This window comes from Procambarus clarkii, chromosome 53 (assembly GCF_040958095.1).
Source record: "Procambarus clarkii isolate CNS0578487 chromosome 53, FALCON_Pclarkii_2.0, whole genome shotgun sequence".
NCBI lineage: Eukaryota > Metazoa > Arthropoda > Malacostraca > Decapoda > Cambaridae > Procambarus > Procambarus clarkii.
This window is the reverse complement of record NC_091202.1, coordinates 24,760,988-24,825,532: the sequence shown is the minus strand read 5'-3', so window position 1 is coordinate 24,825,532 and position 64,545 is coordinate 24,760,988. Positions and strand designations below refer to the sequence as shown.

The following is a 64,545-nucleotide window of genomic DNA, read 5'->3' as shown; positions in this document are numbered from 1 at the left end:
TTATTCCTGTTTCCAAACAGGAATATCCCTTCAAACAGAACGGGGTAGGCCATTCAGTACATGGAGCCCAAGTCTTTCAAACAGAGAGAGAATAGTCGATTCCAACGAGGCTGTGTGGTAACGACACGCCTCGTTAAGGGAACAATGCAAGGTGTGAATTTGAGGGGAAGTACACGGGGGAAATATTTTACAATGTATGCATTGTATAACTATGTATAACCCCCCCCCCCCCCACGCACCCTTCCCCCCCACGCACCCTTCTCCTCACCCCTTTCCCTATATCGTTAGTATTTCAGTCATTCATGAACTGTTTAAAGTGGAATAGGGCTGCTATCTAGTTGTTATGCTGTTATCTGGTTATTATTATGCTGTTATCTAGTTATTATGCTGTTATCTGGTTATTATTATGCTGTTATCTGGTTATTATTATGCTGTTATCTGGTTGTTATTATTATGCTGTTATCTGGTTATTATTATGCTGTTATCTGGTTATTATTATGCTGTTATCTGGTTATTATTATGCTGCTATCTAGTTATTATGCTGTTATCTGGTTATTATTATGCTGTTATCTGGTTATTATTATGCTGTTATCTGGTTATTATTATGCTGTTATCTGGTTATTATTATGCTGCTATCTAGTTATTATGCTGTTATTTGCTTATTATTATGCTGTTATCTGCTTATTATTATGCTGTTATCTGGTTATTATTATGCTGTTATCTGGTTATTATTATGCTGTTATCTGGTTATTATTATGCTGTTATCTGGTTATTATTATGCTGTTATCTGGTTATTATTATGCTGCTATCTAGTTATTATGCTGTTATCTGGTTATTATTATGCTGTTATCTGGTTATTATTATGCTGTTATCTGGTTATTATTATGCTGTTATCTGGTTATTATTATGCTGTTATCTGGTTATTATTATGCTGTTATCTGGTTATTATTATGCTGTTATCTGGTTATTATTATGCTGTTATCTGGTTATTATTATGCTGCTATCTAGTTATTATGCTGTTATCTGGTTATTATTATGCTGCTATCGAGCCATTATTATGCTGCTATCTAGCCATTAATATGCTATCTAGCCATTATTATGCTGTTATCTAGTTATTATTATGCTGCTATCTAGTTATTATGCTCTAACCATTATTGAGGTGAATATATATGAATTTTCACTAATACGTTGTGTATATATATATATATATATATATATATATATATATATATATATATATATATATATATATATATATATATATATATATATATATATATATATATATAAATAATCTATATATATATATAATATATATATATATATATATATATATATATATATATATATATATATATATATATATATATATATATATGGGTGAATCAGCGAGAGATCTTTCCCGAACGAGGGCAAATGGGAGGAACCTTTGACAAGCCGCCGGCGTCCTGTCCTCGTCGAGGCCACTGGCCCTCAGGGAAATTCAACAAAGCAGTTGAATGTTGAGCTCCTGAGTGGCCAGCACGAGCAATGATGGTGTTTGTCATTAATATATGTTAATATATGTTAATATATGCTAATATATGGTAATATGTGGTAATATATGGTAATATGTGGTAATATATGGTAATATATGTTAATATATGGTAATATATGTTAATATATGTTAATATGTGGTAATATATGGTAATATGTGGTAATATATGGTAATATATGTTAATATATGGTAATATATGTTAATATATGTTAATATATGTTAATATATGGTAATATATGGTAATATATGGTAATATATGTTAACAATCTATAGAAGGTTTGACTCCACTCCAGACAGTAAGACATTAAGTGTTTGATGATGGACATTGGTTAAACACAGCCACTGGCTTTAAATACAAGACAAAGTTAGAGAAGATTCAGAGGTATGCCACCAGGCTCGTCCCGGAACTGAGAGGCATGAACTACGAGGAAAGGCTGAAGGAGCTGAACCTCACGTCCCTGGAAAACAGAAGAGTAAAGGGGAGAGATGATCACAATCTATAAAATCCTCAGGGGAATCGACTGGGTAGACAATGATAAACTATTCAACACTGGTGGGACACGAACAAGGGGACACAGGTGGAAACTGAGTACCCAAATGAGCCACAGAGACGTTAGAAAGAACTTTTTCAGTGTCAGAGTAGTTAACAGATGGAATGCATTAGGCAGTGATGTGGTGGAGGCTGACTCCATACACAGTTTCAAATGTAGATATGATAGAGCCCAGTAGGCTCAGGAATCTGTACACCAGTTGATTGACAGTTGAGAGGCGGGACCAAAGAGCCAAAGCTCAACCCCCACAAGCACAAATAGGTGAGTACACACACACACACACCCACACACACACACACACACACACACACACACACACACACACACACACACACACACACACACACACACACACACACTGGGTTATAGGGACATCATGGTTAAGGCGGTGATGCTTGTGTGTGTTAAGAATATCATGTTTGGCTCTTGGAGGCCGACACTCCAGGCTGAGGCGTTCAATCCCCGACTGTCCGCAAGTGGTTGGGCACCATTCCTTTCTCTCCGTCCCATCCCAAATCCTTATCCTGACCCCTTCCCAGTGCTATATAGTCGTAATGGCTTGACCCATTCCCCTGATAGTTCCCTTCCAGGTCTGAGCCAATCATTGATTATCCACTACCTTGCAGTCTTGTTTTTTTCCTTGTTGACGCGGTCAGTGATTAGATGATTAGTGTTTTGTCGTGGATCACTTGCCTTGGGCCCGTTTACTTGCTTGCTCTTTCTACTGAATGTTGTCCTGATGTTTAAAGAGAATTCAATATAACCAATTCTACTATTTTCTATTTTTTTTTTCACATGACGACTATGTGTCCATTTGCTTCCTCAATGTTCCAACCACTTGGGGTGGACGGTAGAGCGACGGTCTCGCGTCATGCAGGTCGGTGTTCAATCCCCGACCGTCCAAACTCATTTTAGAAATAATAAATTCCTCAATGTTGTTCACTTCCTACTTCCTCTATTCCTTGTGTTGCTCCTTCTACATCACAGTTTTTCTTTGATATCTTCCTATTTCTTCTTTATCATTCCTGTGAGCTCTCTCTCCGCTATTATTATTATATACAATTTTTTTTTATCCTTATTTCTATCTGTAAGAGGGAATATCTGTTTCTTTGTTTCTTTGGTTTGCTTGTCTGTCTGTCCGTGGTTGGAAGCCGATGTCTATGGCTAGACTCACCCAGCTCAGCAGGGGGAGTAGTCTGGGGTAAGAAACGGACATAGGCTACTTGGGGTCGGCCTAAATAAAATACTTTAAGATATATTCGCATTTATAAAGACCCCCCCCCCCCCGAGCGATTTTTATAGTCAAATGTGAAATATTTGGTATGTTTTCCCTAGAGTTTTTAGTTATACGGGTACTCTAAAAGATATATTTGTATAAGTGTTTCAGTGTTTCTTAATAATTGGTGTCCTGAGAGAATAGGGGGAGAGGAAAGAAGGGAAAAGGGTGGATAAGGGGAGGGGGAAGAGACCCGGGTGCAGCCGGCTACCCCTTCTATATATGTTAATGGAAATGTCAGTTGGAGCCCGAAGCCAGACGCAGAAGAGAGCGAAGAAACGTGGGAAAGAAGAGAGTAAAACGGGAGGATAGAGAGAGAGGGGTGATGAATGGAGGGTGTGTAAGGGGAAGAATAAGGGGAGAATGGGAGGGGGGGAAAAGATAGGGGATGTGGGGAGAAGGAAGGGGGGTAAAGAACAGGGGAAGAATAGGCAGTGAAGGGCTGGAAAGATTACTCTGCGCAGCGCCAGGTCTCCACCTTCTACTATTCTTTATTAGGCAGACCATCAGCATTTGTGTTTCTCAATCTGAGACATCTCTCCAACATGTTATACTTTGCGGGTGTTGAAAAGGCGGCTGAGGTAAGGGGTATGGATGACGGGAATGGGTAAGGGGTATGGATGACGGGAATGGGTAAGGGGTACGGATCAAGGGAATGGGTAAGGGGTACGGATGGGTAAGGGGTATGGAGCCTGGGTATGGGGTAAGGGGAGCTGGGCTTGGCAAGCCATGAGAATAGATGGAGGTGTCACCGGAGTCATTAAAATGGAAAGCAGAGAGTGGAGGGATGGCAGGATAGCTGTCCGCACACTAGGATAGTGCCACGAGGGGCTCGGTGATAGTGCTGGTGGATAACAGGGGCTCGGATGGTGAGGATAGTGAGTGGATAACAGGGCCTTGGATGGTGAGGATAGTGAGTGGATAACAGGGCCTTGGATGGTGAGGATAGTGAGTGGATAACAGGGCCTTGGATGGTGAGGATAGTGAGTGGATAACAGGGCTTTGGATGGTGAGGATAGTGAGTGGATAACAGGGCCTTGGATAGTGAGGATAGTGAGTGGATAACAGGGCCTTGGATGGTGAGGATAGTGAGTGGATAACAGGGCCTTGGATGGTGAGGATAGTGAGTGGATAACAGGGCCTTGGATAGTGAGGATAGTGAGTGGATAACAGGGCCTTGGATGGTGAGGATAGTGAGTGGATAACAGGGGCTCGGATGGTGAGGATAGTGAGTGGATAACAGGGCCTTGGATGGTGAGGATAGTGAGTGGATAACAGGGGCTTGGATGGTGAGGATAGTGAGTGGATAACAGGGCCTTGGATGGTGAGGATAGTGAGTGGATAACAGGGCCTTGGATGGTGAGGATAGTGAGTGGATAACAGGACCTTGGATGGTGAGGATAGTGAGTGGATAACAGGGCCTTGGATGGTGAGGATAGTGAGTGGATAACAGGGGCTTGGATGGTGAGGATAGTGAGTGGATAACAGGGCCTTGGATGGTGAGGATAGTGAGTGGATAACAGGGCCTTGGATGGTGAGGATAGTGAGTGGATAACAGGGCCTTGGATGGTGAGGATAGTGAGTGGATAACAGGGGCTCGGATGGTGAGGATAGTGAGTGGATAACAGGGCCTTGGATGGTGAGGATAGTGAGTGGATAACAGGGCCTTGGATGGTGAGGATAGTGAGTGGATAACAGGACCTTGGATGGTGAGGATAGTGAGTGGATAACATGAACTTTGATAGTGATTGTGACTAATAGAAAACAAGAGATGAAAGGAGCATGACAAAGAAAATATTAATAAAGTTATAAACGTCTCAACAAAAATATAACACCAAACAATGGATTGAAATCGGTGAGGTTTAGATTCAGGAAAGACCTGGGTAAATACTGGTTTGGAAATAAGGTTGCTGATTGACGTAACAAATTACTGGGAAAGACAATCAGTTTGTTTATTATATGGAGGAGAATACTTTCTCCTCTCTGTAATACACCAGATACATTTGCTTGAATATAATTTATATATTATATAAAATATATTATTTTATATAATAAAATAAATATTTTTATATATTAAAATAACTATAATATTATAAATAAAATATTATTTATAATATTATAGTTTGTAATTTGCCCCACAAGTCTCCTGGGTTTGAGTTAAATTATAAAAAAAATAGTTTTTTTAGGTTAAGGATAACTTTCGTGATATCTTAAATGAATTAAATCCACTACCGCCTCTGTCTCTCCTAGTTCTTGTCTGCTGGGTCTTGGCGCCGACCTGATGAGTTGTCTGCTGGGTCTTGGCGCCGACCTGATGAGTTGTCTGCTGGGTCTTGGGGCCGACCTGATGAGTTGTCTGATGGGTCTTGGCGCCGACCTGATGAGTTGTCTGCTGGGTCTTGGGGCCGACCTGATGAGTTGTCTGATGGGTCTTGGCGCCGACCTGATGAGTTGTCTGCTGGGTCTTGGCGCCGACCTGATGAGTTGTCTGCTGGTTCTTGGCGCCGACCTGATGAGTTGTCTGCTGGTTCTTGGCGCCGACCTGATGAGTTGTCTGCTGGGTCTTGGCGCCGACCTGATGAGTTGTCTGCTGGGTCTTGGCGCCGACCTGATGAGTTGTCTGCTGGTTCTTGGCGCCGACCTGATGAGTTGTCTGCTGGTTCTTGGCGCCGACCTGATGAGTTGTCTGCTGGTTCTTGGCGCCGACCTGATGAGGTGTCTGCTGGCTCTTGGCGCCGACCTGATGAGTTGTCTGCTGGGTCTTGGCGCCGACCTGATGAGTTGTCTGCTGGCTCTTGGCGCCGACCTGATGAGTTGTCTGCTGGCTCTTGGCGCCGACCTGATGAGTTGTCTGCTGGGTCTTGGCGCCGACCTGATGAGTTGTCTGCTGGCTCTTGGCGCCGACCTGATGAGTTGTCTGCTGGCTCTTGGCGCCGACCTGATGAGTTGTCTGCTGGCTCTTGGCGCCGACCTGATGACACACAATACCCTCTCACTCACACACACACAATACCCTCTCACTCACACACACACAATACCCTCTCACTCTCACACACACAATACCCTCTCACTCTCACACACACACACACACAATACTCCCTCACTCTCACACACACACAATACTCCCTCACTCTCACACACACACAATACTCCTTCACTCTCACACACACACAATACTCCCTCACTCTCACACACACAATACCCTCTCACTCACACACACACAATACTCCCTCACTCTCACATACACAATACCCTCTCACTCTCACACACACAATACCCTCTCACTCTCACACACACAATACTCCCTCACTCTCACACACACACAATACCCCCTCACTCTCACACACACACAATACTCCCTCACTCTCACACACACACAATACTCCCTCACTCTCACATACACAATACCCTCTCACTCTCACACATACAATACTCCCTCACTCTCACACACACAATACTCCCTCACTCACACACACACAATACACCCTCACTCTCACACACACAATACCCTCTCACTCTCACACACACAATACTCCCTCACTCTCACACACACAATACTCCCTCACTCACACACACAATACCCTCTCACTCACACACACACAATACTCCCTCACTCTCACACACACAATACTCCCTCACTCTCACACACACAATACTCCCTCACTCTCACACACACAATACTCCCTCACTCACACACACACAATACCCTCTCACTCACACACACACAATACCCTCTCACTCACACACACACAATACCCTCTAACTCTCACACACACAATACCCTCTCACTCTCACACACACAATACCCTCTCACTCACACACACACAATACCCTCTCACTCTCACACACACAATACCCTCTCACTCTCACACACACAATACTCTCTCACTCTCACACACACACAATACTCCCTCACTCTCACACACACACACACTACCCTCTCACTCTCACACACATAATACCCTCTCACTCTCACACACACAATACCCTCTCACTCTCACACACACAATACCCTCACTCTCACACACACAATACCCTCTCACTCACACACACACAATACTCCCTCACTCTCACACACACAGTACCCTCTCACTCACACACACACAATACCCTCTCACTCTCACACACACAATACTCTCTCACTCTCACACACACAATACTCCCTCACTCTCACACACACACAATACCCTCTCACTCTCACACACACAATACCCTCTCACTCTCACACACACAATACCCTCACTCTCACACTCACAATACCCTCTCACTCACACACACACAATACTCCCTCACTCTCACACACACAATACCCTCTCACTCACACACACACAATACCCTCTCACTCTCACACACACAATACCCTCTCGCACTCACACACACACAATACCCTCTCACTCTCACACACACACAATACCCTCTCACTCTCACACACACAATACCCTCTCACTCTCACACACACAATACTCCCTCACTCTCACACACACAATACCCTCTCACTCACACACACACAATACCCTCTCACTCTCACACACACAATACCCTATCGCACTCACACACAATACCCTCTCACTCTCACACACACAATACCCTCTCACTCTCACACACACAATACCCCCTCACTCTCACACACACAATACCCTCTCACTCTCACACACACACTACCCTCTCACTCTCACACACACAATACCCTCTCGCACTCACACACACACAATACCCTCTCACTCTCACACACACAATACCCTCTCACTCACACACACACAATACCCTCTCACTCTCACACACACAATACCCTCTCACTCTCACACACACAATACCCTCTCGCACTCACACACACACAATACCCTCTCACTCTCACACACACAATACCCTCTCACTCTCACACACACAATACCCTCTCACTCTCACACACACAATACCCTCTCACTCTCACACACACAATACCCTCTCACTCTCACACACACAATACCCTCTCACTCTCACACACACAATACCCTCTCACTCTCACACACACAATACTCCCTCACTCTCACACACACAATACCCTCTCACTCACACACACACAATACCCTCTCACTCTCATACACACAATACCCTCTCGCACTCACACACAATACCCTCTCACTCTCACACACACAATACCCTCTCACTCACACACACACAATACCCTCTCACTCTCACACATACAATACCCTCTCACTCTCACACACACAATACCCTCTCACTCTCACACACACAATACCCTCTCGCACTCACACACACACAATACCCTCTCACTCTCACACACACAATACCCTCTCACTCTCACACACACAATACCCTCTCACTCTCACACACACAATACCCTCTCACTCTCACACACACAATACCCTCTCACTCTCACACACACAATACCCTCTCACTCTCACACACACAATACCCTCTCACTCTCACACACACAATACCCTCTCACTCACACACACACAATACCCCCTCACTCTCACACACAGAATACCCTCTCACTCACACACACACAATACCCTCTCACTCTCACACACACAATACCCTCTCACTCTCACACACACAATACCCTCTCACTCACACACACACAATACCCCCTCACTCTCACACACAGAATACCCTCTCACTCACACACACACAATACCCTCTCACTCTCACACACACAATACCCTCTCACTCTCACACACACAATACCCTCTCACTCTCACACACACAATACCCTCTCGCACTCACACACACACAATACCCTCTCACTCTCACACACACAATACCCTCTCGCACTCACACACACACAATACCCTCTCACTCTCACACACACAATACCCTCTCGCACTCACACACACACAATACCCTCTCACTCTCACACACACAATACCCTCTCACTCTCACACACACACAATACCCCCTCACTCACACACACACAATACCCTCTCACTCTCACACACACACAATACCCTCTCACTCTCACACACACACAATACCCCCTCACTCACACACACAATACTCCCTCACTCTCACACACACAATACCCTCTCACTCTCACTCACACACACAATACTCCCTCACTCTCACACACACAATACTCCCTCACTCTCACACACACAATACCCCCTCACTCACACACACACAATACCCCCTCACTCTCACACACACAATACTCCCTCACTCTCACACACACAATACCCCCTCACTCTCACACACACAACACCCCCTCACTCTCACACACACAATACTCCCTCACTCTCACACACACAATACCCCCTCACTCTCACACACACACAATACCCCCTCACTCTCACACACACAATACCCCCTCACTCTCACACACACAATACCCTCTCACTCTCACACACACAATACCCTCTCACTTTCACACACACAATACTCCCTCACTCTCACACACACAATACCCTCTCACTCACACACACAATACTCCCTCACTCTCACACACACACAATACCCTCTCACTCACACACACACAATACCCTCTCACTCACACACACACACAATACTCCCTCACTCTCACACACACAATACTCCCTCACTCTCACAAACACAATACCCCCTCACTCTCACACACACAATACCCCCTCACTCTCACACACACAATACCCTCTCACTCTCACACACACAATACTCCCTCACTCTCACAAACACAATACCCCCTCACTCTCACACACACAATACCCCCTCACTCTCACACACACAATACCCTCTCACTCTCACACACACAATACTCCCTCACTCTCACACACACAATACCCCCTCACTCTCACACACACAATACCCCCTCACTCTCACCACACAATACCCCTCACTCTCACACACACAATACCCTCTCACTCTCACACACACAATACCCCTCACTCTCACACACACAATACCCCCTCACTCTCACACACACAATACCCCCTCACTCTCACACACACAATACCCCTCTCACTCTCACACACACAATACCCCCTCACTCTCACACACACAATACCCCCTCACTCTCACACACACAATACCCCTCACTCTCACACACACAATACCCCCTCACTCTCACACACACAATACCCCCTCACTCTCACACACACAATACCCCCTCACTCTCACACACACAATACCCCCTCACTCTCACACACACAATACCCCCTCACTCTCACACACACAATACCCCCTCACTCTCACACACACAATACCCCCTCACTCTCACCACACAATACCCCCTCACTCTCACACACACAATACCCTCTCACTCTCACACAATACCCCCTCACTCTCACACACACAATACCCTCTCATTCTCACACACACAATACCCCCTCACTCTCACACACACAATACCCTCTCACTCTCACACACACAATACCCCCTCACTCTCACACACACAATACCCTCTCACTCTCACACACACAATACCCCCTCACTCTCACACACACAATACCCTCTCACTCTCACATACACAATACCCTCTCACTCTCACACACACAATACCCTCTCACTCTCACACACACAATACCCTCTCACTCTCACACACACAATACTCTCTCACTCTCACACACACATACCCCCTCACTCTCACACACACAATACCCCCTCACTCTCACACACACAATACCCCCTCACTCTCACACACACAATACCCCCTCACTCTCACACACACAATACCCCCTCACTCTCACACACACAATACCCCCTCACTCTCACACACACAATACCCCCTCACTCTCACACACACAATACCCCCTCACTCTCACACACACAATACCCCCTCACTCTCACACACACAATACCCTCTCACTCTCACACACACAATACTCCCTCACTCTCACACACACAATACTCCCTCACTCTCACACACACAATACTCCCTCACTCACACACACACAATACCCTCTCACTCTCACACACACAATACCCCCTCACTCTCACACACACAATACCCTCTCACTCTCACACACACAATACCCTCTCACTCTCACAAACACAATACCCCCTCACTCTCACACACACAATACCCCCTCACTCTCACACACACAATACCCTCTCACTCTCACACACACAATACCCCCTCACTCTCACACACACAATACCCTCTCACTCTCACACACACAATACCCCCTCACTCTCACACACACAATACCCTCTCTCACTCTCACACACACATTACCCTCTCTCACTCTCACACACACAATACCCCCTCACTCTCACACACACAATACCCTCTCACTCTCACACACACAATACCCTCTCACTCTCACACACACAATACCCTCTCTCACTCTCACACACACAATACCCCTCACTCTCACACACACAATACCCTCTCACTCTCACACACACAATACCCCCTCACTCTCACACACACAATACCCTCTCACTCTCACACACACAATACCCTCTCACTCTCACACACACAATACCCTCTCTCACTCTCACACACACAATACCCCCTCACTCTCACACACACAATACTCCCTCACTCTCACACACACAATACCCCCTCACTCTCACACACACAATACCCTCTCTCACTCTCACAAACACAATACCCTCTCACTCTCACACACACAATACCCTCTCCCAGATATACTGTCCGACTATGAGACAAAACTCACCATTTTGCCCAACCTTCAATCCCCGATCTTTTAACACAGTAAACTTTTTTTATACTGACTTGTGCTCGGTTCAGAGACTATCAAATGAAGACCTTTGTCAAAGTTTCGAGACTTCAGGGCCCGTTTTTTTTACTGACTGCTTCTCTAACTCAGTTCCTTTTTTACTGATGGGAATTTTGCATGTTTCAAAAGGTAGCGAGTTATAAACGGCGTATGCCATACTGTTGCAAAGACCGCTGCAATGTTGATATAACATTAATTTTAACATTACATCAATATTAACGTCGTCAGACTTTGAAATTTGCCTTTAATATATAGAAATATGCTCAATAAAGTGAACAAAAATTTTAAATTATATATTGAGTAATATAAAAATACTTCTTTTTAGGCAGCAAACATAAAATTTCATTATATTTCACATTTTCACGTGAAGAATGGTGTTATATTCAGCCATATATATTAATTTGGCAACAGTATTTAATACAGAGATCGGAAATACATTTACCAGCGCATTTAATCAATTTTCTCTCTAATAAATGAGTGGTAATTTGCCTGTTAATTAGTGTGAATCCAGTTACGGTGATGACAGTCAAACGGCTGGTGTCCGCGACGCCGACCAATGACCAGTTAAATCCAATTTGAATATTAACCTAAATGGTGTTTCACCAGTATTGATCATTATATTATTGTTAGATACAATGATGCTTCACCAGTATTGATCATTATATTACTGATACAATGGTGCTTCACCAGTATTGATCATTATATTGTTAGATACAATGGTGCTTCACCAGTATTGATCATTATATTATTAGATACAATGATGCTTCACTAGTATTGATCATTATATTATTAGATACAATGATGCTTCACTAATATTGATCATTATATTGTTAGATACAATGGTGCTTCACCAGTATTGATCATTATATTGTTAGATACAATGGTGCTTCACCAGTATTGATAATAATATGAGAATAGTGAATGAAGTTATACATTATACATTGATCACAGTGAATGGAGTTATACATTATTGTATTATAAGACTGGGGTAATACATTAGCCATGATGACAGTGGCTGAAATTATACATTGACCATGAGCAGTGACTGGAGTTATACATCGTAAGGTGATCACAGTGAGCGGAGTTATTCATTGATCATGATCACAATGGGTGACCATGATTAGTCCTAGGTTAGGTTAAGTTACGTTAGTTCTAGGTTAGGTTAGGTTTGGTTAGTTTAGTCCTAAGTTAGGTTAGTTCTAGGTTAGGTTAAGTTAGGTTAGTTCTAGGTTAGGTTAGGTTAAGTTACGTTAGTTCTAGGTTAGGGTAGGTTAAGTTACGTTAGTTCTAGGTTAGGTTAGGTTAAGTTACGTTAGTTCTAGGTTAGGTTAGGTTAGGTTAAGTTACGTTAGTTCTAGGTTAAGTTAGGTTAAGTTACGTTAGTTCTAGGTTAGGTTAGGTTAAGTTACGTTAGTTCTAGGTTAGGTTAGGTTAAGTTACGTTAGTCCTAGGTTAGGTTAAGTTAGGTTAGTCCTAGGTTAGATTATGTTAAGTTAGTTCTAGGTTAGGTTAAGTTAGGTTAGTTCTAGGTTAGGTTAGGTTAAGTTACGTTAGTCCTAGGTTAGGTTAGGTTAAGTTACGTTAGTCCTAGGTTAGGTTAGGTTAAGTTACGTTAGTCCTAGGTTAGGTTAGGTTAGGTCAGTCCTAGGTTAGGTTAGGTTAGGTTAGGTTAGGTGTTACAGTCCTGCTGTCAATCGTCTGTATTTTCAGTACTCTGGTGAAAGGTTGGGAGAGGTGCGACTCGAACGCAGGAAGACACGACTCACCGCTTAGGAAAAGTTGTAAGGTCAATAGTTGTATGTTGTTGTGTGTAAAGTGTTGACCTGACAAGTGTCATTAAGACCAACGAGCACATGGTTACGGTGCATGAGGATCACCTCTCATTCTCCGCCTCATAAAAATATGACTAATTCAAATCCACAAGGGCCGTGACGAGGATTCGAACCTGCGTCCGGGAGCATCCCAGACACTGCCTTAATCGACTGAGCTACGACAGGGTAGCTCAGTTCATTTGGCCCTTGTGGATTTGTTCATTTGATGCATCACGTTAGTGTGATCTCTGTGTGTGATGACTGATTCATCAACCGGAAATGGCTGATTCATCACAATGGGCTGGATTATTCCGACCCATCATCATAACCCAGGGATCTGGACGTTGGATTAATGACCATTTGGCCACATTGTTGACGACATTGTACTGATTAATGGACGAATCAACATTTTCACATTCAAAAAGAAGCACTTGTCACTTTCGTAATGATGGGAGAACATGTTCACTACACCCGGGTTAAGTCACAATGGCCTGACACATGAACGCCATTAATGTATCACTGGGCCATTACCATAGGCCAGTGTGGTCGGGTCGACGGTAGAAACCACCCTGGTTAGGCTCCAGTTCTGGGCCTCCAGATCCTCCCAGTGAATTCAGTTGAGTTCCTGGTTGGTCGACTTTTGTACCATCGTGGCGGACTGGGTTAAGGCAGGTGTCTGGGAGTCACCAGATCGCGGGTTCGAGTCCCTCACAGTGACTACTATCAGTAATGGCTGGGCTTCACACTGGTCGCCTCTGAGACTAACAGTAACTGCTGAGATGTGAAAGAATTCGGTTTATTTTACATCATGAATAATTTTTTATAAGAATTCTACGTCAATTTACAGATGTATCAAATAATTTCATGCTAGTTCAGTCGTTAGGAGGTTCAATTGGTCTTCTTAAGACAGTAGAGTAATTAAGGAAGTTTCCTTACCAGAAAAATGTTGTGTTGCTACACTACCAGATGTCACTAAATGTTCAAGAATTAATCCCAAGTTTGTAAGTTCTGCAATACGAAGGTGAAGCACTGTTGCAAACTGTGCAACACCTGACAACATTAGTGAGCTAAAGAAGGTGTTGATTAGTTTTATTGACGTGTGTGTAAGTCAATAACACACACGGGGTTATTGACCAATGGAACCGCCTACCCGCCCAAGCCCAGGCCAATTAGATAAGATCATCAATGCAAATGGGGCTTGGTGGGGACCTTCGACAAGCCGCTGGCTTACTGTCCTCGTCGACACCACTAGTGTTAATGACCCTCAGGTAAATAATTACCTACTGTTAACGACACCTTTGTGTTAATTAGCATTGTTCTTGACGACTGGTCGTTAAGGACAAGATTGACCCCATTCGTATCTTCGGGGACAGGAAGCCTGCGTATCTAGGTCGAACTACTGACCTTCCCCAGGAGGCAACCCCCACACCGGCTGATTAACTCCCGGGTACCTATTTACTGCTAGGTGGACAGGTGCATTAGGTGAAAGGGAAGGTGTCTAACAATTTCTTTTTCTCTCGGGATTCGAACCCGTTCTGTGGTTCGAATCGTGACTGGGGATTCTAACTACTGACGGTATTGTCATGACTAGGCAACACTGTTAGTGACACCAGGCAACACCGTTAGTGACCACCAGGCAACACCGTTAGTGACACCAGGCAACACCGTTAGTGACCACCAGGCAACACCGTTAGTGACCACCAGGCAACACTGTTAGTGACCACCAGGCAACAGGGTGGTCCAGAATAAACAGGCATCACCACACGCCATAAAGTAACTAATGAAACCAAAATAAATCCAACTTTTTCCAATCAATTATAACTGACACGAAGTATTGAGTGAGACGAATGGCTCGAACCTGGACCCGCTATTCGCTCCACTCGCGACTGTTACGATCAACGGTTAATTAAGCGGCTTTTGTGAGCCTTTTGTAGATTTGCAAACCAAATAGTTTTAATTCTCTGGCGTTCAGCTCAGAACTTCTAAAAGAGTTAGAAAATTAACACTCTTACTTCTCTATCAGACTCTCAAGACTACTACGGGCTCACCATAGCCCGTGCTACTTGGAACTTTTTGTTCCAAGTAGCAAATCTTAAACAACAACCAACATCAAGACTCTCAAAAGATACTTCCTGTCCCCAAAGATTTTGACAAATAATAAAAGATAAAATTAATTGGTAAATCTTCGACGTGAGAGCCACAATGTTTGACAATTAATAATTGTGTAAATTTCAATTATACATTTTGCAAATTGGAAGATTCTGTACGACAGTTCCGTAGAATGTAATATTCTTTGTGTGAATTATAAGGTAAATTGCTTCCTATTGAATTATCATATTTGATCAAGAAGCACTGTATATTGTATCATTGTATTGTCTCAGATTATGAAGCACTGCATATTGTATCATTGTATTGTCTCAGATTATGAAGCACTGCATATTGTATTGTCTCAGATTATGAAGCACTGCATATTGTATTATTGTATTGACTCAGATCATACCTTCTGTCTTCAATACCTTCCTGTCGACCTTTGCAACCTTCTGAAGACCCTTGCAACCTTCCAAAGACCCTTGCAACCTTCCAAAGACCCTTGCAACCTTCCAAAGACCCTTGCAACCTTCCAAAGACCCTTGCAACCTTCCAAAGACCCTTACAACCTTCCAAAGACCCTTGCAACCTTCCAAAGGCCCTTGCAACCTTCCAAAGACCCTTGCAACCTTCCAAAGACCCTTGCAACCTTCCAAAGACCCTTGCAACCTTCCAAAGACCCTTACAACCTTCCAAAGACCCTTGCAACCTTCCAAAGGCCCTTGCAACCTTCCAAAGACCCTTGCAACCTTCCAAAGACCCTTGCAACCTTCCAAAGACCCTTGCAACCTTCCAAAGACCCTTGCAACCTTCCTGTCGACCCTTGCAACCTTCCTGTCGACCCTTGCAACCTTCCAAAGACCCTTGCAACCTTCCTGTCGACCCTTGCAACCTTCCAAAGACCCTTGCAACCTTCCAAAGACCCTTGCAACCTTCCAAAGACCCTTGCAACCTTCCAAAGACCCTTGCAACCTTCCAAAGACCCTTGCAACCTTCCAAAGACCCTTGCAACCTTCCTGTCGACCCTTGCAACCTTCCAAAGACCCTTGCAACCTTCCAAAGACCCTTGCAACCTTCCAAAGACCCTTGCAACCTTCCAAAGACCCTTGCAGCCTTCCAAAGACCCTTGCAACCTTCCAAAAACCCTTGCAACCTTCCAAAGACCCTTGCAACCTTCCAAAGACCCTTGCAACCTTCCAAAAACCCTTGCAACCTTCCAAAGACCCTTGCAACCTTCCAAAGACCCTTGCAACCTTCCAAAGACCCTTGCAACCTTCCTGTCGACCCTTGCAACCTTCCAAAGACCCTTGCAACCTTCCAAAGACCCTTGCAACCTTCCAAAGACCCTTGCAACCTTCCAAAGACCCTTGCAACCTTCCAAAGACCCTTGCAACCTTCCAAAGACCCTTGCAACCTTCCAAAGACCAAGCCAAATTCCTAAATACCCTGGCAACTTAACCATGACATCTTTACCCAACGACGTTGGGTAAAGCGACCATTACGAGGCCTCAACAACCATACCATCATTACACAAGCTCTGACAACCTATACAAGCATTTAAAGTACTAACTGTATGGTCAAACATTCCTTACACCAGATGTTTATATTCCCCGAGCAGTAATTAGCAAGGCGGGAGACAGGTAAGGATTGTAAAGTTACATATATTGACCAAAAGTGTCCTCTATTTTGACCAAAAATGTCCTCTATTTTGACCAAAAGTGTCCTCTATATTGACCTAAAGTGACCTATATTGACCTAAAGTGTCCACTATATTGACCTAAAGTGACCTATATTGACCTAAAGTGTCCTATATTGACCTAAAGTGACCTATATTGACCTAAAGTGTCCACTATATTGACCTAAAGTGTCCTATATTGACCTAAAGTGACCTATATTGACCTAAAGTGACCTATATTGACCTAAAGTGTCCACTATATTGACCTAAAGTGTCCTATATTGACCTAAAGTGTCCACTATATTGACCTAAAGAGACTTCCTGGCCAGGATAATAGCGAATGAAACAATGGTCAATATACAACATTCCAACAATTCATTTAACTCTTCAACATTCAGAAGACACCTAAACATTCCAGGTGTGTGGCAGCTTTCATCAATACAACATGACCACACATCTGAGAGCAGCAGCCCAAGAACCACACATCTGAGAGCAGCAGCCCAAGAACCACACATCTGAGAGCAGCAGCCCAAGAACCACACATCTGAGAGCAGCAGCCCAAGAACCACACATTTGAGAGCAGCAGCCCAAGAACCACACATCTGAGAGCAGCAGCCCAAGAACCACACATCTGAGAGCAGCAGCTCAAGAACCACACATCTGAGAGCAGCAGCCCAAGAACCACACATCTGAGAGCAGCAGCCCAAGAACCACACATCTGAGAGCAGCAGCCCAAGAACCACACATTAAACACCCTCCTAACACCCAATTAACTGTATACAAAACACAGACAATAAAGATTACTAACAAATAAAAAAAACATCCATACAGCACATACAGATTAGCGACAAATAAAACAATGACCATACAACCAACTTCTCCTCCAACACTGCAGCAGCCAACATGTACAGCTTCTCCTGCAACACTGCAGCAGCCAACATGTACAGCTTCTCCTGCAACACTGCAGCAGCCAACATGTACAGCTTCTCCTGCAACACTGCAGCAGCCAACATGTACAGCTTCTCCTGCAACACTGCAGCAGCCAACATGTACAGCTTCTCCTGCAACACTGCAGCAGCCAACATGTACAGCTTCTCCTCCAACACTGCAGCAGCCAACATGTACAGCTTCTCCTGCAACACTGCAGCAGCCAACATGCACAGCTTCTCCTCCAACACTGCAGCAGCCAACATACACAGCTTCTCCTCCAACACTGCAGCAGCCAACATACACAGCTTCTCCTGCAACACTGCAGCAGCCAACATGTACAGCTTCTCCTGCAACACTGCAGCAGCCAACATGCACAGCTTCTCCTCCAACACTGCAGCAGCCAACATACACAGCTTCTCCTCCAACACTGCAGCAGCCAACATACACAGCTTCTCCTCCAACACTGCAGCAGCCAACATGTACAGCTTCTCCTGCAACACTGCAGCAGCCAACATGCACAGCTTCTCCTCCAACACTGCAGCAGCCAACATGTACAGCTTCTCCTGCAACACTGCAGCAGCCAACATGTACAGCTTCTCCTGCAACACTGCAGCAGCCAACATGTACAGCTTCTCCTGCCAACACTGCAGCAGCCAACATGTACAGCTTCTCCTGCAACACTGCAGCAGCCAACATGCACAGCTTCTCCTCCAACACTGCAGCAGCCAACATGTACAGCTTCTCCTGCAACACTGCAGCAGCCAACATGTACAGCTTCTCCTCCAACACTGCAGCAGCCAACATGTACAGCTTCTCCTGCAACACTGCAGCAGCCAACATACACAGCTTCTCCTCCAACACTGCAGCAGCCAACATGTACAGCTTCTCCTGCAACACTGCAGCAGCCAACATGTACAGCTTCTCCTGCAACACTGCAGCAGCCAACATGTACAGCTTCTCCTGCAACACTGCAGCAGCCAACATGTACAGCTTCTCCTGCAACACTGCAGCAGCCAACATGTACAGCTTCTCCTGCAACACTGCAGCAGCCAACATGTACAGCTTCTCCTGCAACACTGCAGCAGCCAACATGTACAGCTTCTCCTCCAACACTGCAGCAGCCAACATGTACAGCTTCTCCTGCAACACTGCAGCAGCCAACATGTACAGCTTCTCCTCCAACACTGCAGCAGCCAACATGTACAGCTTCTCCTGCAACACTGCAGCAGCCAACATGCACAGCTTCTCCTGCAACACTGCAGCAGCCAACATGTACAGCTTCTCCTGCAACACTGCAGCAGCCAACATGTACAGCTTCTCCTGCAACACTGCAGCAGCCAACATGTACAGCTTCTCCTGCAACACTGCAGCAGCCAACATGTACAGCTTCTCCTGCAACACTGCAGCAGCCAACATGTACAGCTTCTCCTGCAACACTGCAGCAGCCAACATGTACAGCTTCTCCTGCAACACTGCAGCAGCCAACATGTACAGCTTCTCCTGCAACACTGCAGCAGCCAACATGTACAGCTTCTCCTGCAACACTGCAGCAGCCAACATGTACAGCTTCTCCTGCAACACTGCAGCAGCCAACATGTACAGCTTCTCCTGCAACACTGCAGCAGCCAACATGTACAGCTTCTCCTGCAACACTGCAGCAGCCAACATGTACAGCTTCTCCTGCAACACTGCAGCAGCCAACATGTACAGCTTCTCCTGCAACACTGCAGCAGCCAACATGTACAGCTTCTCCTGCAACACTGCAGCAGCCAACATGTACAGCTTCTCCTCCAACACTGCAGCAGCCAACATGTACAGCTTCTCCTGCAACACTGCAGCAGCCAACATGTACAGCTTCTCCTGCAACACTGCAGCAGCCAACATGTACAGCTTCTCCTGCAACACTGCAGCAGCCAACATGTACAGCTTCTCCTGCAACACTGCAGCAGCCAACATGTACAGCTTCTCCTGCAACACTGCAGCAGCCAACATGTACAGCTTCTCCTGCAACACTGCAGCAGCCAACATGTACAGCTTCTCCTGCAACACTGCAGCAGCCAACATGTACAGCTTCTCCTGCAACACTGCAGCAGCCAACATGTACAGCTTCTCCTGCAACACTGCAGCAGCCAACATGTACAGCTTCTCCTGCAACACTGCAGCAGCCAACATGTACAGCTTCTCCTGCAACACTGCAGCAGCCAACATGTACAGCTTCTCCTGCAACACTGCAGCAGCCAACATGCACAGCTTCTCCTGCAACACTGCAGCAGCCAACATGTACAGCTTCTCCTGCAACACTGCAGCAGCCAACATGCACAGCTTCTCCTGCAACACTGCAGCAGCCAACATGTACAGCTTCTCCTGCAACACTGCAGCAGCCAACATGTACAGCTTCTCCTGCAACACTGCAGCAGCCAACATGTACAGCTTCTCCTGCAACACTGCAGCAGCCAACATGTACAGCTTCTCCTGCAACACTGCAGCAGCCAACATGTACAGCTTCTCCTCCAACACTGCAGCAGCCAACATGTACAGCTTCTCCTGCAACACTGCAGCAGCCAACATGTACAGCTTCTCCTGCAACACTGCAGCAGCCAACATGTACAGCTTCTCCTGCAACACTGCAGCAGCCAACATGTACAGCTTCTCCTGCAACACTGCAGCAGCCAACATGTACAGCTTCTCCTGCAACACTGCAGCAGCCAACATGTACAGCTTCTCCTGCAACACTGCAGCAGCCAACATGTACAGCTTCTCCTGCAACACTGCAGCAGCCAACATGTACAGCTTCTCCTGCAACACTGCAGCAGCCAACATGTACAGCTTCTCCTGCCAACACTGCAGCAGCCAACATGTACAGCTTCTCCTGCAACACTGCAGCAGCCAACATGTACAGCTTCTCCTCCAACACTGCAGCAGCCAACATGCACAGCTTCTCCTCCAACACTGCAGCAGCCAACATGTACAGCTTCTCCTGCAACACTGCAGCAGCCAACATGTACAGCTTCTCCTGCAACACTGCAGCAGCCAACATGTACAGCTTCTCCTGCAACACTGCAGCAGCCAACATGTACAGCTTCTCTTCCTCCAACACTGCAGCAGCCAACATACACAGCTCCTCCAACACTGCAGCAGCAAACATACACAGCTTCTCCTGCAACACTGCAGCAGCAAACATACACAGCTTCTCCTCCAACACTGCAGCAGCAAACATACACAGCTTCTCCTGCAACACTGCAGCAGCCAACATGTACAGCTTCTCCTCCAACACTGCAGCAGCCAACATGTACAGCTTCTCCTCCAACATTGCAGCAGCCAACATGTACAGCTTCTCCTGCAACACTGCAGCAGCCAACATGCACAGCTTCTCCTGCAACACTGCAGCAGCCAACATGTACAGCTTCTCCTGCAACACTGCAGCAGCCAACATGTACAGCTTCTCCTGCAACACTGCAGCAGCCAACATGTACAGCTTCTCCTGCAACACTGCAGCAGCCAACATGTACAGCTCCTCCTGCAACACTGCAGCAGCCAACATGTACAGCTCCTCCTGCAACACTGCAGCAGCCAACATGCACAGCTTCTCCTGCAACACTGCAGCAGCCAACATGCACAGCTTCTCCTGCAACACTGCAGCAGCCAACATGTACAGCTTCTCCTGCAACACTGCAGCAGCCAACATGTACAGCTTCTCCTGCAACACTGCAGCAGCCAACATGTACAGCTTCTCCTGCAACACTGCAGCAGCCAACATGTACAGCTCCTCCTGCAACACTGCAGCAGCCAACATGTACAGCTTCTCCTGCAACACTGCAGCAGCCAACATGTACAGCTCCTCCTGCAACACTGCAGCAGCCAACATGTACAGCTTCTCCTCCAACACTGCAGCAGCCAACATACACAGCTTCTCCTGCAACACTGCAGCAGCCAACATGTACAGCTTCTCCTGCAACACTGCAGCAGCCAACATGTACAGCTCCTCCTGCAACACTGCAGCAGCCAACATGTACAGCTTCTCCTGCAACACTGCAGCAGCCAACATGCACAGCTTCTCCTGCAACACTGCAGCAGCCAACATGTACAGCTTCTCCTGCAACACTGCAGCAGCCAACATGTACAGCTTCTCCTGCAACACTGCAGCAGCCAACATGCACAGCTTCTCCTGCAACACTGCAGCAGCCAACATGTACAGCTTCTCCTGCAACACTGCAGCAGCCAACATGTACAGCTTCTCCTGCAACACTGCAGCAGCCAACATGCACAGCTTCTCCTGCAACACTGCAGCAGCCAACATGTACAGCTTCTCCTGCAACACTGCAGCAGCCAACATGCACAGCTTCTCCTGCAACACTGCAGCAGCCAACATGTACAGCTTCTCCTGCAACACTGCAGCAGCCAACATGCACAGCTTCTCCTGCAACACTGCAGCAGCCAACATGTACAGCTTCTCCTGCAACACTGCAGCAGCCAACATGTACAGCTTCTCCTGCAACACTGCAGCAGCCAACATGTACAGCTTCTCCTCCAACACTGCAGCAGCCAACATGTACAGCTTCTCCTGCAACACTGCAGCAGCCAACATGTACAGCTTCTCCTCCAACACTGCAGCAGCCAACATGTACAGCTTCTCCTGCAACACTGCAGCAGCCAACATGTACAGCTTCTCCTGCAACACTGCAGCAGCCAACATACACAGCTTCTCCTGCAACACTGCAGCAGCCAACATGTACAGCTTCTCCTGCAACACTGCAGCAGCCAACATGTACAGCTTCTCCTGCAACACTGCAGCAGCCAACATGTACAGCTTCTCCTGCAACACTGCAGCAGCCAACATGTACAGCTTCTCCTGCAACACTGCAGCAGCCAACATGTACAGCTTCTCCTGCAACACTGCAGCAGCCAACATGTACAGCTTCTCCTCCAACACTGCAGCAGCCAACATGTACAGCTTCTCCTCCAACACTGCAGCAGCCAACATGTACAGCTTCTCCTCCAACACTGCAGCAGCCAACATGCACAGCTTCTCCTCCAACACTGCAGCAGCCAACATGTACAGCTTCTCCTGCAACACTGCAGCAGCCAACATGTACAGCTTCTCCTGCAACACTGCAGCAGCCAACATGCACAGCTTCTCCTGCAACACTGCAGCAGCCAACATGTACAGCTTCTCTTCCTCCAACACTGCAGCAGCCAACATACACAGCTCCTCCAACACTGCAGCAGCAAACATACACAGCTTCTCCTGCAACACTGCAGCAGCAAACATACACAGCTTCTCCTCCAACACTGCAGCAGCAAACATACACAGCTTCTCCTCCAACACTGCAGCAGCCAACATACACAGCTTCTCCTCCAACACTGCAGCAGCCAACATACACAGCTTCTCCTCCAACACTGCAGCAGCCAACATACACAGCTTCTCCTCCAACACTGCAGCAGCCAACATGCACAGCTTCTCCTGCAACACTGCAGCAGCCAACATGTACAGCTTCTCCTGCAACACTGCAGCAGCCAACATGTACAGCTTCTCCTCCAACACTGCAGCAGCCAACATGTACAGCTTCTCCTGCAACACTGCAGCAGCCAACATGCACAGCTTCTCCTCCAACACTGCAGCAGCCAACATGTACAGCTTCTCCTGCAACACTGCAGCAGCCAACATGCACAGCTTCTCCAACACTGCAGCAGCCAACATGTACAGCTTCTCCTGCAACACTGCAGCAGCCAACATACACAGCTTCTCCTGCAACACTGCAGCAGCCAACATGTACAGCTTCTCCTCCTCCAACACTGCAGCAGCCAACATACACAGCTCCTCCAACACTGCAGCAGCAAACATACACAGCTTCTCCTGCAACACTGCAGCAGCAAACATACACAGCTTCTCCTCCAACACTGCAGCAGCAAACATACACAGCTTCTCCTCCAACACTGCAGCAGCCAACATACACAGCTTCTCCTCCAACACTGCAGCAGCCAACATACACAGCTTCTCCTCCAACACTGCAGCAGTCAACATACACAGCTTTTGCAACACTGCAGCAGTCAACATACACAGCTTCTCCTCCAACACTGCAGCAGCCAACATACACAGCTCCTCCAACACTGCAGCAGCCAAGACACGCCCATCAACAACAAGGTCTCACAAAGCGAGGCCTCGTCACAGCAACCAATAAAACGCACCAACAAATAATACGAATTTTCTTGAAACCAAAACACAATTTCTCGTTTAAAAACGCAATGTTTCAACAACAAAAACAACTTTTCAACATTGCAATAAAAATTCCCAACAACAACAGTTTTACGTAACAATTTAACTTTTTTTTTTGTACAAAAATCAAGCGAAATGGGGGAAACTCGCTATCATATTTCAGCTTCCTATGATAACTGGCCACTAAAAATAGGGTTAGTTATCATGACAGAATGTGAGAGGGACTTTGTATTGACTAAAGACTTAGTTCACACAAGTGTATATTTTCAACAGCGAATACAGCCACTTATAAGTAATACAGCCACTTACAACTAATACATCCACTTACAACTAATACATCCACTTACAAGTAATACAGTAACTTACATCTAATACAGTCACTTACATCTAATACAGCCACTTACAACTAATACAGCCACTTACAACTAATACAGCCACTTACAACTAATACAGTCACTTACAACTAATACATCCACTTACAACTAATACAGTCACTTACAACTAATACAGCCACTTACAACTAATACAGCCACTTACAACTAATACAGCCACTTACAACTAATACAGTCACTTACAACTAATACAGCCACTTACAACTAATACAGCCACTTACAACTAATACAGTCACTTACAACTAATACATCCACTTACAACTAATACAGTCACTTACAACTAATACAGCCACTTACAACTAATACAGCCACTTACAACTAATACAGCCACTTACAACTAATACAGTCACTTACAACTAATACAGTCACTTACAACTAATACAGTCACTTACAACTAATACAGCCACTTACAACTAATACAGCCACTTACAACTAATACAGCCACTTACAACTAATACAGCCACTTACAACTAATACAGCCACTTACAACTAATAGTCACTTACAACTAATACAGTCACTTACAACTAATACAGTCACTTACAACTAATACAGTCACTTACAACTAATACAGCCACTTACAACTAATACAGCCACTTACAACTAATAGTCACTTACAACTAATACAGTCACTTACAACTAATACAGCCACTTACAACTAATACAGCCACTTACAACTAATACAGCCACTTACAACTAATACAGTCACTTACAACTAATACAGCCACTTACAACTAATACAGCCACTTACAACTAATACAGCCACTTATAACTAATACAGTCACTTACAACTAATACAGCCACTTACAACTAATACAGCCACTTACAACTAATACAACGACTTACAACTAATGCAATACATGAACTGGGTAGGGGCCCCAGAGTCTATCATCTGGGTAGGGGCCCCAGAGTCTATCATCTGGGTAGGGGCCCCAGAGTCAATCATCTGGGTAGGGGCCCCAGAGTCTATCATCTGGGTAGGGGCCCCAGAGTCTATCATCTGGGTAGGGGCCCCAGAGTCTATCATCTGGGTAGGGGCCCCAGAGTCTATCATCTGGGTAGGGGCCCCAGAGTCTATCATCTGGGTAGGGGCCCCAGAGTCTATCATCTGGGTAGGGGCCCCAGAGTCAATCATCTGGGTAGGGGCCCCAGAGTCTATCATCTGGGTAGGGGCCCCCAGAGTCTATCATCTGGGTAGGGGCCCCCAGAGTCTATCATCTGGGTAGGGGCCCCAGAGTCTATCATCTGGGTAGGGGCCCCAGAGTCTATCATCTGGGTAGGGGTCCCCAGAGTCTATCATCTGGGTAGGGGCCCCCAGAGTCTATCATCTGGGTAGGGGCCCCAGAGTCTATCATCTGGGTAGGGGCCCCAGAGTCTATCATCTGGGTAGGGGCCCCCAGAGTCTATCATCTGGGTAGGGGCCCCCAGAGTCTATCATCTGGGTAGGGGCCCCAGAGTCTATCATCTGGGTAGGGGCCCCAGAGTCTATCATCTGGGTAGGGGCCCCCAGAGTCTATCATCTGGGTAGGGGCCCCAGAGTCTATCATCTGGGTAGGGGCCCCAGAGTCTATCATCTGGGTAGGGGTCCCCAGAGTCTATCATCTGGGTAGGGGCCCCCAGAGTCTATCATCTGGGTAGGGGCCCCAGAGTCTATCATCTGGGTAGGGGCCCCAGAGTCTATCATCTGGGTAGGGGCCCCCAGAGTCTATCATCTGGGTAGGGGCCCCCAGAGTCTGTCATCTGGGTAGGGGCCCCAGAGTCTGTCATCTGGGTAGGGGCCCCAGAGTCTGTCATCTGGGTATGGGCCCCCAGAGTCTATCATCTGGGTAGGGGCCCCAGAGTCTATCATCTGGGTAGGGGTCCCCAGAGTCTATCATCTGGGTAGGGGCCCCCAGAGTCTATCATCTGGGTAGGGGAACCCAGTGCCTATCATCTGAGTAGGGGCCCAGAGTCTATCATCTGGCTAGGGGCCCCCAGAGTCTGTCATCTGGGTAGGGACCCCCAGAGTCTTTCATCTGGGTAGGGACCCCCAGAGTCTATCATCTGGGTACGGCCCCCAGAACCTGTCATCTGGGTAGGGCCCCCAGAGTCTATCATCTGGGTAGGGCCCCCAGAGCCTGTCATCTGGGTAGGGCCCCCAGAATCTGTCATCTGGGTAGGGCCCCCAGAACCTGTCATCTGGCTAGGGGCCCCCAGAGTCTGTCATCTGGGTAGGGACCCCCAGAGTCTGGCATCTGGGTAGTGGCCCCCAGAGCCTGTCATCTGGGTAGGGACCCCCAGAGCCAGTCATCTGGGTAGGGGCCCCAGAGTCTGTCATCTGGGTAGGGGCCCCCAGAGTCTATCATCTGGGTAGGGGCCCCAGGCAGCGGTAAAGCTGCCTTACATTAGTATACAGACACTAGCTCCCCTTGCCTATCACACACACACACATGTATACAGCGTGTATTGGACCGAGGTGACAGGGGTCGACTGCCTTACAGAAGGATTGTGGGTCGAGGTTCAAGGCTTCAGCCAAGGGTGACGTCGAAACCGAATTGTCTGTATCAAGAATTCTCACGTCTGTGATGCAATATTGTGGCTGTTATCTGCACGACGTGGCTGTTATCTGCACGACATGGCTCTTATCTGCACGACGTGGTTGTTATCTGCACGACGCGGCTGTCTCGCCTGCAATGCATATTGGATTCTGTTGCAGCTGATCTGCATGTTGAGGCTGTAGACAATCCCATCTGGTGTGGCCTACTCTGAGGCCAGCTTTGTCTACTCAGCTGAGGCACCTACCTTGCCTAGGAGAAGGTCCTCCACTGGGTCAACAGATGTTGAGGACAGGACATGGAGGGTGGCGTGACATCCTCCACACACTCTAGCCTCAGAGAGTCAATGGAAAGGTAACTTGGTTCAACTGTGAGTCACTGATAGGTCGAGAACCTTTTCTAACAAGGACTTGAGCTGACCATCATAGTCGTGTAGGTCAGGGAGGCTGGGAACACCTCTGGAACACCCAGAAGACACTCAGGATATCGCCAGCTTGTCAGGGCTTAGCAATAGTTGAACCAGAGAAGGAACTAACAGTACTTGGTGGAGAAGAAGAACAGCAGGTCACCTTCTGTCTCAGAGGGGAGACAGAAGGTGGTGAGGATGTAAACACAGTAGAAAGAAACTGACAGGAAATGACAGAAGAAAGAGAAATATAATCGAGAACATTGGACGATAGACAGGAGGAGTGAAGCTTAAGACGGGCACTGAGACGGTCAAGCTTAGGACATAAGCTGAGGGGAACCTGTCTTGAGGTGACAGATGCTAACACTATACAGTCCATGACAGGTGACAGACACCAACAATATACCGTCCATGACAGGTGACAGACACCAACACTATACAGTCCATGACAGGTGACAGACACCAACAATAGACAGTCCATGACAGGTGACAGAGACCAACAATATACCGCCCATGACAGGTGACAGACACCAACAATATACCGTCCATGACAGGTGACAGACACCAACAATATACCGTCCATAACAAAAGACACAAAAGATAAAGATAAGCTTACAGAGCAAGATAATGACTTACGAGAGACAGAGATAAAGTTGCTGGAACTTAAACCACTCAACAGGAAAGTTACACACACACAACCAATCACTGAAGATGATGGTGACCAATATTAGATCACCAAGACTCTCGATCAAGCACACAAGAGCTCTCAGTGAACTGTATTGACCCAGAGTTATTGACCCAGAGAAATATAGTAAAGAGGAAGGAAGACAGAGGCAATAAAGAGGAAGGAAGTCAGAGGAAATAAAGAGGGAAGAAGGAAGACAGAAGCAATAAAGAGGGAAGAAGGAGGACAGAGGCAATAAAGAGGAAGGAAGTCAGAGGAAATAAAGAGGGAAGTAGGAGGACAGAGGCAATAAAGAGGAAGGAAGTCAGAGGAAATAAAGAGGGAAGAAGGAAGACAGAAGCAATAAAGAAGGAAGAAGGAGGACAGAGGCAATAAAGAGGAAGGAAGTCAGAGGAAATAAAGAGGGAAGTAGGAGGACAGAGGCAATAAAGAGGAAGGAAGACAGAGAAAATAAAGGAGAGAATGAGGCTGAGGCAATAAAGGAGGAACAACTAGTAGAGACACTTTCATTTCAGAACTCGATGTTAACTTTATTACCTCGATTAAATAAAATGAGAAATACAGTTAATTACTATTTCCAGCTCTGGATGAGTGTCAAGGCTCTCTGGGAGTTACAGACACCAGTAACTGTGTTCACCACAGACGGCAGTAACTGGTGTTCACTACAGTCGGCAGTAACTGGTGTTCACTACACTTGAACACTTGAACACTTGAACATCTCTGTGTCTTCTCGTTCTACGGAATTGTTCTTCGACTCTCTCTATCCCTTCTCAGAAAAGTCTTCCCAACTTCTCTTGTCCTCTTATTTAGCGACGTAACTGACTTCTGGAAACTGTGAGGCATTGATGAATGTTTCTGGTTGCGGGTTCCCCCCTCACCGTGAGGGCCAATGAGATGTCTCACCCGGGAAAAGTGAGTGAGAAGTCTCACTAAATTTGTTGTGGTAACTTTCTCTTGTGTTGTTCTCTCCTCTGTAAGTGCAGTTGTGTTTCAGCAAGTCATTGTATTATGATGATATTTTTATCTCTTTCTCTTACAGATAAGGAAACTTTTGCAATCTCCTCCTCATCTTGTAATTGATAGGGTCAACTTCTAGTAGCCACTCGATCAATTCTCTCGTGAGTTTGAGTTTACGATCCACTATAGTTGTCGTTTTTGTGGTTAATATGGCAGTGTGCGTACAGGTGGTGGCGGAGGACGAGCACACGAGCACACATCGTGTATAATGGTTCGAGGCGTGACCTGTCCTGCCTCACCTCTCAATACTCTTGTCGTATTTGTAGTGTGGATTACGACTTCGTTCAGTATATGATGTACTACTGGGATCACTGTCCTGTAGCAGCTTACAGGTGTGGCATCCTACAGGTGTAGCATCCTACAGGTGTAGCAGCCTACAGGTGTAGCACCCTACAGGTGTAGCACCCTACAGGTGTAGCAGCCTACAGGTGTAGCACCCTACAGGTGTAGCACCCTACAGGTGTAGCACCCTACAGGTGTAGCACCCTACAGGTGTAGCACCCTACAGGTGTGGCACTTACAGGTGTAGCACCCTACAGGTCTAGAACCCTACAAGAACTATGTTCTGGGATATATACAGTAGATATATATCACCACCACTACCATCACACTACCACCACAGCTACCACCACCACCACAGCTACCACCACCACCACAATCACCACAAAGGGTCAATATCTGCCTGAGTACACCACCTCTCCTCCGGCCCTCCAATTAGTGGCCTCCAAGTGAGCCTCCCACAGCAGTGGAGCAACTAACACACCCGTGTATGACTCCATTACTGTATCACCAACAACATTTGCAACACCTGCCAATTAGGCCCATTGTGCAGCTGCAACAAATCCAGCCTCCGTGGTGAGTTGCAGATACATGTGATGATGTTGTTGTTGGTAGGTCTTGTATTTGTCAGGTTGATACAGTGTTGTATTTGTCTCTGTGTTCCATCCTTCCCCACCTGCCTGTAGCCTACAGCCTGAGGGGTCTACAGGGTACTGTAGGCCTGTATCATTCCCACCTGCCTGTAGCCTACAGCCAGAGGGGCCTACAGGTTATTGTAGACCTGTGTATCACCCACACCTGCCTGTAACCTACAGCCTGAGGGGCCTACAGGGTACTGTAGGCCTGTGTATCACCCCCACCTGCCTGTAGCCTACAGCCTGAGGGCCTACAGGGTACTGTACGCCTGTGTATCACCCTCACCTGCCTGTAGCCTACAGCCTGAAGGCCTACAGGTTACTGTAGACCTGTGTATCACCCCCACCTGCCTGTAGCCTACAGCCAGAGGGGCTAGAGGTTACTGTAGGCCTGTGTATCACCCCCACCTGCCTGTAGCCTACAGCCTGAGGTCCTACAGGTTACTGTAGACCTGTGTATCACCCCCACCTGCCTGTAGCCTACAGCCTGAGGGGCCTACAGGTTACTGTAGGCCTGTGTATCACCCCCACCTGCCTGTAGCCTACAGCCTGAGGGCCTACAGGTTACTGTAGGCCTGTGTATCACCCCCACCTGCCTGTAGCCTACAGCCAGAGGGGCCTACAGGTTATTGTAGACCTGTGTATCACCCACACCTGCCTGTAACCTACAGCCTGAGGGGCCTACAGGTTACTGTAGGCCTGTGTATCACCCCCACCTGCCTGTAGCCTACAGCCTGAGGGGCTACAGGTTACTGTAGGCCTATGTATCACCCCCACCTGCCTGTAGCCTACAGCCAGAGGGGCCTACAGGTTATTGTAGACCTGTGTATCACCCACACCTGCCTGTAACCTACAGCCTGAGGGGCCTACAGGTTACTGTAGGCCTGTGTATCACCCCCACCTGCCTGTAGCCTACAGCCTGAGGGGCTACAGGTTACTGTAGACCTGTGTATCACCCCCACCTGCCTGTAGCCTACAGCCTGAGGGGCTACAGGTTACTGTAGGCCTGTGTATCACCCCCACCTGCCTGTAGCCTACAGCCAGAGGGGCCTACAGGTTATTGTAGACCTGTGTATCACCCACACCTGCCTGTAACCTACAGCCTGAGGGGCCTACAGGTTACTGTAGGCCTGTGTATCACCCCCACCTGCCTGTAGCCTACAGCCAGAGGGGCCTACAGGTTATTGTAGACCTGTGTATCACCCACACCTGCCTGTAACCTACAGCCTGAGGGGCCTACAGGTTACTGTAGGCCTGTGTATCACCCCCACCTGCCTGTAGCCTACAGCCTGAGGGGCTACAGGTTACTGTAGGCCTGTGTATCACCCCCACCTGCCTGTAGCCTACAGCCAGAGGGGCTACAGGTTACTGTAGACCTGTTCTTCAGTCTCTCCTCGAGATTTCTTGAACCACAAGTTAAGAATGCGTCTGACCTACAAGACAACTCACCGTCATTTGTTGTAGCAAACTTTGCACGCTCCAGCCACCACCAGCGTCCAATTAAGGGATAGTTAGTGATATTAATGAGCAATATAATGTGTACCTTTCTGGGGACTAATGAGGATCAGTTAGAATATTATGTAGAGTGTTGAAGGGTTGTAAGTTTAGGGTGTGGCAGTTGTAGCTGAACCCTAAGCTTAGGGCCCTGGACCATCCCAGCTAAGCTTAAGGGCCCTGGACCATCCCAGCTAAGCTTAAGGGCCCTGGACCATCCCAGCTAAGCTTAAGGGCCCTGGACCATCCCAGCTAAGCTTAGGGTCCTGGACCATCCCAGCTAAGCTTAGGGTCTTGGACCATCCCAGCTAAGCTTAAGGGCCCTGGACCATCCCAGCTAAGCTTAAGGGCCCTGGACCATCCCAGCTAAGCTTAGGGTCTTGGACCATCGCTGGTTTAGTCCTGGTCACTACAATACTGGGTATTGACCAGGCCAATACCTCAGTTGTGTCCGACGTCAACACGTCACCGCAGGAACTGAAGTCACTGTCCTCTTGAGCGAGGACATCACTGTGGCACAGTTGCTGGTTAATGGCTGGACCATTAACTGTGTCATCGTCTGTGGCACAGTTAATGGTCCAGCATGGTCGTACCGTGGAGTCAGGTCTACCGTCTGATTGGACGACCTGCGACGACAGCAGAAGAGGTCGTCTTCCCTAAGAACATTGAGGAAAGACGACCTCCGTCTAGACGTCATTTCCCAGTTTCCGTAGAATTACCCACACTGCTCCAGCGACCATATAATGTGACAGATGTCCGTCACCTGTCCGTCAGTACCTGGCGGGCCGTCACTTACCCGTCGCCACGGAGGCACCTTTAATGACAAGACCACACACTAGAAGGTGAAGGGACGACGACGTTACGGTCCGTCCTGGACCATTCTCAAGTCGATTGTGACTCGACTTGAGAATGGTTCAGGACGGACCGAAACGTCGTCGTCCCTTCACCTTCTAGTGTGTGGTCTGGTCAACTTTCTTTAGCCGCGTTATTGTGACTCCTCGCCTGTACAAGGGGACACCAGTTACATGACGACCCCAGGTGTGGTCGCGACGACCCCAGGTGTGGTCGCGACGACCCCAGGTGTGGTCGCGACGACCCCAGGTGTGGTCGCGACGACCCCAGGTGTGGTCGCGACGACCCCAGGTGTGGTCGCGACGACCCCAGGTGTGGTCGCGACGACCCCAGGTGTGGTCGCGACTACCCCAGGTGTGGTCGCGACGTCCCCAGGTGTGGTCGCGACGTCCCCAGGTGTGGTCGCGACGACCCCAGGTGTGGTCGCGACGACCCCAGGTGTGGTCGCGACGACCCCAGGTGTGGTCGCGACGACCCCAGGTGTGGTCGCGACGTCCCCAGGTGTGGTCGCGACGACCCCAAGTGTGGTCGCGACGACCCCAGGTGTGGTCGCGACGTCCCCAGGTGTGGTCGCGACGACCCCAGGTGTGGTCGCGACGACCCCAGATGTGGTCGCGACGTCCCCAGGTGTGGTCGCGACGACCCCAGGTGTGGTCGCGACGTCCCCAGGTGTGGTCGCGACGACCCCAGGTGTGGTCGCGACGACCCCAGGTGTGGTCGCGACGACCCCAGGTGTGGTCGCGACGTCCCCAGGTGTGGTCGCGACGACCCCAGGTGTGGTCGCGACGACCCCAGGTGTGGTCGCGACGTTCCCAGGTGTGGTCGCGACGACCCCAGGTGTGGTCGCGACGACCCCAGGTGTGGTCGCGACGACCCCAGGTGTGGTCGCGACGACCTCAGGTGTGGTCGCGACGACCTCAGGTGTGGTCGCGACGACCTCAGGTGTGGTCGCGACGACCATTCTCACACCCAGTCATCTCTGGCTGATGTGTATGAGGCAGGTCAGTCATCAGCATCATTCGATAATTACTTGATTGTTGTCTAAGATTGTTACATTGTCTTCAGTGTAACAAGCTTGGCTTCGCCTGGACGTCATCTTTTGATAATAACTTTTTGTTTAAGTTTGATGGTCCTGTGACATCACAAGAACACAATGTGTCTATGAGAAAATATCGAGGCTATTAAATGGGATCGAACCCGCACTCCTGGAGTCCCACGGCGCACGTACTACCGACTGCGCCATGATGAGCTCAGGCACTTTATAGTCTGATCTGAGACTGTTCCAAGCAGGAAATTAGGATAAGGATTAAGATACAATTAAATTGTGGTTGTATATATTAACCCAAGAGAGACTACCTAGAAGCGGCTCAGTGAGTATAGCGGATGATTCAGTATGATATTCCTCTGTTAAATCATTATAAGGATAATATATGGGCCAAAACTGAGCCCAGCCGTTGGCCAGTTAAGAGAGCAGTTAGTTTAGGGAAGGTGATGGTTACAGTCAGTAGACTGTGTTAGTGTTGACGATGAGGCATAATGATTAGTTTATTGGAAGGTTGGGTAGAGTGGATGTGGAGGGTGGCATCCACCTGGGTCGTGTGGACATTGTGGTGGCATGTTGGCCCTGTGTCCGGGTGCTGTGTCCACACCCACTTGTCCACACGCTCTTGTCCACACGCTCTTGTCCACACCCTCTTGTCCACACGCTCTTGTCCACACGCTCTTGTCCACACGCTCTTGTCCACACGCTCTTGTCCACACGCTCTTGTCCACACGCTCTTGTCCACACCCTCTTGTCCACACGCTCTTGTCCACACGCTCTTGTCCACACGCTCTTGTCCACACGCTCTTGTCCACACGCTCTTGTCCACACGCTCTTGTCCACTCGCTCTTGTCCACACCCTCTTGTCCACACGCTCTTGTCCACACGCTCTTGTCCACACGCTCTTGTCCACACGCTCTTGTCCACACGCTCTTGTCCACACGCTCTTGTCCACACCCTCTTGTCCACACGCTCTTGTCCACACGCTCTTGTCCACACGCTCTTGTCCACACGCTCTTGTCCACACGCTCTTGTCCACACGCTCTTGTCCACACGCTCTTGTCCACACGCTCTTGTCCACACGCTCTTGTCCACACCCACTTGTCCACACCCTCTTGTCCACACGCTCTTGTCCACACGCTCTTGTCCACACCCTCTTGTCCACACGCTCTTGTCCACACGCTCTTGTCCACACGCTCTTGTCCACACCCTCTTGTCCACACGCTCTTGTCCACACCCTCTTGTCCACACGCTCTTGTCCACACCCTCTTCACACCCTCTTGTCCACACGCTCTTGTCCACACGCTCTTGTCCACACGCTCTTGTCCACACCCTCTTGTCCACACCCTCTTGTCCACACCCTCTTGTCCACACGCTCTTGTCCACACCCTCTTGTCCACACGCTCTTGTCCACACGCTCTTGTCCACACGCTCTTGTCCACACGCTCTTGTCCACACCCTCTTGTCCACACCCACTTGTCCACACGCTCTTGTCCACACCCTCTTGTCCACACACTCTTGTCCACACCCTCTTGTCCACACGCTCTTGTCCACACGCTCTTGTCCACACCCTCTTGTCCACACCCTCTTGTCCACACGCTCTTGTCCACACACTCTTGTCCACACGCTCTTGTCCACACGCTCTTGTCCACACCCTCTTGTCCACACCCACTTGTCCACACGCTCTTGTCCACACCCTCTTGTCCACACGCTCTTGTCCACACCCTGTTGTCCACACGCTCTTGTCCACACCCTCTTGTCCACACCCTCTTGTCCACACACTCTTGTCCACACCCTCTTGTCCACACGCTCTTGTCCACACGCTCTTGTCCACACGCTCTTGTCCACACGCTCTTGTCCACACCCTCTTGTCCACACCCACTTGTCCACACGCTCTTGTCCACACCCTCTTGTCCACACGCTCTTGTCCACACCCTCTTGTCCACACCCACTTGTCCACACCCTCTTGTCCACACACTCTTGTCCACACCCTCTTGTCCACACACTCTTGTCCACACCCTCTTGTCCACACGCTCTTGTCCACACGCTCTTGTCCACACGCTCTTGTCCACACCCTCTTGTCCACACGCTCTTGTCCACACGCTCTTGTCCACACCCTCTTGTCCACACGCTCTTGTCCACACGCTCTTGTCCACACGCTCTTGTCCACACACTCTTGTCCACACGCTCTTGTCCACACGCTCTTGTTCACACCCTCTTGTCCACACCCACTTGTCCACACGCTCTTGTCCACACCCTCTTGTCCACACGCTTTTGTCCACACCCTCTTGTCCACACGCTCTTGTCCACACCCTCTTGTCCACACCCTCTTGTCCACACGCTCTTGTCCACACCCTCTTGTCCACACCCTCTTGTCCACACCCACTTGTCCACACGCTCTTGTCCACACGCTCTTGTCCACACGCTCTTGTCCACACCCACTTGTCCACACCCTCTTGTCCACACCCTCTTGTCCACACGCTCTTGTCCACACGCTCTTGTCCACACGCTCTTGTCCACACGCTCTTGTCCACACCCTCTTGTCCACACCCTCTTGTCCACACGCTCTTGTCCACACGCTCTTGTCAACACGCTCTTGTCCACACGCTCTTGTCCACACCCTCTTGTCCACACCCTCTTGTCCACACGCTCTTGTCAACACGCTCTTGTCCACACCCTCTTGTCCACACCCACTTGTCCACACGCTCTTGTCCACACCCTCTTGTCCACACCCTCTTGTCCACACGCTCTTGTCCACACGCTCTTGTCCACACGCTCTTGTCAACACGCTCTTGTCCACACCCTCTTGTCCACACGCTCTTGTCCACACGCTCTTGTCCACACGCTCTTGTCAACACGCTCTTGTCCACACGCTCTTGTCCACACGCTCTTGTCCACACGCTCTTGTCCACACGCTCTTGTCCAGACAGTTTAATGTGACTCTTAGTAACATCCTTTTGGATTGGATTGTTCCGTGGCTCGTCTATCTAATCACTCCATATATGGAAGCTGATTAGAATTACATTTCACCTTTGTGAATGTACATTAACGACACTATGTAAAAGACACATCTAACACTTTATGTAGGGCATACGTAAATCTGTGTATCTATGTATTTACGTATGTAGGTTAGCTTAGCATTTTAAAAGCACCGAATCACCTTCTGTGGTTGAGTGTTCAATAAACCCTTGAACTATATGTTTAACACTTCTCTAACCCTGTCCATGGAGGACAGAAGAAAATGTATATATGCTGGTTAGCATTGTAAATGTCTGGCCACGTCTGTGGTAGAAAATAATAAAAAAAAAATAAAAAAATCACTCCAGGAGAGGCAATATTCTCCGGATGACGGAGACGCTTTAGTCCAATCACCAGATTGGTTGATTGGATCCCACCTTGGAACCTTGGTGTTCCTAATTATGTTCTCAGACGAGGCATCTTAGTGCTGACGAGACAGTCAAGTGAAGGCTTTTACAGCTTTATTTTGCATTTCTTCATTACTTCAACAACAGCAAAGGACGGGCTTAAGAGATAAGGTGTTCAGAGCTCATATGAACTCTGAACACCTTTTATGAAGTGTTCAGAGCTCATATAAGGTGTTGAGAGCTCATATATGGTGTTCAGAGTTTATATGAACTCTTAACACCTTTTATGAAGTGTTCAGAGCTCATATAAGGTGTTGAGAGCTCATATATGGTGTTCAGAGTTTATATGAACTCTTAACACCTTTTTATGAAGTGTTCAGAGCTCCTATAAGGTGTTCAGAGCCCATATAAAGTGTTCAGAGCTTATATAAGATGCTCAGAGTTCATATAAGAGCTCAGAATGTAGGTCTGATGGTGACGAGGAGGTCCTGGGTCTTGGGGGCGTGAGTGAAGAACACCTCCCGGTCGTAGTGGAGGTCAACAGTCTTGTTGAGCGGGGCAGAGAAGCTGAGACTCTGGAAGACTGTGGTGGTGAAGATGAAGAGCTCCATCCTGGCTAGACCCTCCCCAAGACACGACCGCTTCCCTGCAAGTGATCGACAGTTAAATGAACAAATCCACAAGGGCCGTGACGAGGATTCGAACCTGCGTCCGGGAGCATCCCAGACACTGCCTTAATCGACTGAGCTACGACAGGGTAAAGGGAGATCACGTTAGTGTGATCGGAAGTTAAGTGTCGACGAGGTTTAGTCACCATCGTTCTCAGTCTTTCTCATATTTGTCTTCGCCTCACTGCTCCTGTAACTCCCTGTAACTTTATAGTTTGCCTGAAATCTTCCACAAATCCTTCACTTCAACACAGTTTGAATGGCTCACGGGGCTCACCATAGCCCGTGCTACTTGGAACTTTTTGTTTCAAGTAGCGAGTCTTAAACAACAACAAACACTGAATGGAAACAATTACAGTTACAGTGAGCCTCTAGATCCTAATTGTTCTTGTTTTAATCTTTGCGTCTGACGCCCATGACATTTTGAACTATTGACTAATGAACTAACTTGAACTATTTTTTGTACTGTATTTTGATCTTTGCCTACAGCGGCTGTACCTTCAGTGAGCAAGTAATCTGATGGTATATCTTGAGGTTATCTTGAGATGATTTCGGGGCTTTAGTGTCCCCTCGGCCCGGTCCTCGACCAGGCCTCCACCCCCAGGAAGCAGCCCGTGACAGCTGACTAACACCCAGGTACCTATTTTACTGCTAGGTAACAGGGGCATAGGATGAAAGAAACTTTGCCCTTTGTTTCTCGCCGGCGCCTGGGATCGAACCCAGGACCACAGGATCACAAGTCCAGCGTGCTGTCCGCTCGGCCGACCGGCTCCCTAGTGAATTAAGACATTGAACAAATCCACAAGGGCCATAATGAGAGGTTCGAACCTGTGTGCTGGGTGTTCCCCAGACGCCCTCTAGTCCACTGTCCCACCACTTGGTACAATTCCCTTGTGAATCTGTTCATTGATACATCACGTTATTGTAACGTGTGTAATTAAGACATCTGTATGATTGAAGTGGTGTTACCACTTCATAGAAGTAACAACATAGAAGTAATGGTAATCTATGGTAACTTCTATAGTAACACCATAGAAGTTACTTCTATGGTGTTACCATAGAAGTAACTATAAGTGATGTTACTGTCACTCTAATTACAACTTTACTCATTATGTTGTTAAAATTGGTGCAAAAATACACCGTCTGTTGTTGTTGTTGTTCAAGATTCGCTACTTGGAACATAAAGTTCCAAGTAGCACGGCCTATGGTGAGCCCGTAGTTAAAAAATACAGCGCCGGTGGCACAATAATAGACTAGAGGACAAACAGTCTGATGGATCACTCACCGACGCCAAAGGGGAGGAAGCCTTCCTTCTTGGCCACGAATTTGCCGTCTTGGTCCAGCCAGCGCTCAGGCAGGAACTGCTCAGGACGGTCCCAGTAGCGGGGGTCGTGGTGGATATACTCCTGTGCGGTGCTCAGCACAGTACCCTGTTGGTACACAAGAGCATGACTACACTACTGTGCGGTGCTCAGCACAGTACCCTGTTGGTACACAAGAGCATGACTACACTACTGTGCGGTGCTCAGCACAGTACCCTGTTGGTACACAAGAGCATGACTACACTACTGTGCGGTGCTCAGCACAGTACCCTGTTGGTACACAAGAGCATGACTACACTACTGTGCGGTGCTCAGCACAGTACCCTGTTGGTACACAAGAGCATGACTACACTACTGTGCGGTGCTCAGCACAGTACCCTGTTGGTACACAAGAGCATGACTACACTACTGTGCGGTGCTCAGCACAGTACCCTGTTGGTACACAAGAGCATGACTACACTACTGTGCGGTGCTCAGCACAGTACCCTGTTGGTACACAAGGTCATAACTATACTACTGTGCAGTGCACAGTACCCTGTTGGTACACAATGACATAACTATATATAGAGAACATGTGCCATAACCTCTGACCATGACAAGCACTGTGCCCAACCACCTCCTGCTGGGCCTGACCTGGGCTGGCAGGAGGCGGAGAGGACTCAGCAAGGGGAGGAGAGTCGACCCACCTTGGGGATAGTGTAGGTCCCTAGGGTCGTGTCCCTGGTGGCCAGGTGCTGGACCCCGAAGGCGATCAGGGACGACTTCCTCAGCACCTCGTGGATGACCGCCTCTGTGTAGGGCATCCTGAGTGGCGCCGCCCACGGCCCACCAGGTGCATGAGGGAGAGGGAGAGTCAAAATAACATCCTCCAAGAATTCCTGATTTCATACCACATATGCAAAGGTCCCACAACTGCTCTCTTAGACGCGAGATAATGGGAGATAGGGAGAGAAGTAGAGAGGAAGAGAAGAAAATGAATGATTATTCTGCAAGTGAAGACAGAGAAAATGATATGCAATTCGATAACATGTCCTTGGAGAGGGATGTTAATCACCTGAGCTTATCGTCGAGGGTGGCCAGTGTTCCCTGTGGCAGCACTTGGTCTATCTCCGCCTGCAGCTTGTTCTGTACCTCGGGGTAGTTAGCCAGGTAGCAGAACAGCCAGGTCATACTAGTGGTGGTCGTCTCACTACCAGCCAGGAACAAGTCCACCAGCAGCAGGCTCAGGTCGTACTCTGGAACATGTTGGGAAAATTGTTGTTGGCACGTCTCGGATACCTGGGTACTTATCTAGTTGTGGTTAACTAGTTGTGCTTGCGTTGGTTGAGGTTTGGCTCTTTGGTCCCGCCTCTTAACTGTCAGTTAACTGGTGGACAGGTTTGTGTGATACCTGTGTGATATGGGTACCACTGTGAGGTACAGTCGTGGTCACTCACCACTGTGGGGTACAGGCGTGGTCACTCACCACTGTGGGGTACAGTCGTGGTCACTCACCACTGTGAGGTACAGTCATGATCACTCACCACTCTGGGCACAGTCATAGTCACTCACCACTGTGAGGTACAGTCATGATCACTCACCACTGTGAGGTACACTCATAGTCACTCACCACTGTGAGGTACACTCATAGTCACTCACCACTGTGAGGTACACTCATAGTCACTCACCACTGTGAGGTACAGTCATGATCACTCACCACTCTGGGTACAGTCATGATCACTCACCACTGTGAGGTACAGTCATGATCACTCACCACTGTGAGGTACACTCATAGTCACTCACCACTCTGGGTACAGTCATAGTCACTCACCACTGTGAGGTACACTCATGATCACTCACCACTGTGAGGTACAGTCATGATCACTCACCACTGTGGGTACACTCATAGTCACTCACCACTGTGAGGTACACTCATAGTCACTCACCACTGTGAGGTACACTCATAGTCACTCACCACTGTGAGGTACACTCATAGTCACTCACCACTGTGGGTACACTCATAGTCACTCACCACTGTTAGTACAGTCATGATCACTCACCACTGTGAGGTACAGTCATGGTCACTCACCACTGTGAGGTACAGTCATGGTCACTCACCACTGTGAGGTACAGTCATGATCACTCACCACTGTGAGGTACAGTCATGATCACTCACCACTGTGAGGTACAGTCGTGGTCACTCACCACTGTGAGTACAGTCATGGTCACTCACCACTGTGAGGTACAGTCATGATCACTCACCACTCTGGGTACAGTCATGGTCACTCACCACTGTGAGGTACAGTCATGGTCACTCACCACTGTTAGTACACTCATGGTCACTCACCATTGAAGGAATCATCAGGCTCGTCCTTCCTCTTGTCAATCTCAATCAGGTAACCATCAATCAAGTCCCGAGGGTTGTTAACGTCCAGCGTTGTTCGGTGCTCCTCAATCAAGGTCTGCAACACAGACCTTGATGACCTACAACACCACTTCTCAACTCTTCTGGCAAGACGTAGCCACCAGTGACCAAGATCAAGCCCACACTAACAGGCAAGACGTAGCCACCAGTGACCAAGATCAAGCCCACACTAACAGGCAAGACGTAGCCACCAGTGACCAAGATCAAGCCCACACTAACAGATAAGTGGATGCACTCTTACAGAATTTGAAGGCATCTTTATGACATTAATTATCAGGTTATATTAGTTACATTGAGCTCCAGAAGATGGGGGAACAGAGGCATGAGGTGCTGGGACATCTGTCTTCACCAAACCCTAAATGGTTTAGATCTATCTGTCTATCTGACCATCAATACATCCGTCTATACCTGCATTTCTGCATGCATTTATCCATCTATCTCTACATCTATCTATCCACCTGAATTTTTATGTATCTATCCATTTATTTTTCTATCTATCTATATATCCATCCACCTATCTATCCACCCGTCCATCTGTCTATCCATCCATCAAGTCATCATTTCTATTCATATTCTCCCTTCAGTAACTGATGAAAGTTATCGGTAAACTCTACATTTCTCACTCAGTTTAGTGTCACACAGTGAAAATCGGACGTTGTGGCAAGGTTTCACGCCAATATTTCTTAAAGCATTTAGCTTAGGCCTATCTCAACCGGCCTATGTTCGTCCCGAACCCCTGACCATTCCCTCTGCAAATTTTGGTGACGCTGGCCCTAAGCATCTGGCCTCCAACTTTGGACAAACAAACAGACAGATTTTCTTTGCTTAAAGTATTGATATATTGTATTGTTTTGCTTGTATTGTTTACATGCTTTATTATATGAGAAATGTGGCTTTTGTTGAACACTGATAGTTATGAACTGATTTAATTTCTTATGTCAAGGTAATTTTATTCCTAATTTTAGTTTCATGATAAATTTGTGGCACTTAAGTTACCGATTAATTAGACAATTCATTGATAAGATTAAGCTAATATTAGTCTGATTACAAATGCATGATGACATTGAGTTGATTATTGATGTTAAACTGATTGGTCGGTTTTATCAGTTAAAGAATCAGTGTTTGAATACTAGTATTCACTCAGGAGTTTAGTAAAGTCTCAGGAGAGTTAATTGGAGTTACAAAGTTATAGCCTGATGTAATTGTTCTGTTATAGGGGGATTTTATAGTTATTATTGTTAAATATTTTATTATTTATTGCATTGTATATCATGCAAGTAAAGCTTATTTTGTTTAGAAAGCTTAAACATGTTGTTTATCTTATCCAATCTCTTCCATCTGACGTCTTGGATGTGGTAAGATAAGATTGATAACCTTGAAGAATTTACAGCGTAAGTGGAACTACTTTAGAGGATTCAGAGGTGCCATAACTGCTTGTTAGAGGAGCTGGTGGTTGATCAAGTGAGGAGGGCGCGCATGTAATGACCACGAAAATCTACTGTAGTTACGTTACAGTCGAACTAAGCTAATGTTGCTTCCAAGATTGTTGACGTTCTGAGACGAGCAGCTGTGGAGCCCCAAGTGGGTGGTTCGTGTTGAGTAAGTTGTTAAGACCTTACTCTCTTGCGTGTGGTGGCGCACACTGTAAGAGTTTTGGTAAGAGTTCCAGCCCACACTTACGATGTGTAAGAGTTCCAGCCCACACTTACGATGTGTAAGAGTACCACACTTAGGATTTCCAGGAGTAGCCTCTGATCATACTTACATTGAAGTACTTCGTGAATCTTATCTTCATGTCTTCGAGTAAGTCTCTACGGAAGAAGGACCTTGCGAAGGTCCTCGGGAGGACCTTCTCCAGCCAGGGCATCAGGTCCGTCAGGCCCAGCCGGAATGAGGCCTTCAGCAAGTCCTTAGTGAGCTCTTGAAACTTCTCCAACCTTGGATCATGATGTTCAAACTGTTTACCTGTGGAGAGGTACGAGAGTTTGTATGGCCCTAAGCCTCGAAGAAGAAGATATGCAGCACATATAAATAATTTGCAATGCAGTAACTTGTAGTTACTGACCATTGACCATCTGCCAGATAACATTAACCACTGCTACATGCAAGGCGTGCGGGACAGGCGCCGGCCTGTTGGCTTGTTTCTTGAGCTGTTCAACCAGGCTAGAGGCTTGGTGTTGAATAGCCTCCACCAGGAGCGACTTGCCCATCCCCATATCCCTCAGTAGACGCAAGGTGAACCGCCTATTCTTCTGCCACACAAACCCATTGCTACCTATCACACCTGCAACAGCCGGGAGACAAGACTTAAAAACAATGTTTATTAAAGCCTTTATACAATGTCTTGGAACACAAATGGACCGTTTTTGCATCAATAAAGACTAACATATCTTACACACACGGGGGGACTGATAAGATAAGGGTATAAGATAAGATAAGGTACTAACCAACTTCCTTTGTCGAGCCCAAGTTGAGTAGCTTCCAGTTGGGTCTATCGACGAAGTCTTCGGTCCTGTTGTGTGCTTCCTTGACCAGGAGGTAGTCGTGTAGGACCACCACCACCTGGGTCCCCATCCTCCACCTGTCCCAACCACAGCCCTTGTTAACCTTTGACCTCAGTCAGTGACCTCTCACAGCCCTTGTTAACCTTTGACCTCAGCCAGTGACCTCCTACAGCCCTTGTTAACCTTTGACCTCAGTCAGTGACCTCCCACAGCCTTTGTTAAACTTTGACCTCAGTCAGTGACCTCTCACAGCCCATCTTATCCTTACCGTTGTTATCATGGCTACTCATGTAGGACTACCCATGCTGGACTACCCATCCAGGACTACCCCATACAGGACTACCCCATACAGGACTACCCCATACAGGACTACCCATGCTGGACTACCCATGCTGGACTACCCATACAGGACTACCCCATACAGGACTACCCATGCTGGACTACCCATCCAGGACTACCCATACAGGACTACCCCATACAGGACTACCCATGCTGGACTACCCATCCAGGACTACCCATGCTGGACTACCCATCCAGGACTACCCATACAGGACTACCCATCCAGGACTACCCATACAGGACTACCCCATACAGGACTACCCATGCTGGACTACCCATACAGGACTACCCCATACAGGACTACCCATGCTGGACTACCCATCCAGGACTACCCATACAGGACTACCCCATACAGGACTACCCATGCTGGACTACCCATCCAGGACTACCCATACAGGACTACCCCATACAGGACTACCCATGCTGGACTACCCATCCAGGACTACCCATACAGGACTACCCCATACAGGACTACCCATGCTGGACTACCCATCCAGGACTACCCATACAGGACTACCCCATACAGGACTACCCATGCTGGACTACCCATACAGGACTACCCCATACAGGACTACCCATGCTGGACTACCCATGCAGGACTACCCATACAGGACTACCCACGCAGGACTACCCATGCTGGACTACCCATCCAGGACTACCCATGCAGGACTACCCATGCAGGACTACTCATGCTGGACTACCCATCCAGGACTACCCATGCAGGACTACCCATGCAGGACTACTCACACATAGATGTCACCATATTGTTTATGCATGTAGCTCAGGTGTTCAGACAGGGACTTCATAGTCACTGGGATGTAGCCAATCAGAGGAAGGCCCCATCGTCCTGTTGAGTACACACGTACAAAATAGTTATCATCATCTACATTATCTATAGTTAACATCAAGGTATCTATAGTTATAGCAGCAAATGTTTAAACACTAACCATGGTGCAGTTTGGAGAGCTTGTAAAGTCTAAATGATTAAACTGAGGTTTTTTCGGCATTAAAAACTTAAATCGTTCTAAATTAAGTGAAAAAATTATGCTTTGGACTCTAATGGAATTCAGTCAAATTTTGCGTGGTGTTAATGAGCCTTTAAGGTTAAGGTCTTAAGCTACCGGGGGCCGGGACCCCTTAAACTAAGGGGGTGAGAAGAGCCTTAAACTTACACAAGTGTGTCTCTGAGGTGGTTAGCTGTACTGATTAATACACTACAATGAGGCACATTAGGTGTAGTGAAGCTGTTACAATGATGTTATTGATCTCTAGTCACCCCCCTGGGTGAGTGTCACCCCCCTGGGTGAGTGTCACCTCCCTAGGTGAGTGTCACCCCCCGGGTGAGTGTCACCCCCCGGGTGGGTGTCACCCCCCTGGGTGAGTGTCACCCCCCTGGGTGAGTGTCACCTGGGGAGGTGACAGTCACCTACACAAGACCTGGTGACGTACCCGGGGGCATGCCAGCGGGCACCTTGAAGTAGTGCCAGAGGAGGAGGGCCAGAGCCACACACACCACAGCCTCCACCAGCATGTTGGACACCTTCTCAAGACGTGACTGACTGCTGCTGAGGACAATGTGAGAGGTTAATCTTACACCTGTCCCCAGGTTCGAGACCCCTGCAGGTAACATCTTTTAAACCCACTAATCTTCTAAAGTATGTAATTAGTGTTATTATCTACTTCTTATCTATAGTTAGGTTAGGTTTCGTTATATTTAGTTGCCTTAATACAATGTATTTTCTAAAATAAGTTAAATATGGTATACTTAAAATATTTGAGAATACCTATAATCTCATTTACAGAAAACCAAAAATCATCACACACTTTCAAAGAAAACTAGTTCAGCACATTTTTTTTTTTACATTTTAAACCTATGATTTATAATACAATAAAATTATAACCAGAATAATCTCTGCTGAGGATAAAGGTTCAGTTGTCAGTTTAAAATCAAATATAATTGGAACTGTAGTATGCTTTCAGACCATCACAAACATCTAGATAACAATCCAGGTGGTTTGAGGGGGGGGGGGCGGGGGTTTGGTTCTCGTGCTAATGGATTTAATAAGAAATCGTGCTGTAATCTTGGGTATGGTTATTATTATTCTGAGAGTATACAGAATGATAATATTTGTTGGATGGTACAAGGTTGTGAACTTCACCTCCTTCCACGACTTTAAGGCCAAGTTCGTCAGAGAATTTTTACGTCAAAGTAGTTCAGCTGTAAGGCAACAGGTGGGATAAGACCGGTAGGCGAGGCATGGAGGCTGCACCTCACTTACCCTGGAGACAATTAGGGAAGCACTCACACACACACACACACGCACACACACACACACACACACACACACACACACACACACACACACACACACACACACACACACACACACACACACACACAAACACACACACACACACACACACACAGTAGTTAACAGGTGGAATGCATTAGGCAGTGATGTGGTGGAGGCTGACTCCATACACAGTTTCAAATGTAGATATGATAGAGCCCAATAGGCTCAGGAACCTGTACACCTGTTGATTGACAGTTGAGAGGCGGGACCAAAGAGCCAGAGCTCAACCCCTGCAAGCACAAATAGATGAATACACACACACACACACACACACACACACACACACGAACCTCTGAAGAGTCAACTAACACAACACTTGTACCCGCTATTACACTGTTTTACAGGAACTTCTTTACGACGGCTCATAAAACGGAGGAAAGGGTCCCGAGAGATATTATTAATAGGAACGTTATCCCTACAGACAAAAATCAGAAGATACAATTGATGATTTACTATAAAACAAGAAAACAGCCAACCTACTCATGACGAGCTCTCCAGACACCAAACAGAACGCCCTGAAGGAGACCAACGTCGTCTATGCCTCCACATGCCCACTTGGGGACTGTAAGCCCCAAAGATCTCAGTATATAGGCAAGACAACAACGTCTCTTTCCAGGCGATTAACAATGCACAAACAACAGGGCTCCATCAAGGAACATATAATATCCTCACATAACCAGACCATCACCAGAGAAATCTTAACAAGCAACACAGAAATTATCGACAGATACAACGATAACAGGAGACTCGACATCAGCGAGGCACTACACATCAAAAAGTCAACACCAACAATCAGGTTTGACTTTACCCACTTCAAGACCCCGAACCAACATAGAAGCAGCAAGAGAAAACACGCAATATTCCCACTGATTCGTGTTTTGAACTATCTTTACCCATTGATTTGTGTCGTGTCACCTCACCCAAAAACAAATATAAGCATGAAACAGAGTATATAAAATTGTCTTTGAAAATGTAAGAAGTGTCTTGCAAAACGCTTCTAGGCGTCAGACTATAAATAAAGTATGAAAATGAACTTTGGAGAGTTAATTTTTCCATTAACCTTCGACAGTGAAGAAAAACATAAGAAATATTGAGAAGATTCGTGTTAGAATAATTAATCTTACCCCTTTCGGTCATATTCAACAACAACAACATATATATAAATATATATATATATATATATATATATATATATATATATATATATATATATATATATATATATATATATATATATATATATAATAGAAAATATAAATAGAGTGAAGGGATGGTACCAGCAGGGAAGGAGACGACCACACTGTCACTCCTCAGTAACTACACTGTGTTATCATGGCGACAACTGTGGCCTGTTATACTCCACTCTCCGCCACCATTATCTGATCGTTATACACCCCCCCCCCCGCCACACCGACATACTCACCAGCAAGTATAACCCGCGTCTGGGTGTATATACACTGAGAGTTTACCTTAGTCCTGGACAATGTTTAGGACTAAAGTGTACTTGCTGCCTGGTCAGTAAGCGGTTGTGGTGGACTTAACAACCCTCCAGAGGTTGACAGGCCTTAAGGCCAACACCAACCCTGCCAGGGACTTGCTGGCTCGTCACGTGACCTGCTGACGTATCTGGACTGTTTATAGTCCTGTTGCTTGACTACAAACTTAAGGCAAGTTACAGCTGTAACTTGCTCACCGCTCAGCTTAATTCTTTACTGTCTAGAACATTTGTGGTCCAGTTACTGAGTCTTTATTCAGCCTGTAACTTCTCTATTATGTGCCTGTAACCTCTCTATTATGTGCCTGTAACCTGTCTATTATGTGCCTGTAACCTCTCTATTATGTGCCTGTAACCTCTCTATTATGTGCCTGTAACCTGTCTATTATGTGCCTGTAACTTCTCTATTACGTGCCTGTAACCTGTCTATTATGTGCCTGTAACCTCTCTATTGTGTGCCTGTAACCTCTCTATTATGTGCCTGTAACCTCTCTATTATGTGCCTGTAACCTCTTTATTGTGTGCCTCTAACCTCTCTATTATGTGCCTGTAACCTCTCTATTATGTGCCTGTAACCTCTCTATTATGGGCCTGTAACCTCTCTATTGTGTGACTACACAATAGAGCCTCTATTATGTGCCCGTAACCTCTCCCCAGTATTTTTTTTCAGGGATATTCCAGCGCGGGCCCTAAGCCTCTGGCTGGCCCACTGGGCGGGCCCTAAGCCTCTGGCTGGCCCACTAAGTGTTACTTGTTTCAGTTTTACTTGGGCGGAGTATGAGTATTTATGATTCGTATGGTCGCTTCGTCAGCAAGAGCATGTTCCAAAGCCTTTTGAATGGCTAGCATCTCTGTTTTTAAATTTTTTAATTTTGCCCCGAGGGGCGAGTTTATTGGGCAGCGCCACTCATCTTGTGAGTGGACACACCGCCATAGTGACAGTATTGGGCAGCGCCACTCATCTTGTGAGTGGACACACCCCGCCATAGTGACAGTATTAGGCAGCGCCACTCATCTTGTGAGTGGACACACCGCCATAGTGACAGTATTGGGCAGCGTCACTCATCTTGTGAGTGGACACACCGCCATAGTGACAGTATTGGGCAGCGTCACTCATCCTGTGAGTGGACACACCGCCATAGTGACAGTATTGGGCAGCGTCACTCATCCTGTGAGTAGACACACCACCATAGTGACAGTATTGGGCAGCGTCACTCATCCTGTGAGTGGACACACCGCCATAGTGACAGTATTGGGCAGCGTCACTCATCCTGTGAGTAGACACACCGCCATAGTGACAGTATTGGGCAGCGCCACTCATCCTGTGAGTGGACACACCACCATAGTGACAGTATTGGGCAGCGCCACTCATCTTGTGAGTGGACACACCGCCATAGTGACAGTATTGGGCAGCGTCACTCATCTTATGAGTGGACACACCGCCATAGTGACAGTATTGGGCAGCGTCACTCATCTTGTGAGTGGACACACCGCCATAGTGACAGTATTGGGCAGCGCCACTCATCCTGTGAGTGGACACACCGCCATAGTGACAGTATTGGGCAGCGCCACTCATCTTGTGAGTGGACACACCGCCATAGTGACAGTATTGGGCAGCGCCACTCATCTTGTGAGTGGACACACCGCCATAGTGACAGTATTGGGCAGCGCCACTCATCTTGTGAGTGGACACACCGCCATTGTGACAGTATTGGGCAGCGCCACTCATCCTGTGAGTGGACACACCGCCATAGTGACAGTATTGGGCAGCGCCACTCATCTTGTGAGTGGACACACCGCCATAGTGATAGTATTGGGCAGCGCCACTCATCCTGTGAGTGGACACACCGCCATAGTGACAGTATTGGGCAGCGCCACTCATCCTGTGAGTGGACACACCGCCATAGTGACAGTATTGGGCAGCGCCACTCGTCTTGTGAGTGGACACACCGCCATAGTGACAGTATTGGGCAGCGCCACTCATCCTGTGAGTGGACACACCGCCATAGTGACAGTATTGGGCAGCGCCACTCATCCTGTGAGTGGACACACCGCCATAGTGACAGTATTGGGCAGCGCCACTCATCCTGTGAGTAGACACACCACCATAGTGACAGTATTGGGCAGCGCCACTCATCCTGTGAGTGGACACACCACCATAGCAGAATGTACAACACTCCCCAATAGGAAGAAAACCCGCTGGGTTGTTCATCCTGTCACTTGTACCCAGACACAGCTGGGACTTGCTTAACTGTCTCAAGTGAACAGCTCCTCAAACAAGAAGATTAACATCTGTCAACCCTTAAAAGCTTACGTTATCTTGCGGGTGCAAAATGGGGAAATTTTTTAAGAACAGTATCAATATTTGTTTGTAAAGTCGAACACCCATTTGAGAGCCTCCAACTATTTACAGAGTTTCCTGCTTTAACTGCAGCTCCGGTTTCTTGTCCCTGCTGGTCTACTGATCCATCTGTGAAGTAAGTGAAGCTGTCGGATGCCAAGTTTGCTTCTATATGCATCTGTGCAATGTTACGTAGCAGATGAGGATTGTCTGGATCTTTTTTCCTTCAAGAGCCATAATCTTAAAGTCTGCTGGCAGAGATTCCCAAGGGGCTTGCATAACAAAGTCTGCATGTATTTCGTCGACACCCTTCTCAGTGACTGTGTTATATCGAATGTATTGATGGTGTTTATCGCACAATGGGTCCACCTGTTGCTATTGGAGGCTCTTCTGTCCAGAGTTAGTGCTCCAGTGATTATATCTTTAAGTGAAATGATTCTAGGTCTAGTCAATATCTTGGTCACCATGCACGCAGCAATCCCCTTTACCCTTATTTCAATCGACGTACTTTGGTTTCTAGTCTCAGGTTCAGTATTTTAGTCCATCTGGGAGCTCCTGTTATGACTCGCATTGCATCATTTTGAATAACCTCAACGTTTGATACCCCGCAGTATGTGACTGTAACCTCTCTGTAATCGCCTACAGGATGAGTATTGGGTACATAATTATTATTGCATAAATCACTAAATTAAAGAGTCCCAAATAACGATTCTTATTTGCTCAACATGATGCAAGTAATTAATGTGTTGTTATATGCATAATTGTCATAGTTGTGATAGTCATGACCTACAACTGTTGTAAGTGGCGCAGGAAAAGGTGATTAAGGAAATTTATCCTACGTCTGGCAGGGAAGATGGCGCCAGCGTTGCCAGCTCAGTGGCAGTGTTACCAACTACTCCCAGATAAGTGCGGTCATTTAAATATTGACCACCAGGACAACTTTCTTGCAAGAATCATTATAGATGTTTCCAATGTCATGATCAACAATGACAAGATCAGTGCGGCATACCGCCACATTGGCAGGCAAGGTCAGGGAGGTCAGACAAGGTCAGGCGAGGTCATACAAGGTCAGTCAAGGTCACGGGAGGTCAGACAAGGTCACGGGAGGTCAGGGGATGCCAGACTGTGACACCTCCCAGTGAGAGGAGGGAGTCTTCAAGAGCAGTAAGGTAGCCAGGGGCTCCCACACAACAATAACTGCGTCTTACACAGTACTTGACCCATCCCGGCTAGTACTATCCTGAGTCCTGTGTGACTATCCTCCTGGCTCACAACCCGTCCTCCTCATAGTACGTCGCATTTTGACGTATACTCTCCATGAGGACAAAAATCGTCGTACTAGAAAATAGAAGTGGCTCGAGAAATTGACATACTGTCCCGTTTTCTGTTTTGGGTCCTCTGGCAGGTTAGGATAAGGGCACTTTAGCACGACCGTTTCTTGACGTTGGAGAACCTTAGAAGGACGGGGGTGATCCGTGACGGGAGAATGTATAGTATCAATAAACATTACCCCCGTCACGCAGGCCTGTTAGTCACACAGTGTTCGTCACAAGTTCACCAGTTCCCCCATACAGTCTTCTAGAGAGATGAACATTGTCACCAGTCAGCTCCGACTCGAGTGGGAACTTACTGGTCAGCGTGACGGGAGTGATTGGGCTGACAGTCATGGTGAGTGGCGGACCACTCGAGGGTCTCACGGTCAATGGTGATAACTATGGTAAAAATGTTTATTGCTTGTGATGTGTGTTTATATATATATATATATATATATATATATATATATATATATATATATATATATATATATATATATATATGTATAAATATATATATATATATATATATATATATATATATATATATATATATGTATAAATATATATATATATATATATATATATATATATATATATATATATATATATATATATATATATATATATATATGTATATATATATATATATGTATTAACACTATGTACTGAACGGGGTGAGAATAGCTTGAGCTGCTTCATCCCTTTGTGTGTATTTTACCTCAATAAACTTATTTCAATTTCAATGGTGGTCAGCGTTAGAGGGCAGGTTAGTGGTGAAGGGTGACTGGCAGGTGAGCGTCTACCATCTACCCCGTGGCCAGCGTCTACCATCTACCCCGTGGCCAGCGTCTACCATCTACCCCGTGACCAGCGTCTACCATCTACCCCGTGGCCAGCGTCTACCATCTACCCCGTGGCCAGCGTCTACCATCTACCCCGTGACCAGCGTCTACCATCTACCTTGTGACCAGCGTCTACCATCTACCCCGTGGCCAGCGTCTACCATCTACCCCGTGGCCAGCGTCTACCATCTACCCCGTGGCCAGCGTCTACCATCTACCCCGTGGCCAGCGTCTACCATCTACCCCGTGGCCAGCGTCTACCATCTACCCCGTTGCCAGCGTCTACCATCTACCCCGTGGCCAGCGTCTACCATCTACCCCGTGGCCAGCGTCTACCATCTGCCCCGTTGCCAGCGTCTACCATCTGCCCCGTGGCCAGCGTCTACCATCTACCCCGTGGCCAGCGTCTACCATCTACCCCGTGGCCAGCGTCTACCATCTACCCCGTGGCCAGCGTCTACCATCTACCCCGTGGGCAGCGCCTACCATATACCCCGTTGCCAGCGTCTACCATCTACCCCGTGGCCAAGGTCTACCATCTACCCCGTGGCCAGCGTCTACCATCTACCCCGTGGCCAGCGTCTACCATCTACCCCGTTGCCAGCGTCTACCATCTACCCCGTGACTAGCGTCTACCATCTACCCCGTGACCAGCGTCTACCATCTACCCCGTGACCAGCGTCTACCATCTACCCCGTGACCAGCGTCTACCATCTACCCCGTGACCAGCGTCTACCATCTACCCCGTGACCACCGTCTACCATCTACCCCGTGGCCAGCGTCTACCATCTACCCCGTGACCAGCGTCTACCATCTATCCCGTGGCCAGCGTCTACCATCTACCCCGTGACCAGCGTCTACCATCTACCCCGTGACCAGCGTCTACCATCTACCCCGTGACCACCGTCTACCATCTACCCCGTGGCCAGCGTCTACCATCTACCCCGTGGCCAGCGTCTACCATCTACCCCGTGACCACCGTCTACCATCTACCCCGTGGCCAGCGTCTACCATCTACCCCATGGCCAGCGTCTACCATCTACCCCGTGGCCAGCGCCTACCATATACCCCGTTGCCAGCGTCTACCATCTACCCCGTGGCCAAGGTCTACCATCTACCCCGTGGCCAGCGTCTACCATCTACCCCGTGGCCAGCGTCTACCATCTACCCCGTGGCCAGCGTCTACCATCTACTCCGTGACCAGCGTCTACCATCTACCCCGTGGCCAGCGTCTACCATCTACCCCGTGGCCAGCGTCTACCATCTACCCCGTGGCCAGCGTCTACCATCTACCCCGTGGCCAGCGTCTACCATCTACTCCGTGACCAGCGTCTACCATCTACCCCGTGGCCAGCGTCTACCATCTACCCCGTGGCCAGCGTCTACCATCTACCCCGTGGCCAGCGTCTACCATCTACCCCGTGTTCACTAACCACACACCGACGACCCTAGAGGACTGCACAGGACTTATACAGGTAGATTCTCACCTCTCTGAGAAGGAGCAGATATCTGGTTGGCCGAGCGGACAGCACGCTGGACTTGTGATCCTGTGGTCCCGGGTTCGATCCCGGGTGCCGGCGAGAAACAATGGGCAGAGTTTCTTTCGCCCTATGCCCCTGTTACCTAGCAGTAAAATAGGTACCTGGGTGTTAGTCAGCTGTCACGGGTTGCTTCCTGGGGGTGGAAGCCTGGTCGAGGACCGGGCCGCGGGGATACTAAAGCCCCGAAATCATCTCAAGATAACCTCAAGAAGATCGTCAATACTGTTGTCACTATTGCACGCTAAGGTGCAGTAAGGGTAGGCTGAGCCGATTGTGCACTGATGCTTATTTGATATATTTCCCCAATGAAGAGTTTTCTGAACTTACCTGAGACTCACATCTCTAGTGGCCTCCAGTAAGCCCTGAGGTCCACATCTCTAGTGGCCTCCAGGAAGCCCTGAGGTCCACATCTCTAGTGGCCTCTAGTAAGCCCTGAGGGCCACACCTCTAGTGGCCTCCAGTAAGCCCTGAGACCCACATCTCTAGTGACCTCCAGTAAGCCCTGAGACCCACATCTCTACTGGCCTCCAGTAAGCCCTGAGACTCACATCTCTAGTGGCCTCCAGTAAGCCCTGAGACCCACATCTCTACTGGCCTCCAGTAAGCCCTGAGACTCACATCTCTACTGGCCTCCAGTAAGCCCTGAGACTCACATCTCTAGTGGCCTCCAGTAAGCCCTGAGACCCACATCTCTACTGGCCTCCAGTAAGCCCTGAGACTCACATCTCTAGTGACCTCCAGGAAGCCCTGAGGGCCACATCTCTAGTGACCTCCAGGAAGCCCTGAGGGCCACATCTCTAGTGGCCTCCAGTAAGCCCTGAGGTCCACATCTCTAGTGACCTCCAGGAAGCCCTGAGGGCCACATCTCTAGTGACCTCCAGGAAGCCCTGAGGGCCACATCTCTAGTGACCTCCAGGAAGCCCTGTGGTCCACATCTCTAGTGACCTCCAGGAAGCCCTGAGGGCCACATCTCTAGTGACCTCCAGTAAGCCCTGAGGTCCACATCTCTAGTGACCTCCAGGAAGCCCTGAGGGCCACATCTCTAGTGACCTCCAGGAAGCCCTGAGGTCCACATCTCTAGTGACCTCCAGGAAGCCCTGAGGGCCACATCTCTAGTGACCTCCAGTAAGCCCTGAGACCCACATCTCTAGTGGCCTCCAGGAAGCCCTGAGGTCCACATCTCTAGTGGCCTCCAGTAAGCCCTGAGGTCCACATCTCTAGTGGCCTCCAGTAAGCCCTGAGGTCCACATCTCTAGTGACCTCCAGTAAGCCCTGAGATCCACATCTTTAATGGCCTCCAAGAAGAGGTACAAGACCATAGAGACCTGCTCTCTCAACCCTTCACCAACGTTAATAATTAATCAAACTAAGTTGGAGTCAATTATTGAATTTTTTCAGTATGGTGAAGAGTTGAACATTTTCCAGCGAGTTGATCTCTTCGTCTGGGATATTTTTCTTGGACATGACTTTTGATCTTAGTTTGAACGTAATTTTTAGGGCGGATGTTCACTGCTTTCTCTCCCGCGAGCCTCTCAAGGATCACGGGATCACCATAGCCCGTGCTACATGGACACTTCGTTCTGAGTAGCTAAATTTAAAACAATAAGAACAGCATCTCAAGATGTTCAGGGTGTTTGAGGCCCAAGGTGCACAGGTCTCCGTGACACACACAGGGTGCACAGGTCTCCATAACACACAGGGTGCACAGGTCTTCATGACACACACAGGGTGCACAGGTCTTCATGACACACACAGGGTGCACAGGTCTTCATGACACACACAGGGTGCACAGGTCTCCATGACACACAGGGTGCACAGGTCTCCGTGACACACACAGGGTGCACAGGTCTTCATGACACACACAGGGTGCACAGGTCTCCATGACACACAGGGTGCACAGGTCTCCATGACACACACAAGGTGCACAGGTCTTCATGACACACACAGGGTGCACAGGTCTCCATGACACACAGGGTGCACAGGTCTCCATGACACACAGGGTGCACAGGTCTCCGTGACACACACAGGGTGCACAGGTCTTCATGACACACAGGGTGCACAGGTCTCCATGACACACAGGGTGCACAGGTCTCCGTGACACACACAGGGTGCACAGGTCTTCATGACACACAGGGTGCACAGGTCTCCATGACACACAGGGTGCACAGGTCTCCATGACACACAGGGTGCACAGGTCTCCATGACACACACAAGGTGCACAGGTCTTCATGACACACACAGGGTGCACAGGTCTTCATGACACACAGGGTGCACAGGTCGCCATGACACACACAAGGTGCACAGGTCTTCATGACACACACAGGGTGCACAGGTCTCCATGACACACAGGGTGCACAGGTCTCCATGACACACAGGGTGCACAGGTCTCCATGACATACACAAGGTGCACAGGTCTTCATGACACACACAGGGTGCACAGGTCTTCATGACACACAGGGTGCACAGGTCTCCATGACACACACAAGGTGCACAGGTCTTCATGACACACACAGGGTGCACAGGTCTCCATGACACACAGGGTGCACAGGTCTTCATGACACACAGGGTGCACAGGTCTCCATGACACACACAAGGTGCACAGGTCTTCATGACACACACAGGGTGCACAGGTCTTCATGACACACAGGGTGCACAGGTCTCCATGACACACACAAGGTGCACAGGTCTTCATGACACACACAGGGTGCACAGGTCTTCATGACACACAGGGTGCACAGGTCTCCATGACACACACAAGGTGCACAGGTCTTCATGACACACACAGGGTGCACAGGTCTCCATGACACACAGGGTGCACAGGTCTCCATGACACACAGGGTGCACAGGTCTCCATGACACACACAAGGTGCACAGGTCTTTATGACACACACAGGGTGCACAGGTCTTCATGACACACAGGGTGCACAGGTCTCCATGACACACACAAGGTGCACAGGTCTTCATGACACACACAGGGTGCACAGGTCTTCATGACACACACAGGGTGCACAGGTCTCCATGACACACAGGGTGCACAGGTCTCCATGACACACACAAGGTGCACAGGTCTTCATGACACACACAGGGTGCACAGGTCTTCATGACACACAGGGTGCACAGGTCTCCATGACACACACAAGGTGCACAGGTCTTCATGACACACACAGGGTGCACAGGTCTCCATGACACACAGGGTGCACAGGTCTTTATGACACACACAGGGTGCACAGGTCTTCATGACACACAGGGTGCACAGGTCTCCATGACACACACAAGGTGCACAGGTCTTCATGACACACACAGGGTGCACAGGTCTCCATGACACACAGGGTGCACAGGTCTTTATGACACACACAAGGTGCACAGGTCTTCATGACACACAGGGTGCACAGGTCTCCATGACACACACAAGGTGCACAGGTCTTCATGACACACACAGGGTGCACAGGTCTTCATGACACACACAGGGTGCACAGGTCTCCATGACACACACAAGGTGCACAGGCCTCCATGACACACACAAGGTGCACAGGCCTCCATGACACACAGGGTGCACAGGTCTCCATAACACACACAGGGGTGCACAGGTCTTCATGACACACAGGGGTGCACAGGTCTCCATAACACACAGGGTGTACTTGAACCCATCGTGGTGAACCCCATTTCCTCTGGCATTTTGCCTACGAGGTTCAACATTACAAAAAGTTCATTTATCTCCATTGAAACTCATTTTCCAAGTCAGTGAAAGCTGTGATTGCCACTTTAGAGGTAAATGTTTGTAATTTCCTGACCGCAGTTCTGTCACATCTAATTAAACAACAGTTTATTATTCTGTGGTCAACACAGCGTCAGTATATATGACGCAGTGATAACTTCACCATTGTACTCTCTGCCAACTCTATTTCCCACACACTATTAAATCTGGATTATATATATATATATATATATATATATATATATATATATATATATATATATATATATATATATATATATATATATATATATATTGAAGTGACTGTGATACGAACATACGAAGCCAAGCAACCCAACTAATTAATTGAGATCGATTCACAGAAAACATGAATATTACAACTGATAATCACCTCTAAATGACACCTGATCCACTGAGCTATGATTGATTGAGCTAACAGCCTGTTTAAACAGACCACAATCATTAGATCCGGTCAGAGACCGGACCCAGGGGACGTTGTACCCTGGAACCAAAGCAAAGTAACGTAACATTTAGTGAACCACAGTTCTTACGTCGTTGTTAATAACGCCAGAACTATTAACTATAACCAAGAGCGCTGTAATATCGACGCTCTCACCAACCAGCTGCTCTTGAAGAGTCGTCCAGGTTCGTACGCTCTTAGATAGGCAAAAACGCTTCAAATTTGACGTTCGTCACGTCGTGAGAGCAAGAGGAACATTAATAGATGGCTGTGTGTAAACAGAAATCCTCCGAAAAGTCTATCGGCTGATGGGAAGCTTCCTGCATCTATCATTAACTGCAGCAATAATGAGTTAACCCCATAAACTCATTTATAATCTCCCTCATAACTCATAAACCTACAAATTCATCACGAAACACACAAATTATAACTAAAGTCGTCATTAAACACTGAAATTGGTAATTGTTGACATGTTCTCAACACAGCTACTGCAACACGGGAGAACATCCCCCACTGTCATGTCTGAATACACACCCCATATGTGCACACCTGCCTCTACCCACCACCAGTATACCCAGTCATACAACGGTGTTGTATGACTGGGTATAATGGTGGTATTGTATACAGTATTGTATATTGACTGACTCGGTCAGTGTTGGCTGAGTCTGTGTTGGCTGAGTCAGTGTTGTCTGAATCAGTGTTGTCTGAATCAGTGTTGGCTGAGTCAGTGTTGTCTGAATCAGTGTTGTCTGAATCAGTGTTGGCTGAGTCAGTGTTGGCTGAGTCAGTGTTGTCTGAATCAGTGTTGGTTGAGTCAGTGTTGGCTGAGTCAGTGTTGTCTGAATCAGTGTTGGCTGAGTCAGTGTTGGCTGAGTCAGTGTTGTCTGAATCAGTGTTGGTTGAGTCAGTGTTGGCTGAGTCAGTGTTGTCTGAGTCTGTGTTGGCTGAGTCAGTGTTGGCTGAGTCAGTATTGGCTGAGTCAGTGTCGTTAGTCTCTTTGAGTAAGGTATAATTTATCTCTCTACTCAGGATAAACTGCTTTAATATAATGTTATTTGTGTGGATAATATAAAACAGAAATAATCAGTGTATGGAACGGCGGGGAATTTCTCTTTGATGTCATGTTGTTTATCTCAAACTTTGATGTGGAAATTTTACTCTAAAAATTGAACGTAAATGCTCTAATTTACGAAGTGTGAATTCAGCTGATCTTGCTGTAAAAATAAATGAAAAATAATTAGCGTGTAGAGACATACGGATCAAAACACTTACCAAAAGTTCAATAGTTTGGCAAAAAAGTTTACTTTTCTCAAGTTAAGAAATGAAAATCATTCTACAGCACAGCCGTCCACGGTTTTAACTTACTGTGTTCTGAATCAGTATTTTATTTAACATAAACAATTGTTATGTATTATAATTTTGTACATAGTCGTAAGTCACGTTAGTTGTTGGGAAATTATCAGTGTAGTAGGTGGGTCAACCCGTCCACAGACCATGTCCATTCCATCCAGCGGTCGACCCCAAGGACGCATTGAACGAGCCGCTTGGACGACCGCAGTTTGAACGACCGTGGCTTGGACGACCGCGGTTTGGACGACCGCGGCTTGGACGACCGCGGCTTGGACGACCGCGGCTTGGACGACCATGGCTTGGACGACCATGGCTTGGACGACCATGGCTTGGACGACCATGGCTTTTTTAAGAATGACGTATATTGGCGACTTGTCACCTCTCCTGACAACTATCTCCTTGTTCTCACGAAGGCTCTTAGCTGCCGCTTTGAGCTCGGGGGACAGTATGGTGCTTCTGTAGTTGCCTCGATTCTTTCCTCCTTCCGTAATAAGTTCTGCTTGTAAGGTGTCTTTGGTGGTGACCTTCTTTTGTGTCTCGAGGTCGAATATGTCGTCCAACAGGATCTCCAACTCCACTTTCCAGGCCATCTCACTCGGTCTGGACATAACGTGACAGTTTATACCCAGATTCAGGAGAGTGACTTGGTCCTCAGTGAGGTTGATTCCAGCAAGGTTCAGGAAGCCGATAGTCTTCCTCAAGAAGAGCCGATAGGCTCAAAGTCTTCTTGAGCCCGGATGGGCGCATGTATAAGCAATTAGATGGGGTCGCCATGGGTTCTCCCCTAGTTGTCCTGTTTGCGAACTTCTACATGGGTACCATCGAACAAAAGGTCTTAGTCGACATGAACTTGAAACCGGCCATATACTGCAGATATGTTGACGACATTTTTACACAGGTACCTTATGTTAGACATCTGCAAGAGCTGAAGGAGACATTTGAGCGGAATTCTGTGTTGCGTTTCACTTACGAGATGGAGAAGGATGGGAAGCTGCCCTTTCTAGATGTAACAGTCATGGAAAAGGGCGGAGGTTTCCACACTGCAGTCTATACTAAGGAAACAAACAAAGGAATGTGCCTCAATGCCAACAGTGACTGCCCAGACAGGTACAAGAGGAGTGTTGTTAACGCTTATGTCGACCGTGCTCTCAGCCACAGCTCAGGATGGAAGCAAGTCGATGAAGAACTCTGCAGGGTAAGGCAGGTCCTAGTCAACAACGGCTTCTCCAATGGTTTCGTTGAAGACATCATAAGAAGGAAGATGAAACGCCATGCAACCTCTGAAGAGACAACTAACACAACACCTGTACCCCCTATTAGACTATTTTACAGAAACTTCTTTTCCACAGCTCATAAAACGGAGGAAAAGGTCCTGAAAGATATTGTTGTATATTGTATACTGAAAGATACATATAATCTCTTCCCACAACCAGACCATCACCAGAGAAGTCTTCACAAAAAACACGGAAATCATCGATAGATACAGCGATAGCAGGCGGCTTGATATCTGCGAGGCACTACACATCAAGAAGTCAACACCAGCAATCAACAGCCAATTAATGCACAATTATATTCTACCCACTTCAAGACTCCGCTCCAATATAGAAGCATCAAGAAATATGGGCCAATAGGCCCTCTGCAGTTACTTCCATTCTTCCCTTTAACTTACAAAATATTATACCCATTGTTTCGTGTTCTGTCTTGTGTTTTCACCTCATCCAAAACTGTTGTAACATATCACCTGACCCAAATGCAGGTATATAAAATGTAAGCCATTTAAATTATAGCATAGTAGGACTCTGTTTAGTGTTTGCAGGTTATAGTTGTGTGTGTGTAAACTAAAGTCTTTGAAAATGTAATAAGTTATTATGAAACGCATTCAAATGTCGCGTCAGACTAGAAATAAAAATGAATTTTGGAGAATTCATTTTTCAATTACCATATATATATATATATATATATATATATAAATATATATATATATATATATATATATATATATATATATATATATCTATATATATATATATAAATATATATATATATATATATATATATATATATATATATATATATATATATATATATATATATATATATATATATATATATATATATATATATATATATATATATATATATATATGTGTGTGTATATCACGAAAATAAACACGTGATTAAGAATGTGACAATGTCAGACCACGGAGGAAAAATGTATGCAGTGAAAGGATTCGCCCAAAGAATGTGTTATGTTTACCATATTTCTCTGGGTTTGAGAATATTGTCAAGGCCTTGAAACTTTTTAATATAGATGTAATGTTTAGCTACGAAAACACTGTTGGTAAGCTATTAGTAAGGAACAGCCCTCGTAGTGATAATTGCGTCATTTATAAAATACCTTGTAAGGAATGTAATAAGTTCTATGTCGGGCAAACATCTAAAGATTTAAAATGTAGAATATCGCAACATAAATACTCTGTAAGACATGGCCAATTGTCTAATGCTTTGTTTGTGCATTTGTCAGAAAAAGCTCACCAAATTGATTGGGAGAGTGCTTCTTCAATAACAAATTGTAAAAGCACCTATAACAGAAACATAATTGAATCTGCTTTGATACAGATCACCAAAGAAAGTAATTTGAATATTAGCAGTGGTCTATATAACTTAGATCCATTTCTAATAGATCAGCTAAAGGGCGATTTAAGTAGAATCATTGAAAAACATTTGTCTCACTAATTTATTGTATATATATTTACTTCTTTATGTTATAATTACCTATATATTATGCTTGTATGTCTGCTGTATCAGATGGGCCATTGGGCTACATCGGATGGGCCAATTGGGTGCATCTGATGGGCCAATGGGCCGTCTGCGTTGTCCAAGTATTGTACCTCACCTTACTTCACCACTCCTTCCTGCCTATTTATACCCATCACTTGATCTGTAAAATGACCTTCTGAAGATGTATTTAATATACGAAAGTACTTAAGGAAATTTCCTGTTTCATTTTTCCTCCGTGGTCTGACATTGTCATATATATATATATATATATATATATATATATATATATATATATATATATATATATATATATATATATATATATATATATATATATATATATATATATATATATATATATGAATGTGTTGCTCACGTGGCCCCACAAAGTGAGGTGATTCGATGAAATAACTATGCCCAAGATTACCACCAAGTGCAGTCGGGACGGTGGGGAAATAGCCTCGACTACCATCGTCTTTTGGTACACCACATACACATCCCACACACCACATACACATACCACACACCACATACACATACCACACACCACAAACACGTACCACACACCACATACACGTACCACACACCATATACACATACCACATACACGTACCACACACCACATACACGTACCACACACCACATACACATACCACACACCACATACACGTACCACACACCACATACACATACCACACACCACATACACATCCCACACACCACATACACATCCCACACACCACATACACACACCACATACACGTACCACACACCACATACACATCCCACACACCACATACACATCCCACATACACATACCACACACCACATACACGTACCACACACCACATACACATCCCACACACCACATACACATCCCACACACCACATACACATACCACACACCACATATACTGTTTCTGATATACGTAAATGATCTCCCAGAAGGAATTGACTCGTTCCTCTCGATGTTTGTTCATGATGTAAAGATTATGAGGAGGATCAAGACAGCGGAGGATAGTATGAGGCTACAAGATGATCTAGACAAACTGAAGGAATGGTCCGACAAAATGGCTACTAAAGTTCAATCCAAGTAAATGTGAGGTAATGAAACTAGGAGGAGGAACTAGGAGGCCAGTCACTGGATACTGAATGGGAGATGAAGTCCTTCACGAAACGGACAGAGAGAAAGATCTAGGAGTTGATATTACGCCACATATTGATGTGGGCTTCAGGATATTATCCTGAAGCCCACATCAAAAGAATAACATCAGCGGCGTATGTGAGGCTGGCTAACATCAGAACTGCTTTCAGCAACCTGTGTAAAGAGAGAAGTTTGGTCCACCAGAAGGATTTGGTTTGGTGGACCAAACTGAATCCTTCAGAACCTTGTATACCACATATGTAAGACCAATCCTGGAGTATGCAGCCCCAGCGTGGAACCCGTATCTAGTCAAGCACAAGATGGCGCTGGAAAAAGTTCAGAGATATGCCACTAGGCTAGTCCCAGAACTAAGAGGCATGAGTTATGAAGACAGACTACGTGAACTGCACCTCACGTCGCTGGAAGACAGAAGAGCTAGGGGAGACATGATCACCACATTCAAAATTCTCAGGGGAATTGACAAGGTGGACAAGGATGGATTATTTAACACGGGTGGTACACGCA

General features: G+C 47.2%; 3 protein-coding genes across 4 annotated transcripts; 1 reads left to right on the top strand and 2 right to left on the bottom strand.

Annotated features, from left to right (window-relative positions):
* Positions 1–5,546: 5,546 nt before the first annotated feature.
* On the bottom strand, positions 5,547–13,882 carry LOC138352457 (cornulin-like). Its single transcript, XM_069304952.1, has 3 exons — positions 13,794–13,882; positions 12,098–12,200; positions 5,547–6,335 (listed from the first exon to the last, which is right to left on the bottom strand). Exons 1-3 carry the CDS (start codon positions 13,880–13,882, stop codon positions 5,547–5,549), a joined length of 981 nt encoding a protein of 326 aa, XP_069161053.1.
* Positions 13,883–37,541: 23,659 nt separating this feature from the next.
* Positions 37,542–48,415, bottom strand: LOC123767065 (cytochrome P450 2L1). Of its 2 annotated transcripts, none has more exons than XM_045756532.2 (11): positions 48,313–48,415; positions 46,131–46,243; positions 45,429–45,528; positions 44,286–44,419; positions 43,904–44,122; positions 43,604–43,803; positions 41,761–41,875; positions 40,489–40,669; positions 40,121–40,238; positions 39,398–39,542; positions 37,542–38,090 (listed from the first exon to the last, which is right to left on the bottom strand). In XM_045756532.2, exons 2-11 carry the CDS (start codon positions 46,210–46,212, stop codon positions 37,900–37,902), a joined length of 1,485 nt encoding a protein of 494 aa, XP_045612488.1. In that variant the 5' UTR covers positions 46,213–46,243; positions 48,313–48,415; the 3' UTR covers positions 37,542–37,899. The 2 variants fall into 2 exon arrangements, with proteins under 2 accessions (XP_045612488.1, XP_045612489.1); XM_045756533.2 differs by having other exon boundaries at positions 46,131–46,246; positions 48,313–48,391.
* A 3,309-nt stretch (positions 48,416–51,724) lies between these two features.
* Positions 51,725–53,704, top strand: LOC138352456 (anti-sigma-I factor RsgI2-like). Its single transcript, XM_069304951.1, has 2 exons — positions 51,725–51,938; positions 52,941–53,704. The coding sequence occupies exons 1-2, from the start codon at positions 51,725–51,727 to the stop codon at positions 53,702–53,704; spliced, it is 978 nt and encodes a 325-aa protein (XP_069161052.1).
* The last annotated feature ends 10,841 nt before the right edge of the window (positions 53,705–64,545 follow it).

Coding starts and splice junctions, on each gene's coding strand:
- LOC138352457 (XM_069304952.1), bottom strand. CDS start 13,882: ATGTGCTCGTTGGTCTTAATGACACTTGTCAGGTCAACACTTTACACA. Junction 12,201..13,793: donor CTTACAACTTTTCCTAAGCG/GTGAGTCGTGTC, acceptor TCAACATTGCAG/CGGTCTTTGCAACAGTATGG. Junction 6,336..12,097: donor CTGAGTTAGAGAAGCAGTCA/GTAAAAAAAACG, acceptor GTGTGTCATCAG/GTCGGCGCCAAGAGCCAGCA.
- LOC123767065 (XM_045756532.2), bottom strand. CDS start 46,212: ATGCTGGTGGAGGCTGTGGTGTGTGTGGCTCTGGCCCTCCTCCTCTGG. Junction 45,529..46,130: donor GCCCGCTGGCATGCCCCCGG/GTACGTCACCAG, acceptor TGTACTCAACAG/GACGATGGGGCCTTCCTCTG. Junction 38,091..39,397: donor CTTCCTCCCCTTTGGCGTCG/GTGAGTGATCCA, acceptor GATCACTTGCAG/GGAAGCGGTCGTGTCTTGGG.
- LOC138352456 (XM_069304951.1), top strand. CDS start 51,725: ATGGCGCCAGCGTTGCCAGCTCAGTGGCAGTGTTACCAACTACTCCCA. Junction 51,939..52,940: donor GTCAGGCGAGGTCATACAAG/GTCAGTCAAGGT, acceptor AATGGTGGTCAG/CGTTAGAGGGCAGGTTAGTG.